Here is a 71,390-nt window from a genome sequence, read left to right as displayed (position 1 = left end):
CATAGGGTTGTAAAGTAGGTACACTTTATTGCGGTGCACCAGGCGCACTGGGAATGGCTTCCCTGAAAAAGTGCACACCTGCCCGCTCGTCTCTCACAATTTTATACACGGATACTGTTACATATTACATGAGCTCTCATACATATTCATTGATTTCCCCAAAAGGCAGACCTCTTCCAAGTACTCATTTCCATACTCCCCGCCCTTAGCTCCTCCCGGTTGCACCTGCTCAGTATAGCCTGGTGGTCGTGGGCAGAGGTCTTTCAGGTTGAAGGCAGTGAGGAAGAGCAGGTTAAACTCTCTTTACCTTTCTGGGCTTGGACCTGCTGCTGGACAGCATGTAGAAGTTTTCTGTTTATCTTTGCTTTCTTTCCTGCCAACAAGTTCCCTCACCCATTGGCCTTGAGCGATATCTTCCTTTTTACATCTGCTGCTCATAAGGTTCTCATCTACATCCTTATAATTAGGATATTTTACCATATATGTAGCTAAATACTAATTTGGATAAGTTTTAGCATCTTCCCCATCTCACAGCGGCCTTGTGGCATCTGAGAGGAGTCAGGTGCCTGGGCCTCACGCCCTCCACCCTGGAGACAGCGTCCCCCTTCTGTCCTGGGTGACATCACAGCAGAGCCCTTTGTGACTCACCCCTGGGACAGCTACAACTACCCAGCACCAGCAGGGCAGCCCCACAGTGTCCACGAGGATTACAATGGGACAGTGCACGAGTTGTGCGGCTCCTTGCCAAAGGGGCACTGACGATTTAGCCCTGGCGGGGCTGCTATTACTTGTCCCCGAGATCCTGAACGCTGAGAAGGATAGCAGATCTGCTGCATGTTCTACGTGGGAGACCCATGTGCTTCAGAGGGGTAAGTACGCAGGCACTGCTGGGCCCGTCCAGCCTGGCCCCAGGCTCCAGGCTCACCAGCAGGCTGGAGTCGGGGCTCCACCAGGGACGGGTGCCACAGCATGGCACTGCCATGCCACTGCCACAACTGAGGAAGCCAAGCGAGCGAGGGTCCCCAGCGGGCTGGACGGGACCAAAGTCAGCGAGTGCACGCTGTTCTGCAGCAGGAGCCCGTTTCCCTGGAACATCAGCAGAGGGGTACAGCCGGCGGGGGGCATGCCGGTTCCTGAAGGGCAGGGCAGCTGTGAGCCAGGAGCCAGCCCCAGCACAGCCTCCCCTGGCAGCAGGGGAGGCTCCCAGCGGGAGAGAGTGGAGGGGACCCAGCTCTTGCTGTGGGGACAGGCAGCAGAAGGCTGCTCACCTGGCAGGAGTGCTGCAGGACAGGGACCTTTCCTGCTCTGCTGCCAGCGGCAACCTTGAGGAAAGGGGGCATCAGTGCTCCGACCCAGGGCTTGCAGTCGGCAGGGCGGTGGGCACAGGGCTCAAGAAAGGGCATGGCTCTTCCCTCTGCCTCCTGCCCCGCCTACAGCTCTGTCCATTCTTTTTTAATCAGATGATGCTTCTGCTGCCTCCGTCATGTCTCCGGAGCCCAAGGACGTGGAAGCCTGTGACTACTTCTGGGCTGTTCTCACTGGCACCAAAATGGTAACTGCAGACTTTGTCAGTGCGTGAGGCTCAGCCTGCTTCTCCCAGCTGGGGGCTGCCATGTTTGCTGCCCACACACAGGCTTTTGGAGGGCTGCTGGCTGTGCTGAGCTGCTGCCCTCCTGGCCCCTTGTGCCATCACTGCACCCCTGTGGTGCAGTGGCCCTGCTGGCCATGTCGCCGCCCTCTCACCCTCCCTATTTGTCTCTCTGCTCCCTGACTGTCAGGAAGAGGACTGGAAGCTGAAGTTTCTGGCCTCGATCCGCACCATCTGCAGCACCAGGATGGAGAGGACACACATGTACCTGCCCAGCGACGAGCTGGGAGTGGAGAAGAAGGTGAGGGGATACCCAGTGGGGCGGGGAGGGGGGAAGGGTGAGCTGTCCGGGCACCAGCCCAGCAGTCAGAACAGCACAGGGGTTCCTGCACACAGGGGAGGGTGGGACGGGCCTCTGTGGGCACAGAGCAGCCTGGCCCGTGCCCCCCTTAACCCCCTGGTCTTGACGCCAATGCTGGTATAGTGCCAGCAACGCTCTGCCTGCCCTGCAGATCAGTGCCAGCCCCTGGCAGCTTCCCGTGTCCCATCCTGACCATGTTGTCTCTCTCCAGATGCAACTGCCTAAGTCTCCCTTCGACCACCTGCGCACTGTGATGCTCCTGGGCTGGCAAGCTGCGTATGCCATCAGTGAAAGGAGGTACCTGCCCCATACCCTGGCTTGGCCAGGGCCTCTCCACAGCATGGGCCTGACAGCAGCGGGCTTCCCCCACCCGGGCAGGACTTTGGTGCTCTGTCTTAGGGCCTCAGCTCTCCCCTGCACCAGATAGGAGGGCAGAGGGTGCCATGCCAGCAGAGCCAGCCGGCAGTGCCGGCAGGGGCTCTCCATTGTCTCCCTTCCCAGCTTTTTTCCCTGAAGGGAGAGAGGCAGGAGCTGGAAAGGGCTTTGTGCACTGCATGCCATGACTGCCCTCTATCCCTGGCTCAGCAGCACAGGAGAGGGAGAAGATGCCTCCACACAAGCCTTGCCCACCCAGTACGGGTCCCACCTGGTGACCCCAGGCCCTGACATCTACGGTCACCTTCCCAGGGCATCTGGGCACTGCTCCTAGTGCCAGCCTCCAACGCGCACCTTCTCTCCTCTCCTTGCAGCAAAGAGAACCTAGCACTGCTGTCACAGCACCTCGGCCCCTGCATCAACGCCATTGGCTCTCTTGCTTCAGAGACGGAGAGGGGCAAGTTGGATGCTTCACTTTATGCTGAGGTAAGCAGCGAGTGAGCTACAGAGAGCCTGCTGCCAGTCAGTTCCTGCGCACTTTTTCCTAGTTAGCTTTGGCTGCTGAAAGACCACGGGAGAAACAGAAAGACAACGGAGATCCTGAGACACCACTGGGCAGGTTGCTGGCACCACTGGGCAGCTGAGGCCTGCCTCAGGCAGCAGGCATTCAAGCCAGCTTCCCATGAGGAAGGACCAACAAAAAAGCACCACCCGCTCTGTCTTCCTTACAGATTCTGAAATCTCTGGACAGCGTGCTGGAAGTGCTGGTGTGTACTTCATCGGACTACACTGCCACTACGCTGGAGATCATCTTGCAGGTCTGTCCCCAAGGCCGCGACGGGCTATACCCCCTTTCCAGGCTCTTCTCTTGTTCAGGAGAAGCCTGGGCACGCTGCGTAAACCCTGCCCGGCGCTTGGCAGAGCTGCCGCTACGGGAGCTGCCACTGCATCCCAAGGCAAACCAGCAGCTTTTCTCTTCTCAGGCCCTGCTGCCCCTCACAAGATCCGAGAAAGTGGCAAAGCGTCGGTATGCCGTGGGGAGGATTGCCAGTCTGAGCGAGGCCCTGATCCCCACTTCTCTGATGCAGGTAAGGAGCTGGTGGTTCAGGCAACCTCTAAGCACTCCCTCACCCCTTCCTGCTGTCTCAAGTGCACTAGCTCAGCCAAGCTGCCACTGTCCATCCTCTCAACCCCAGGACTCGTTCACAAACAGAGTGGGCACGGTCAGCGTTTGCACCTTCCAGACGAAGCCTGTGCCACTCCTGGGGCAGCTGATGGGGTGCCTCACCCTGTGCTGTGCCGAGGAGGACGAGAACATCAGCTGTGGGTCTGCAGAGGCTCTTCACGCCATCCACAGGATCGTGATGGTGCGACAGAGTAAGAGAGGCTGGGGTGGGCTAGCACCTTCCAGACACGAGGGCCCAGTCAAGACCAGGCATGGTGATACGCCGCTTTGTCCGCCCTCCCCAGCTAGAGGAAAGAGCAGCACATTCCTCCAAGGGTGGAGCAGGGGAGCAGCCGTGCTGCACCAACCCTAGGGGGCTCCCCCAGCCCCTATTGGAGCAGCAGGATGTCCCCTGGGGCAGTGGCTTAGTAGCACTCCTGAGAACCAGTGGACTGGAGAGCCTGTAGCAGTAGCAGCATCGTGGGGCTTCTCTCCTGCTTCAGAGCAGAAAGCCGGACCAAACTCTCTGGCCTTTCTGCAGACTGCGAGGCGGTTTGCCCTCCTCCCCCTTGCAACAGAAGACCCATTTCCTCCCTGGCATGTCTCCTGTCCCCACCCCCTACCCTCCACCCAACACAGAGTGCCCCTCTTTGACAGACACAGCGCCCTGCCACAATCAGAGCTCTGCTTGGTGTTCTCAGCTGTCTTCTCCAAGCAGCAGCTTCTGCATCATTCCTACCACTCACCCACTCTCTGTTTGCCTTGCTGCCCAGGCCACCTGATGACACCTACCTATCCGTATCTCTTGCTGGAGCGGGAATGCCCAAGCACCTTCCTGCCCAAGGACGCTGCTAACGAACCAACGGTAATGAGCCCCTCCCTTCCTGGGATTCTTGGCTGTGAGGTTGACAGGAGACCTGGATGAACCAGTGCCCCAAGAACTGCGGGCAGGAGGCAGGGTCCGTCACGGCCTCCCAGCAAGCCGGCTGCAGGGTCCTACCATATCTCAGCAGGGAGCAGCCAAAGGCTAATGTCAGTGGCCAGCGTCAGCACTGCAGGTCCAGCTGTCCTGGCCACCCACAAGGCCTGGCTGCCTACACACCACCAAGTGTGCCCTGACCCTGACCTCCACCACCTGCCTTCACCCTGCGGGGCAGTTCCCTCTCCGCAGCCACTGAGGCTACAGTCATCCCAGCCCAGGCCGGCCCTTGCAAGCCCACGCCAGTTCTTGCTCCTGTCTGTGCTGGGGGCACAGTGCCAGCACTGCCCTGGCTCTCTCTCCAGAGCTGCCCTCGCTGCTCAGCTGCAGCCCGCCACCAAGGCAGGCTGTGTGACATGTCTTCCCTCCTGCAGGTATTTGGCAGCTTCCTCTTCCCTGTCGAGAGGACGGACTTCATCCTCACCATCTTGGAGGGCATGACACACCCCAGGGTCTCTGACACAAAGGTGGTTGCTCGCGTGTTGGATATGATCACAGACTCACAGATGGAGGAGGTTAGCAGTTTGCAGACAGATTGCCCTGTGCTGTTGCCCTCTCGGGGGCCGTTCTCCCTGGCCCGGGTCCAGGGCTTGGGAGTCCCCGACAGCCATTCGGGCTGGCAAAGAGCCACAGGAGGGAAGCATTTGCTGGTGGCAGCTGGGACCATGGCTGTGCTCCGCTCCATTCTCCCTCGTCTCTCCTCCAGGTGCCACGGGTCATGCAGATCATCCATGACCGCCTGGCGTCGGTCAGCAAGGAATCACTCCTGGACATCCTGAAGAGGACCCTTTTCCAGATCACCTCCTTGCACCCTGAGCATGCGGTCCAGGGCCTGCTGGAGGTCTTCCCGTGGTGCGATAGGTACAGGGCCCCCCCACCCACCTCTGGCACAGCTCAGGACCCTCAGGGCCGGCACAGGCCAAGGGGCAGTGGCTGGGGTGGCCCCATCGACAGCATGCTTTGTCTCTGCAGGGTTGCCACGGCCATGTGGCAGACGATGGTCTCCGAGCCCTGCGTTGCAGAGGACGTGCTGAGAAAGCTGCTGATGCAATGCATAGGGCCTGGGCACGATGGCTTTGGCCCACACCACAACTGTGTCCGTTCCTGGGCTGTGAGTTCCTGGACCGGGCCTCGCTCACCCCCAGTGGGGCTGCACTCCCCTCCCCATCCCCTCCTCCCCTCTTCCTCTGTCCCCAGACGACAGCCTTCCCTGGGGCTCCCCAGTCAGGGGGGCTGGGAGCCAGAGCCCAGCAGGGCCATATGCACTGCTGGGGCCCCACTGCGCACAGGCATGCAGCCCACCCCTGCCCTGCCGCTCTCTGTCCTCCTCCCTCCCCGCCTGCTCCTGCCTTGCTGGGCAGCCCCGGGCAGGGCGGCTGCCTGGCCCAAGCAGGCTGCAAGGTTTGGCCCAGGGAGCTGAGGACAGCTGGCAAGACCCCCGGGGCCTGCTGGGCCCTTTGCTCTGGACACGAAAAGCTGGCTTGCCCATGCCACAAAGCAGAGACGAACCCAGGGAGCCGCTGGGGCTGGGCCCCAGGCCAGGCAGCCAGGCAGCGGGCTCTGGCCCGGTGCCTCCATCAGCTCAGAGCGACGCCTCACCCCCACCTCCCTCACCCCCCAACCCGCAAGCTCTGGCAGTGCTGCAGGGACACCTGTGCACTGAGAGCTGCACCTGACTGTTTTCTGCAGGTAACCAGTGCCATGAACAAGATCTTCCAGCTGCCCTCCAGCAAAAACATTGCGCACTCACTTTTCCACAAGCTCTACATTGCCGTGCTCTTCCAGATCTCCTTCATCCATGAGTGCACACTGCAGGACTTCAGCAGGAGCAGCAGTCAGATGGGGGAGTGCATGTGGCCTCCAGGCATCTTTCTCAGGTGCTCCATCCCCTCTGCCAGGTCTGTGCCCCAGGCCGGAGCCAGCGCTGGGGCGCCACATGTGACGCGCATTGTGCTCTGCATGCAGGACTGCGGTGATGACCATGAGAGCTCTTTTCCAACACGTGGGGGGTGCCAATTTGGTTGAAGACATCCAGACGCAGGGTGGCTGGTGCACGCTTTTAAGACATGAGACCTTCCACACAGGTGTTGCTGTGCTGACTAGGTGAGCGCCTCATCAGTTGTCCTTGTCTCCCCTGGCACTCTTCCCCCAGAGGTGGAGGGCCCCACGTGATCCCCTTCCTCGTGGCTGGTGAGGTGTCCCCAGGGGTCCGAGGGACAGCGTTGACCCTCAGTGCTGGTGACTGAGGGATCTCAGGAGAGACCGGCAGGGGAAGTGGCCTCTTTGATCTTTAAGGTCCCTTCCAACCCGAGCCATTCTACGATTCATTCTATGATTTCCATGCTGCTGCCTCTGAGAGCTCCTTGGTGAAGGGCTGCTCTTGCCCAGTGCAAGAGGAGGACTCGCAGGACCTGTCACCTTCCAATGCACCCCTTCCTCGGGGACCAGTGGTGCAGGAGAGTGCTGGGGCTGGCTCTGCAGGCAATGCCACAGCCTGCACTGGAGCTGTGTGGCAGAGCAGCCGGAAGGGTGGCCAGAGAGCGCGGGAAGGCTCAGTGGCCTGGGGATCCAAAGTGGTCAGGAAATGGCATCTGTTGGAAGGCCACAACTTGTGTGTAGGCAGGGCATCCCTCAGTGAATCGAGCACATCTGTGCTCGTCACCCTCCATGTTTGCAAAGGCAAGTTATGTGGTGAAGGGCGGGCGGCCTCTCCTCAAGTGGATGGCACCAGCTGCTGAAGCAGAGTGCAGAAATGCAAGCCTTGCCCTGGTCTGGCCCATGGGATAACAGCTAGCGCTGAAAGCACAGTCCCAAGGAGGTTTGTTTGCCCAGCTTGGTACTACCAATGCGTTCTTCCCCTGGCCAGGGCTCTGCGAAGCAAAGCACCGCTCTTCGGTGCCTCGGCGTTTGAAGAGGCAGTCATATGTCTCCGCCAGAGACAGAAGCACAAGGAGATCACCGCCATGGCTGTCTTCATGGAGGTAGGGCCTAGCAGCAAGCGGTGCCTCTCCAAGGTGCCTTGAAACTCTGGGCTCTCTGGCAGATTCAGCGTGCTGCCAGGAGTCCTGCCGGCTGGGCCAGGCTCTCACTGGGCTGCTGGGTGTCTTTCAGTTGCTGGACTGCGTAGACTTTGAGCAGCTTGTCAATGCCTGCATCCCAGACATTCTTCATTCACACCTGCGCAGTCAGTCCTCGGTGCTGCGTAGGATGGCGGTTACAAGCCTCGTCACGCTGTCTACGAGACCCAAGATGGTGAGTGGGGGCATCTGGGCCAAGTGGCGGCATCTGCCTGGGGCTGGGCTGCAGGTGCTGTTGCCCGCAGAGGCTTGCTTGGACTTTGCCAAGAATCGGGAGAGGCGGTAGTGGCTCCACTGCTCTCACTGCCTTCTTCATCAGCCCCTGAGCGCTTCTGGGCAGCCCCTGCCTGGACTGTGCAGCACGAGGCGAGCGGCACCAGTGTCCGCTCAAAGGCACCTCCTGCTGTGCCAGAAAGAGGTCAATGCCAGGCCCCAGGCCAGCCAGCGCAAGGCTGCCTCAGCTGCAGGAGCACTCTACCCAGAGCAGTCATCCTGCTGAGGTTGGGAAGATGAGGCCCCGCACGGGGCCAGGCTGACACAAGTGGCTACTTCTGCAACCCAAGGCAGCAGCCTTCTGTCTGAAGGGGCCTCAGCACGCTCCTGGAGACAGACCTCTGCTCTGGGCTGTGCCTGCTGTAAGCAAAGGGCTTCTGCCAGGATGGTCTTCGGTGTTTCTGAAACAGAACTGCTGTGTTTCATGTAGACAATAACTCTGCAAGACCTGCTGCCAGAGGTCGTGCAGCAACTGCAGGATGCCAACAGCGACATCAGTATGAAGGCCGTGACTGTCCTCCGCAACACTCTGCGCCTAGCAGATGGGCAAGTGGCTGGCCCCATCGCTCTGCAGCTGCCTGACAGGCTCCTGCCCCTCTTTGAAAACGTAAGTCTGGTGGGCAAGCAGGAGGTTTGGCTAGCGTGGCCACGGGGCACGTGAATGTGGCCTGGGGGTGGTGCGTCCCTCTCCGCGTGTCTCACTGGCCTGCGGATTCTTCGCCCACCACGATCCCTGGGCACGGGCTGGAAACGTTTTGCTTGCTGCTTCTTGGGCTCTCCTGCTGGGGCAGCCCCTCCCTGTGCAGAGCCCTGCAGATGTGTGCTCCACAATGGCAACTTCTCCTCGGCCCCTTGCTGCCCATGGCCGCTTCTCCCCTTGCCATGTGTCCCCTTGCCAGCCCCAGGGTGGACCATCTGCAACCCACTGCCTTGCCCTTCCTGTGTCTTGAGCCATTTTGCACTGCCCACACACTTGGCCTACCTGCCACAGCTCACTGCAGAGTGAGAGCCAGGAGCGTGTGTCTCCCTGTCTGCCACACCGACCCCTTGCTCACTGTGAGCTCGGAAGAGCCTGGACTGAGGTCCTCCCTTGTTCTGTCTCACCAGGAGTGCAGCTGCATGAGAGAGCTCTCCATCCTTCTCTGCAAGGATGCCATGGAGGTTGCAGAGGGCACCCATAAGATGGAGATGAAGAAGCAAGTGCAGAGCACCATCCTCCCCCTCTTCTTCCACCTGCATGACCAGGACCAGCGTGTGGCTGAGGTGGGGACACTAAGCTGAGCATTCACTTGAGGGGGCAACACCCCTCAGGAGGGCCTGAGCATTAGGGGCATGGGCTGTTAGCAAGGCTCCCTCTGAATGTGCCTCACCTCAGGGCCAAAGCTCCCGAATCCAAAAGAAAGGTGCAGAGCCCCTCTGTGCCTGCACCAGGCCCACCACAGCCATTTTGCCCCTACTACACCTCCGCCTGCACAGAGGGCCAGAGCGGAGGGGCCTCTCCCTGCCCCACATCCAGCCCCGCATGCAGCCCTCCACAGAAAAGCCCACTGGGAGGCTTCCTGCAGCCCCAGAGCTGTCAGGGGCCAAGAAGGTGGGCACGGACATTTTCCAGACCTGCCCTGCCTGCTCCCAGCTGTGCTCAGCAGTGTTGCGTAGCCACAGATACCTAGGCACTAGAGTTTTCACGGGCATCCCAGCTGTGCCTGCAGGTGTCTGAGGCCAGTGGTGAGGTGCCCAACAGTTGTCGACCCCATGTTATGCACAGGGACCCGCCAGATGCCTAGGCTGAATGCTCCTTTGCTCTCTTGGGCATGAGCACCCTGGAGCCGCCAGCGTGCTCGCTGCAGAAACCCTGGCCTGCAGGCTGCCCTGGGCCACACAGAAGGGTGCAGCCCCTGCCAGGGGTTGCAGGAGCCAGCATGGCTGCCAGCCTGGGAAGGGAGCCGCAGCCAGGGCAGGGGTCTGGCCCTGTGTCCGCGGTGGCGGGCTCTGGAGCCCAGGCCCTAGGGAACAGCCTGCTGGGGTCCCCGTGCGTGGCGTCCCTGGCTGCCTCCTGCCCTGGTGCCTCAGTGACTGTAGCGCTTCACCTGCCTGCTGGCCTTGGCTGCAGATGAGCAGCTCTGGGGGACTTCTGTCCTGCAGCCCCAGCAGCATGAAGTGCCGGAGCTGGTGGTTGCCCCACACCTCTGCCCGAGCACTGAACCCTCTGGCAGATGCCTTCCCCAGCTGCTGCACCTCCCCAGCAAGGGCCAGAAAAGCCCCCAAGCCTCGCCAAGGTGCAGGACAACCAGGGCCTGTCCAATGCGCAGTGGTTTCATCTCCCACTCTCTGCTGCTCTGCAGGCCTCTCGGGAAGCCCTCCTTGGTGCTGCCAAGCTCCTGAAGTGGAAGCAGCTCAGGAACCTGCTGGAGACAGCGCAGCCACAGAGGATTGGCAAGTGCCTGGTAAGGACAACTGCCCGAGGGCTCCCAAAACCTGGCCCAGACAAGGCCTGCCAGCCCTGGCCCAGGGTGCAGGGTGGCTACCCTTGCCTCTAGCCACTGCTGCAGGCCAGAGCCCCCAGCCTGCAGCCATACACGCACCCCTACCCCCATGCCCCGGCACGTAGCAGTACAGGCTCTTTGACAGCCTCGTCGCTCTCCCAGGTCCCAGGCATACCGACAGCTGACCCTTGGCAGCGGGGTGGCACCTCAGCAGCCTGCCCCTTGCTCCCTCCAAAGCCTGGCCCCAGCACCAGCTGGCTGCTGCTTGGGCATCAGGCTATCCCAGCAGGGGAAGCCAGTCCCACGTACAGGGCTGGCCTGGCCAAGGGGCAAGGCTGCACCAGCCCCATCCACATGTACTATTCTCTTCCAGCTGGTGGGGCACAGCAGCAGAGTGGATGACTACCTGTGCCAGAGCCTGCCATACCTGTGGAGCCCCCAGGAGCCCCTGCAAGAGGCGGCCATCAGGTTCATTGGTGAGTCACAACCCCATGGGCCCTCTGTGCCCCACAGCAGCTTGGCCGCAGCCCCAGCTGCTGCTGAATCAGCCACGTGGCTGCAGAGCACTGCCGGCTCAGAGTGGGCCTGGAGTGCCTGTGGGGGCTTCCTGCTGCCCTCGGCCACCCCCTGCCCACGCAGTGGTTGCTGGTGGGAAGCTTAGCGAGTGCCTCGCAGCCTCCTTGGGTGGTGTCACACTTGGGCACACATGGCCAAGCCGGCAGGGATGTTGAGGGGGGGACTGTGTCTGGGGCGAGCTGGCCAGCGGGATCTGTGATGGGCTGTGTGTACCTAGGGCTTGCTGGGCAGCACTTGGTGGATGGGCACGAGGAGAAGCTAAAGAACATCATCGAGGGTGAGTGAGGGCAGTGGGGTATCAGCACAAACTGGCTGGGAGGAGAAAAGACCCTGGGCAGTGAGCTGCGACCCCTGCCCCAGCTGAGGAGGTGGGGTGGGCTTGGCAGGAGGGGTTCCTGGGCGTGCTTCCCAGTGATACAGGCTCTGAGCTGCCCTCTGTTCCTTTCCATGTCAGCCCTGAGAAGCATGGAGGGCTACAGCAGCCCTTCGGTCTCCTCCCTGGTGACTGAAACCATCCTGGACCTGAGAACTTCCTCCACATTCAGCCTGCAAGCACTACGTTACCGGCTCCGGAGGGTGTGGGAGAGGAGGCCCCGTGTCCCGATGTAATAAATTAGACCACACAATTTTCTGGTCTATTGAAATTATTTTATTAATTAAGTAAGCAGACACAAGCAAAACAGTGCTGGCCAGCTGGGGAGTCTCCAGCTCTGCAACAGCACGCAACTTCCCTTTCCAGGGTTGCTGTTTTATAGCAGTCGAGTTCCGGCTTGTCAGGACTTGTTGAACTGGCTGAAGCTGCGCAGTCTATTGTTGAGAGGGGGGTCGTTGTTCCTCTGCTGGTGATCACGTGTTGTGCTTGTGTTCAGGTGGGGGCAAAACAGGATGTCTTGCAGTGGGTGGGTGGTATCTTACAGAATCTTTGCTTTAACAAGGATGTTTACCCAACACCCTCTCCTGCTATATGCTTGCTTAATCGTCCCCCTTATCAAGGCTGTTAAATTGTGCAACCTTATCACCTTCAGCAGATTCTCCAAATTCCTCAAAGACAATGAACTAACCCCCACTAATTTATCACACTGAGAGCTGGCTGACTATGCTGCTGCAGCTGTGCTCAGTGCTGAGCCCAGCTCCAGCTCTTGGGCCCCGCCGAGTAACCTCTCTGCTGGACTTTCCCCAAAGAAACAGCCCTCTTTCTTCATCGCTTGAACGTGTCATTTTTTTGTGTGAAAACTGAATGGCTAGAAACCTCCACGGCACCAAGCTGCTCTGCTAGGCTGTGAAACCAAGAGGAAGGAAAGCTTTTGCTTCCCTGGCCACAGCGTGTTAGAGCAACCCACCGCCTTGGCCTTCCTGGGCATCGGGCCATTTTGCTAGGAACAGCGCGATTTTAGAGTGAGCCTGATGGTACGGAACTGAGAGATTGCATGGCCAGCCCTGAGTCTAACTGACAACCTACTCATGTCCTCTGGATGAACTTTGCTCATTATAATCTCACTACAGTGCCAAAATACACCTCCATCCCCAAGGCTACCCGCCTCCAAGGTGCAACTACCTCTCACTGAGCACACGCTCTGAATTTCCCTGAGCAAAAACAAAAGCCAGGAAAATGTATACCAGTCACAACAAAGGCGCATATGACTTGAGTCGCTCACTACCTAAAAGCAGGAACATAGTAAAAAAAGGGCTCAAGAGAGGAAAATGTTGGGGAAGACACCACCACAGACAAGTAGGGAGGACGTCGCTGACTCCTGGCATCAGCCGAAGGCTGCCGTGCTGAACCTCTCTTCCCCCCTACAGGGATGCCTACAGGGTGAGGTCTGAACCCTCAGTTACAGCGAGTGCTTCCCTGGGAAACCTAACATTCTCTATAGAGTTGTTCCACAAGTTAACGTATATGTAGCTGGTTGTGTTAGTCATATTCTTGGTATTTGCACGTGCTTTGCAGACAGAGTCTTCATCAGCGGCAATCCAAAAGAACCTGTGCTCGTGTTGCTCCAATAAACTACACCAGTCATTTACTAGACTGAAAGTGTATTACACGATATGTGCACCCATGATCACGATAATTTAGTCTATTGAATACAACTGGATTTATAGTTCCAAACAGGGCATCGCTCAGAATCCAAACCCAGCCACCCCCAGCCCCTCTGATATCTGAGGACAAGTTGGAACGCAAGGGGGTTTAGGTCCTGCCAAACTTCCTTATCCTTTAACACAACATGCTTTACTAAACGTCTGCTACAGTGGAGCAAATTACTAATGTTCCGGCAGATTCTATCACCTCAGCGCTACAGGAGGTCACATCCTTATCAGCAGGGGTAGTTCAGAACCATGAGGGGTTAGACTGCATAGTAGCATCCCATGGAGCAGTAGGTACACGGCTGCGTTGGAGCTGCTTGCTTCTACGTAGGTGAAAATCAGGTGATCGCCAGTGATGCTGTTATCTCAAATCCTTTGTGCCCCATGCTGGCTGCCCAGTGGGCAGCTGAGCACCACACAGCTGCTCTCTCACTCCGTCCTTGCACCGGGAGTGGGGAGAGAGCTGGAGGGGCCAAAGTGAGCAAAGTCATGCATTGAGGTAGCGCCCAAAGAGAGCGGGCTGGCTTCTGCTGGGATGTCAGCCATTGCTGTGATGAGCACTGAGCCTGGGCCAGGGAAGGCGCTGCAGCTGACATGCGGGACAACGGAGGGATCAGAAGTAGCCAGTGTGGGTTTCTGAAGGGCTGGTCCTGGGTCTTTGTGCCTAAAGGCAAGACTCCACAGAACCACCAGCAGGGGACAGGTATCAAGTCAGGGATTACTTGAACAAACTCAGCCACCATAAACAGAAATGGAGGTGGGTGCTCTGACCAGCTCCCCAAACACAAGTAGCGGTATGCCATGACACCCCAGGATCGCAACCCTATGGTTGTGGAGTCTTTTCTACGCATGAGTTTGGCGAGCCAGGCAGGAGGACTCTGTTCGGCTGCAGGATCGACTGTGGAGCAGACCTCCTAGGCGCGCCCCGAGCCCCTTTTTCTCTCTCAGAGGAGCTCCTCTCCCAGCCGCTCACTGCAGGGATACAGGAAGTTCCTGTGGTTGCGGGCAAACGGTACACCTTAATTAAGGTAAGCCAATTGGCCAGGGAGGTCGATAAGCCGCATAGAGATGTCTAGCGTGCAACACGAACCCTGAAGGCGTCTTGGGAGGTGGCCGGTAGAGCGGCCAAAAGGGGTCTTGAGTAGAAGCTGCCATACCCTGGTTCTAGGAACCACAAGGAACATCCTGAAGATCATAGAAGAGACGGGAGGAGGGTAGGCGAGCTTTAATGGTAACTGGCATAATGTTTGCAGCTGCTGGGGAATAATTCTAACTGGAATAATAACTGTATGTTGTATATGTAAAGGCCCGGGCATTTTTGTTAAAGTGTTCTTTTAAACATATGTTAATATGTGAATATGTAAATATAATATAAGAACTGCCATTGAGGTGTATGCCTAAGGGAACGAAATTTGCCCAGGCATATTATCTGCTCGTCGGGTTTAAATGTCCTCAGTGTAATTGTCTACAGGCAGTTAATTTACAGTGGTCTGATTTTACTTGTGTATCTCTATATATTGTGGATTTTGGAGGGATTGGGATTGACTAGTAACGAGCTCCTAGGAAAATGGTGGAATATTAACTGCTATAGATTAGAATGGGAAAAGGTCAAAGCAAAGAAATCCCGCGGAAAAGCCCCCTAGAATGTATACTAACACATTGGAGGGATATAATGGGAAGAGGGGGGACAGAGAGTAAAAGAACTGTTATCAAATATTGTAATCAGTGGTGGCCACTTTATAAACTAGAGGATGGAGAGGAGTGGCCCCACAATGGAACTATTAATCATAACACCGTATTACGGTCAATATGTCCTTCATTACAGTCAATAAAGTCCTTTGAGGAGAGAAGGAAAATAGGATGAAATGTAGTATACAGATATGTTGTTTCAGCATCTTAGAGAGAAAAGGAGCGGATTTAATTGGCCCTTGACTGAGCCTTTGGTGTTGGCATTAGAAAAGTACAGGCTGGAGTGAAGGAAAAGGAAGTGATAAAAGGGTTGTTGAAGGTGTTAAAGGTGTTTAAAGTTGAATGAGCAGGGAAAGAGGATGTAGGAATTTTAAAAGCTCTGTCTCAGCCCCAGGCTGAGATCTCAAAATCACAGGTGTTAGCCCTCTGGGGCAAAGGGATCATGATGGGTCCCAGAGAGAGTTGTTATGGAAACAGAAAAGCAGTTAACTCTTAAAACAACCTGAGTTCATGTGCAAGCTCAGATTGCCAATGGGACCGCTCAGGGAACTGTTGACAATTGCATTCCCCTGACCGACCCCACTGAGACCCTAATCATCCCGAAAATTATGAAGTTAAGTTAATACTCGAATCTGTTTGAATTGGGAATTGAGAATATGCTTCCAACAAGGTCCAAAAGAAACCCCCATGGAATTTTTGGACCAACTTTAAAATGTAATGGAAAAAAAAATAAATAAAAAAAATTCGGACCCAGATCTCTCGGATTCAGAGAACAAACTGACTAGCCTTTTCCTAGGGTAATCAGCCCCTGATTTTGGCAGAAATAACGGGGACCTGGGGAATCTACCCTAACGGATCCTCCACTGGTTATAATGAAGATAGGGGAGAAACGGAAGTGAAATTTCTTATTGGTATGGGGGCAACATATTCAGTTCTAAATCAAGCATTAATGGCTTTAGGGAATGATTATGTTAGGGTAAAAGGTGCAACCAATCAACCTGAAAAGGCTTATTTTTGTCAACCTTTGAAGTACAAGTTAGGGAAACAACGGGGCATACACAGATTTTTATATATGCCTAACTCCCCAAGGGCACTCTTAGGTAGAGATTTATTAGAGCAATTAGGAGCAGTAATAAAATTTGAAAAAGGGGAGATTACTCTGGAGGTAAAGGATCAACAATATATACAGGTAATGAGTTTAGCCCTAGTCAACCTGCCAATGGAAGGACAAGTTAATGAAGAAGTCGTAAACCAGGTATACCCAGGCGTATGGGCTACTGATGAACCTGGGAGAGCTAAAAATGCCCCACGTGTTGAGATTCGACTCAAGGAGGGAAAGCAGCCAGTGAGGATCGAGCAGTACGCTCTAAAGCAGGAAGATAGGGAAGGAATTCGACCAGTAATAAAAGTGTAAGTAGGATTGTTGAGGGAATGTGAATCCAATTTTAATACCCCTATATTACCTGTCCACAAGCCGGATGAGTCATATAGGGTGGTCCAGGATCTACGGGCAATAAATAACTGTATTAACACCAGAACTAGCCTGGTTTACAGTTTTTGACTTAAAGGATGCCTTCTTTTGCCTCCCTCTCCATGAAGCCAGCCAGAAAAGATTTGCATTTGAATGGGAAAACCCCAAGAGTGGGCGTAGGACCCAACTCACCTGGACGGTGTTACTCCAAGGCTTCAAGAATAGCCCCACAATAGTTGGAAATCGGTTAGCGAAAGATCTTGAATCCTGGGAGGCCCCACCAGGAGAAGGGAAATTGCTGCAATATGTTGATGATATTCTGACTGCTACTAGAACAAGGGACACCTGCCTGACTTGGGCGGTGAATCTGCCAGACTTTCTCGGACTCCAAGGGTACAGGGTATCTAAGAAAAAGGCCCGAGTAGTACAACAACAGGTAACCTATTTGGGATATGAAATCAGTGCTGGGGAAAGGACCTTGAGACAGGCTCGAAAAGAGGCAATATTCCAAACTCCAAGACCACAAACAGTGAAGGAACTATGGACCTTTTTGGGTATGAGCGGGTGGTGCCATCTATGGATTTAGAATTACGGACTGCTTGTTAAACCCCTGTATGCACTCACGACTACTGAACAGAAATGCCTTCAATGGAACAAGGAAGCAATACAAGCTTTCAAGCTACTGAAGAAGGCCCTGATGTCAGCTCCAACTTTGGGACTCCCAGATGTGAGTACGCCATTTTACCTTTTTTCCCACGAGAAGCAGGGGATTGCCCTGGGAATATTAGCACAAGATCTGGGCCCATACCGTAGGGCAGTTGCTTATTTCTCCAAACGATTGGACACAACTGCAAAGGGATGGTCTGGATGTTTGTGAGCGGTTGCGGCCATAGTACTAAACATCCAGGAGGCCCAAAAATTTACCTTGGGCCAGAAAATAACCGTGTTAGCATCCCATACGGTATCTGCAGTACTGGAAGCAAAAGGTGGACATTAGCTCTCCCCACAAAGAGTTTTGAAATATCAGGCTACAGTGGTGGAACAGGATGATGTGGAAATTGTAGTCACCAACATTGTCAATCCAGCTTCTTTTCTCAGTGGGAACACAAGGGACCCAGTGCATCACAACTGTCTGGAAACCATCAAAGCAGTATATTCGTGCCGTCCAGATCTGAAAGACAATCCTATGGAAGACACAGAAAACTGGTTCACTTATGGGAGCAGCTAAGTCGTAAGTGGCAAACGACACAATGGTTATGCAGCTACCACTTGTAAAGAGGCAGTAGAATCCGGGCCTTTACCTGCGAACACCTCTGCACAAAAGGTGGAAATAATTGATCTGACCCGAGCCTTGGAATTGGCCCAAGACAAAATCAAAAACATCTGTACAGACTCAAAATATGCCTTTGGGGTTGTACATGCGTATTGAGTGATCTGGAAGGAGAGGGGATTACTGAATTTGCATGGCAAAAATATCAAGCATGCAAAAGTAATCTTGAAGTTGTTGGAAGCACTTCAACTCCCTGAGAAAGTGGCAATCGTGCACATCAGAGCACACCAAAAAGCAAACTCAGAATTGGAAAAAGGAAATGAGCTGGCAGACAGAGAGGCAAAACATGCAGCCAAAAGGGAGGTAAAAACAGAAGGGGCCCTGATCCCCAGTGGGCAAATCTCCCTAGAAGGTAAGCCCAAATATACCAAGGAAGATCAGAAATTAATTACTGATCTAGCAGGTTCCTATAATGAGGAAGGGTGGGCTCTTACCCCAAGGGAAAATGATTATTCCCTCTTACATGATATGGCCCTTGATAAGAGAGGAACATAGAAAGAGGCACTGGGGGACTGAAGCCTTATATAAACATTGGATCAGAGAAATTGTAGCAAGGAACCACTGCGAGACAACTGACTCAGCAGTGTGACCTTTGGCTCCAGACTAATCCCAAAACTACTCCAAAATTAGGGATAGGCCAAATTGGAAAAGGTAATGGGCCTGGACAACAATGGCAGATTGAGTTTTTGGAACTGCCAAGAAAAGGGGGGTACCGATACATGTTGGTATTAACTGACACCTTTTCAGGTTGGCCAGAGGCGTTTCCTACCAGAACAGCCAAGGCTAGGGAGGTGGTAAGAATACTAATACAGGAAATAATACCACGTTTTGGGGTACCAGCTACTATATCCTCTGACAGGGGACCGCCTTTCATTTCAAGAATAGTGCAACAAATCAGCCGCCATCTAGGTATAGATTGACAACTTCATACCCCATATCGCCCTCAGTCAAGTGGCCAGGTAGAAAAGACGAACCACTTGATCAAACAACAGATTGTAAAGTTGGGACAGGAAGCGAATCTGGCCTGGCCTCAGTCTCTTCCTTTGGCTCTCTTATGCATACGAACAAGGCCAAGAGCAAAGGAGGGACTGAGCCCTTTTGAAATCCTGTATGGACAACCCTATGGAATACAGAAGGGGATGTCCGCACAAGCAGGAGACAAAATTATGACATCCTATATGGTGGCATTAGGGAAACAATTAGACAAAATTGGAAAATATGTAGCTGGAACCCGGAGTAGCATTTTGGATAGACCTATACACAATGTACAACCTGGAGATTATACATCTATATATGTAAAGTCTCTTGCAGAAAAAAACTTTGGAACCCCAATGGGAAGGACCCTTTCAGGTGCTGCTTACATCATACACCGCAGTAAAAATTAATGAACAACCTGCTTGGATTCACCACATGGGAATCAAGAAGTCAACGCAAGGTCCATGGACACTTGAAACGATGGGACCCAATAAGTTGAAATTGAAAAGGCAACACGTATGGACTTTGGACATTGCTTGTAACTATTGTATCAGCTCAAGCATGGAAGGAAAACTCGAATGTAAACATACCTGAAAGAGTCGCCCTATCTTTAAATTTATCTGACTGTTGGATATGTACTGCACTTCCGAGGGGCAATATGGAAATCCCGCTATATGGGATACCCTCCAGAAATTGGAACAATGCATTATATAGACTAATCAGACGTGGTCCACTCAATGTTGGGGAGTGGAAAGGGTAAATTATACCCTCCCTGAGGGACCGAAATTTGCTTTACAAGCACGGGAAACGTTACTGTTAAAAGTCGGTGTATGGCGGTCAATGATGGCAGCGAACAAAAGATCTTGCGTGATCTGGGGCTTAGTTTTGGTCGGGAACCCGACTGTTCAAAAACTGTAAATGCAGGGGGATATAATCTAGCCAATTTAAGGTCATTTTGTAATATTACTATCCAAGTAGCATACGACCCTGATAAGGAGTCTGGAGTGGATGGATCTTTGGAAAGTGGGTGAAAATTAGGTATAGGGTATTGGTGGCTATGTGGTGATGGGAGGGCAAGGAAGAATTTACCACCTAATTGGAAGTATTATATATGGAGTGGTAATTCATGTCAAGAAAATGGTTGATATTAATAAAGAAGGGGAAGATTTGGGAGGGTGGCCATGGGGGTTGGAAAGCCCCACACTAGACACTAACACCACCCTAACACTAGACTCTTCTCGATGAGGCCATCAGGAATGTAAAAGAGTTTAGAGGGAACAGAGAAGGGTGATTCAGGAGACTGCATGCAGTCTCGGGTTTCTTGTTCTCCAGCCATTGAGGCATGGAAGTTTCTGGGTGTTTACTGTTACTGTTATTTGCAAAGTTGTTTGACCAATGAAAAGTTATTTTGAAAAGAACTGCTGTGGAGAGAAGGGTATAGGAGGGGAGCCTGCCCTCAAGATAAAAAAAAAAAAACAAAAAGGAAGGCAACACGATGTGACGAAGTTATGTCATCAATAAAGAAGCAGAAAGAAGGAATGAAAAGGAGCAGGTTGGCAGAATGGAGACCAGGACGAGAACAGGCACTTTTCTCAGCCGTTCTTCTTGCCATCTCAGGAGTCGGGAGCACTTGGAACAGTCCTTCCCACTCACGTTGCAGCTTCAATTCTTTCCACATTTGCATCAAAACACAGTCTCCTGCTCCGAATGGATGGATCAGGACTTCCAACGCCTCCAACATTACATGCTGTCGCAGTAGGAGATATCCGTGTGCTGACTCTAAGGAACGGGATGGGGCACAGAGTGGAGTGGAGACACCACGGACAGGCTCTGTGACGAGAGGGGGACCTGATGCTCTTGTGCGCACTGTGACCGATAAGCTGCATGATCGCTACCCTGAGCTAATGGCCTGTCATGTTTTTGAGAAAGCGTTGTACTCTAGTGAGAGAACTGGTGTTTCTCTACAAGCAGCAATCCCCATGCTTTTGCTTCAGCTTTGAATATTGAAAGAACAATATGATCAAGCAAGTAACCCAACTTCCAGCTTTTTCAGCTGGAAGTAGCTCAACCTTTCTTTTACACAGGAAGAAAAATCTAGGAGCATAACAGATTACACACCAAAAACAAAAACATGTAAATAAACAATGTAATAATATCACTCGCAGAAAAAAGAAAAAAAAAAAAAAAAAAAAAAAAAACAACACGGACAGGCGGCGACTCCCCTTCTCCTGGGGGGCAAGACATCAAGCGGTGTCCATCTGTCCCTGCATGGGAAATGGATGCTGGAAGTGGGCTTCTCACTATCGCTGCTTTGGGTAGTTGTGGAGTAATTGCCTTAACCGTTCCCTCATTAATGGAAATGGTTAACCCAACGAAAGTTAGAACAAATGATGGGGATTCTCCCCTCTGAACACAGGCCAAGAGAGCTGGAGTTGTTCATCACGGAGAAGAAAAAGCTCCAGGGAGAGCTAATTGCCGCCTTTCAGTGCCTAAAGGTGGCTTATAAAAAAAGTTGGAGAGCAACTTTTTGCTCAGACAGATAATGACAGGGCAAGGAAGTTTCCAAACTAAAAGAGAAAGAGGGGAGTTAGATTAGATGTTATGAGACCAGGGGAAAGGATAGAGGAAGACAGACACTGAGAAGGGCAGAGGAATCAAAAAAGATCAAGAGACGAGTGGGACAGAGGAAGGAGTAACAGCGGTAGCTGGACAGAGGAATTGCAGGGAACGCTACTGCAGGCGTGCAGTACTGGGTGCTGCAGTATCAGTGCTTTTATCATTGATGGGCAGTACCAGTTGTGGTTGCAGTGCAAGCAGTTGTCACAAAGTCTCAGGAGAGCATAGAAGCACAAGAGGAGCGTGGGGCATAATGGCTTTCTCAGGGTTGCAGAGTAGAGTGCCATGGTCCTAAATGGGTGAGTGCGGTAACATGGCTACCCAGCAGACACCCAGATGCCCGGATAGGTCCTGTGTGCCACTATGTTGGCTCCTGAGTACCACGCACACGCCAGCAGTCAACAAAGCATGCAGAGGCAAGTTAGCAGCAAGAAACGGATGCACAGGAGAGAATGTCCCTGTGCAGGCTGCACCCATCCCACTCCCTGCCCTGCCAGCATTTGCAGTGTGGCACCATTCCACTCCCTCCCCATGCACCTTGACACTCCAACCACCCTGACCTATGGAGGGCTTCCCTGAGCCCTGGCTGCAGCATGCACACGTGAGTTCCTTTGTTCCAGTACGCAAAAGGCAGCATTTATTCAGAGCTTCTTTTAAACTTCAAGGTAGTATTGCATCTGGATGACGGGTTTGGAGGGATTACATTTCACAGAAAACCCATGAGAAATAAATGTCTGGTGGACAGAGGTAACAAAATTCACACCGTATACAGTTGCGCTATTTATCTACAGTTGTCAAAAATACAAAGAAATTAGATAAAAAAGGTTGCTTGGTCAAAACATTAATGAAATATACGTTCCAAACGCATAGGAATCACAGAGTGATCAGACAAAGACAGTAAGTGTCTTAAAGCTTTAGAGCTTTCAAGAGCTGCTGTGGTCACGTGACTAAAGGAAAGCTACCGAGTTTGTTCACCAAGACAGGTGTTCAGATTAAAGACAGGGAAAAAAATTTACACTCTACCACCAGGCATCTTTGCTGGAGGGGACCAAGGGCATGAACAGAACGCAGCAGATATTTCAACTTTTCCTTACGGTATCTGTATGTTTTAAAGAAACCTCTCTGGCAAAAGCAAGGTCAGTTTGCAGATACTATCTAAGGAAACAGTAAGAGACAGCAACAAATAACGCGTGTCACGGATGGGATCACTTCATATTCATTGTACTGCACAATGACCAAGAACAATGATCTCAGAGCTGAAAAGCAAATCTCTTTCCCCAAAGAGTACCCTGAAGCCTGAACGTCTTCAATAAACATTTTATTGATGAGTTTTCTCAATGTACTCGGTATTTCTCTGAGGGAGAGGTAGGCTCTCATGGGGCTACTTCATGCTCCCGTGCTCTGAGAAGTCAGAAACAACATGATTGTCCCCTGTCAGTAACCACTTTGTAGTTCAGAGTCCTTCAATTCCCACTGGTTCGCGTGCATGGATACGAGAAGTACTAATTCCAACTTCATCACCTGTAGAAAACACACAAGGTAAAGGTAGTTGATCCTCAGAAGATATTCAACTTTGTACTATATAGCCCTGCATCTTTATGTAGAAGCAGTCATTCACCTCCCTTCCTTCACTCCTCCCCAAGTGTCAGAAGTTATTTTTACCTGTTCTGATCAGAGGAGCTTTATTCTAAATTGGAATGTTTATACTTCTGTCAGTTTCAGCTTCACTTTTAGAGAGAAAGAAGCCAGAAAGCTACGTGTGTCTTACATACATCGTACATTTGTTTGAGGGTTTACCCTTTGAACAATAAGAACTAAGTTAGTCAGGATTCCATTCTTATATCCTTTTTTGTTTTTCTTTTTCCTCTTCTTAAACAGACTATTGCGTGATCTTATAAAACCCTAAACACAATTTTTTAACACACAGAGCACTGCATGTTCAAGCCTGCTACAGCGATTTCTAGTAGTTTCTACCTCAGGAATTAATGTTTCCCTTGTCTTCTGCACTTCCTAGTATGTGCACCTGTTTACTTAGGTAACTGATACTCAGTTTTGTTCCAGTCTTTCCTTCCTCCCACACTGCTGAGGGAGCAAACGGCTTTGTGGTGCTTAGCTGCCTGCACACCACAGGCACATACAGAGTACAAATCTCTATCCATCAGAGAATCGGTTACTGGCATTCCAAGCACTGTCCACATGCTGGAGGAAGAACTCCACTGTTTTCTCTGAAAAAGAGGCAGAGAAGAAAATAGGATACAGTACAGAGTGATCATGCAGTCCAATAGGCACAGCCTCATACCATGAAGAGATACAAGAACAGAACTTTCACCTGCAACATTATCAGACAGTATTTAACAGCCTGGATTAAAGCATGTTCATACACACCTTCTTCGTAATATGTTTATCACATAGACACAACTATAAATATTACAAGAAGCTTGCAAAGACAAGAAGTGAAAAGACGTCTAATTCTTACTACAGCCTAGACCTCGCAAACAGGGATAGTTGTATGACTGGGAAGACGTGACAGCAGCCCCGAGCTACATTTTGCAGTCAGACAGTTAAACTACATGTTCAGCTCTACATTAGCTCAACGGATACATGGAACTGTTCTATAAAGAACATGGAAAGTCCTATCATAATGGAATTAATGGAAATTAATAGAAAGTCCTATATTAAGTTTATACTGAAAATAGTATTTGGGAAAGAGAATGCCGAAACACCACATGAAGTCAGCTAACTAACCCAGTTCAACACAGAACATGCGAGACTGGAGCAACCTCAAGCAGAGTTGTACGAGCCTTAGTACTCTGGAGGATGCCTTTCTCTGTAAGGCTGTAAGCTGCAAGTCAGTTGCCCAGAGCAATGGGACGAATGCTAAAGATGAACTCTATCTCCAGTACACACCCAAGTAAATCACTAGTGCACCAGGTAGTGGCTTACAGTATCAAATGCATGCCTTTCGGTGCTACTCGTTTAATTTCTGCAGAAGGTACAGAAACAGATGCCTGCTTGAATCTCACACTGATGAGCCACAAATCAAAATGACCTTACTGTAGCTGACTCTCAGAAGTTTTAGCCTTGTATGGAGAGTCATCCTTTGGCTGGGAGCAGTTCTAGCTACGTTTTGAAGTGGCAGAGTGTTCAAACCTCATGCAGAGGAGTGGAAGAAGCACAGAGTGGCGCATAGGAACAGAAGTTCGCGGCATCAAAGGAGCAAGAAACTGGGAACTGAGATACATGCAGCTTTTACGCTACAGATGCGGAACTGGGAAATAAAGGACTGGGAGAGATGGAGAAAAACACTTGTGGTCCTTGTTTGCAAGGCTTAAAAGCAACCTGGGAAGACAAAACGTATATAGTCTGATCTTTCTTACAGCCCATATTCCCTCTATAGAAGCTCACCTCTTCCTCCTTCGGAGGCCTAAAGACGTCTCCAGGATTCAGGAGATGTTTCTGCAAAACTGTCTGATGTGGTAAGTCTGTACAATACAGGAACACAAAGCAATCTGCCTGACAAGAGCATGCGTTGACTTGTCGTTGGCCAGTTGCTCAAACACATGCCTTCACCTCCTGGAATAAGGGCACACAACATGTTTTCCTTGAATTAAACACAACTACAGATAGATTTAGCTCATAGGGTTCCAGCTGATTATGCTCACTACAGAACCAAGATAAGAGAAACTACTGCAATGTAAGTAGTTATGCTAATAACAAGATCCCACAGTGAAACCAAAGCAGAAGCTTAAGGGAACAGATTGGTCACAAACCATTCTCCGTGACGGTAACATCCAGGTGAGAACTTCCATACTTGTGGATATGTTCGACACCCTCTTGTACACTGTCCACAACCTCAATGCAGCTCTCCAGATCCCCATATTCGTCGTGGAGAGATTTCACTTCTGAGGGGTTGAACATCAAGTAAGAGGCAAACTTTGGGCCAGCATGAATCTTCACCTGCAATACCAGAAGTATTTTGTGCTGTAGATTGTACCAATGCGTAACAGGCAAAAAGTGCAGCTTGTTGTTCTGGGTATAGCTAGGATAGAGTTAATTTTTTTCATAGCAGTCCCTATACTGCTACATTTTGGATTTTTGCCTTAAACAAACCACTGTTTTGGCTGTTGCTAAACAGTGCTCACACAGTTCCAAGGCTTTCTCTTCTCCCCCCACAGTGAGAAGGTCGAGGGTCTGCTAAAAGTTAGGAGAGCACATAACCACAACCGATTCAAACTTAACCAAAGGGATAGCCTATGCCATATAATGTCAAAGTCAGCAATATAAAATGAGGGGAGGGGAGTTTCAAGGAAGGCAGATATTTCCAGGTTTGCAAGTCTCCCCTACAAAAGACCTTACCTGTTTTTATCCTTTTCTTTTGTAAACTGACACCAGCCCTCTCCAAAGTGTATGTTTCAGACACAAAAGAGTTACTGGGCCCAAAACAAGGCAAGGACTTTCAGTTATTTTACGATCCTGATGAAGAAGATCTAATGCATCGTCAATCTCTGAATTTAATCGTAGCAGCTAAGACACCTTAACAATGAGAGGGAGGAGTGGAGGAGCAGGTGCTGATCTCTTCTCTCAGGTGACAGCGACAGGACCCAAGGGAATGGCATAGAGCTGTGACAGGGGAGGGTCAGGCTGGATGTTAGGGAAAGGTTCTGCACCAAGAGGTGGCAGGGCACTGGAACAGGCTCCCAGGACAGTGGTCACAGCACTGAGCCTGCTGGAATTCAAGAAGTGTTTGGGCAACGCTCCAAGATGCATGGTCTGATTTCTGGGTGGTCCTGTGTGGAGCTAGGGGTTGAACTTGGTAGTCCTCATGGGTCCTTTGCAACTCAGGGTATTCTATGAAAAAAAAAAAAAACACAAAACAAAACACAACCAAACCAGACATTAAAAAAAAAAACAAAGACAAAAAGAAAACACAAGCGAGTGAGGACTTGCTCCTGACTAGCTATCTGGCAAGCTTCTCTTAATATGACTTTAACATTATCGGAACATGACCTATTTTCCATGTTTTCCTGCATCAATCACTGCTTGTATACACTATTTGCCAAATGGAAATGCTATGTGAAAAATCCATGTTTTAAGTGTAATTTAAGTACTTCACAAATATTTCTCTCGTGATGCATCTCTGCTACAAAACATTACGCATGTCAAAGCAACTATGTAGGACAGTGGCCTTTGTTCCTGTGGAACAGTGGGAGGGGGAAATAATGGGCGGGAAAATGGGTGGGAATAAAGGCAAGTGAGACAAAATGTTCAAAATATGTGGATGAAGCAGATTAGAGGAGGAGAAACATAAAATGGGAAACGACTGACATAAGAAGGTAAGTTAATAGATTTAATCAGAATAGTATTTGGGTCCGGGAGGTTGCCAGCCAGGAAGTCAGAATTAAGAGTAGTAGAGAAAGGGTTGGGGAAATGCTCTTCCAAGGCAGAGAATGATTTTTTTCTATGTAAAAGGAAGTAGTCGTATTTCAGCAATGGCATGCAGCCACCCCAAAGAAGCTGCTTGCAGATCGTTTCTATGGAAAAGCTTGGGGTTGCATGGAGAAGCCAAGAAAGCTCTCCAAAAAGAGTACAAAGGTGTACAAAGAGACATGTGGGTAACGTAAGTGTTATGTTATCATAAAACTACATAGGGCTATGTCAGCAAGACCAAGGGCTCCTAAAATGAACAACAAGTAAATAAAACAAAACAAAAGCCAACACAAGTATAAATGACTAACCTGTTCTACTCTCAACGTGTCTATGATCTGATCAAACAACGGGGTTCTCAGCAGGTCTCAGTGAATTAGGAGTGTCTCCCGAGCATCACAGGCAGCAGTATATTCACACTTTGAGTCTCTGACTGAGGTTTAAGAGTAAACAATTGGTTACGTAACATTTATGACAAAGAATTTGAAGAGCACGTGAATTATTATTACGTATGGTTATAATAATATATTAATATATATATTATTATAATATAATAATAATATATTAATATAATAATAATAATAATATTATAACCATACCACATATTCCAAATGTGTAGTTCAGTTACACTCATGGTATCCAAGTCACCCTCTCACAGCTTACTTATTCATGTGGCCTTCTCCACGCTGGCATCTGTGTCCACATACACATGACAGATCCATTCACCGTGTCCCATCACTGGAATTCCCTTAGCAGCTTTCTGGATATTCCTGACTAGCTGGGATGAACCATGTGGAATGATTAGATCTACCAGCTTCTCCAAATGGCAGACATCTTCCACTTCCTTGCTTGTATTCACACGTGAAAGTTGTGACACAAACAGTCAATGGCCTGAATTCTCAAGCTCTGCCTGTGCTTCTTCTACATGCTACAGCACAAAAGTTGTTGCTTTAATTCTAGACACTTACTACTTGCACTGCATCTTTGACTCCATGAATGGAGAGTGCTTCTTGAGTCAGATGATGAAGGATTTGATTGCTGTATGCTGCCTCTTTCCCTCCTTTTATTAGCAAGCCATTTCCGCTAGCTATGGCCAAAGAAGACACCTGTCAGAAGGGAATTAAAACAACAACAACAACAACAACAAAGTGATCTGACTCCTCTGGGAGAATAACATCTGCAAAATAGAGTAAGAACAGGATTTTGCATTCTGCTGACTTACTCAATATTAACATACAGCACCAAGAATTTTTTCCGAGTCAGAACGTGTAACTCCAGAAATGAAGTATCTTAACGTTTCAGAAACAAACTTGAGCTTCAGGGTACTACTGGCAAAGGGAGACTGCAGTAAGTCAAAGGAAACCCTGAACATAGGCTCTGGCACAAATTCGCTAGCTGTATAAAACTATTTCAGATGCAAGAACTCTTATCCCTAATCATTCTGGCTGGAAGTAGCTAATGAGCTCTTCCTACGACGAACATTTTACTTGTGCTCTCTTATACAGAAGCCTTTTGTTTAATCACGCTGATTTTACGTTTATAACCAGAAGGTGTCCTTGCCTATGGCAGGGGGGAGTAGATGACCTTCAAGTTCCCTTCCAGCACAAATCATTCTATGATTCTATGACACCTCCCACTAGACCAGATTGCTCAAAGCCCCATCCAACTTGGCCTTAAATACTTCCAGGGATGGGGCATTCACAACTTCCCCAAGCAGCCTGTTCCAGTGCCTCACCACCCATAGTAAAGAATTTCTTCCTTTATTCTAATCTACATCTACCCTTTTAGTTTAAAGCCATTACTCCTTGTCCTGTCATTACACTCCCTGACAAAAAGTCCCTCCCCAGCTTACCCGAAGCCTGCTTCAGGTACTAGAGGGCCACTATAAGGTCTCCTCAGAGCCCTCTCTTCTCTAGGCTAAGCAACCCCAGTTCTCTCAGCCTGTCTTCATAGGAGAGGTCCTCCAGCCCTCATCAACTTCTTGGCCCTGCTCTGGACCTGCTCTAACACATTTATTTCTTATGTTGGAGTCCCCAGAGCTGAATGCAGCACTGCAGGTGGGGCCTCACAGGAGTGGAGTAGAGAACGAGAATCACCTCCCTGGACCTTCTGGTCATACTTTTGATGTGGCTCACAATACGGCTGGCTTTCTGGTTTGCAACTGCACATCGCTGGCTCATGTAGAGCTTTTCATCCATCAACACTCCCAAGTCCTTCTCTGCAGGGCTGCTCCCAATCCACTCATCAACCAGCCTGCATTCATTCTTGGGAGTGCCTTGATGACGGTGGTGAACCTTGCACTTAGCCTTCTTGAACTTCACGAGGTTCTCATGTACCAACCCCTTAAGCATGTCAAGGTCAACTCAGACCAACTCCTTTTCCCTACTAGTGTCCTCTGGGTAAAAAACAGTCACCACGTTTGATATTCTACCTCATCCTGCTGTCCACAATTTGAAAAGAATACTGAAAAAATAAGGAATACTTCAGAAAGATCCTTGTCAATTAGTGGAACCTTGCTGTACCCAGATACTGTGTGTCTTTAACATACAAAACTAGACATTAAAATGCAATTTGATTGTATCTGGTTAAGAATCTGACTCTCCAAAGATCAGCATCACAAAGGAAAGCTGCAGAGACAAGCTTATTTAAATAAATTTAAAAAATCCAATCTGTAATGGGTTTGAAAACAGTTTGTTCCCTTTAGATAGTAATAGAGCACGGCTATACTTCAGAACAATTGGATTTCTTGAAATCTGTAAGAAGCAGTCTGTGAAATATGATCTCAGAACTTCGCCTTGTAAGTATTAGAGACAAACATGCTATTGTATATTGTTATAAATGACTGAGTCCCGAATAGGGTTACAATCAAAGTTTACAATTTATTAAAGGAACAGAGGTAAGCAAACAGCACTGGGTGCGCTGGGAGTCTCTGCTCCACGAAGACGCACACCAGTTAAATCAGGCGGCTGGTTTTTATGCTCCTAGGCTAATACATATTCATCACCACTTTTGGAAAAGGCAGGGGTATTATAATTAGTTTCCCGGAACCCGAACCATCCCACGGATGCATGCGTATCAGTCTCCAGTGGTCCCTCTGAGGGTCGCTCATACTGAAGGCTCGTAGTCTTCCTCACAAGTTTTGTCCTTCGGTCGTTCTTCAGCTTCCCCCCCCCTCCCCTTATTTAGTAGTCTCTGGGCCAGATGCCAGAAAGTCGTGTCTCATGCAATAGTCAGCAGTTATCTCAAAAAACTCCCCCCTATTCTCTTATCTCCCAGACCCGAGTCTCAAGGTTTACCCTTCAAACCCTCTATCAACACAAACTGCTAGACCATTCTTTTGCAAGATACAAGAACTATATACACTAACCACTCTGTTTCTCTTGGACTTGTGGTTATTTATACAAGGGGATGTAAGACAGAAGGTCACATTTCATTATGAGGCCCTAGCATTGTTCCATATTGACACGAATCAGATGAACATATTTCACAGTCCCCCATCTCTTTTTTCATGGTATTGATCCGTGTTTTCCTTTCCAATCGAGTCAATACTTGCCAAATTGGTATCAATTTTGGATATTCTTTTCTTTTTATTATCGTCAGGCAATGGGTTTTCTCTTCTCCCTGGTTCTGGGTCAACAGTGTGAGAAACTCCGTAGCCAGTAATTAGGCTCAGGCGAGGATCTCAGCGAAGAAGTAATTTGTTCGCGATTGCAATGGCGGGCGCCCCACAAGCAGGAGAGCGCACCTACTAGTTCCAAAACACAGTTTATATACTTTTTGATGACAGGACCCTCCCCTGTTTCCCCACTGACTGGGTAATCCAGGTTCGCCATCTATCCGATGCTTCACAAACAATGCATGGCCTTCACTTGCCGGCCTGTTAAATTTCAGATTTCTTTTGACATTTTTACTGCTTGGAGAGGTAATGTTTCTTCACTTGTCTGACTTGACACCGTGATTTTCACCTAATTGTCCTAAGAAGTCTGGTTGTCTGCATTTTACAAGGTCGCCTGCTAAGCTTTCTTATCACTGTAAGCATATCTCAGTACCACATTCCTGCCCTCTAAACAACGTAACTCTGCAAAAACAACATTCCTATTCCCACAACAGGTACTGCAGATATTTGCATTCCTTGTATAACTGGAGTGTATCAGCCTGGTAATAGAAGGTATTAAACATGGAATTATTAACAATTCTCCACATATCCCCAATACAACCATCCTCATTTTAGCAAAACAATCACTGCCCATAAAGCCCCCTCCCATAATCTTCTTAGATCGATTCCATTCCAAGTTTGAACTGGGACGTGTGCAATCTTCTTCATTTCTTTTACAAGTTCATTTACAGCTTTTCTTTCTGTTGTGGTTTAACCCAGCTGGCAGCTAAACACCACACGGCCATTCACTCACCTCACCCCCTCCCTCTCTGGGATGGGAGAGAGAAATGGGAAAGTGAAGCCTGTGAGGTGAGATAAAGACAAGAAAATAACAATAATAAATAATCATAAATAATAATAATGACAATGACAATAATGATGATAGTTCTACTACTACTCATGTGTATGAAACAAGTGATGCACAATGCAATTGCTCACCACCGCTGATGCCCAGCTGTCTGATGCCCAGCCTAACCCCGAGCAGTCCAGCCCTCCTCCCAGCTCTTGCTGCACCCCCAGCCTGCTCGCTGGCAGGACAGTGAGAAGCTGAAACGTCCTTGGCTTGGTGTAAGCACGGCTCTGCAACAATTAAAACATCAGCATGTTATCAGCGCTCTTCTCATCCTAAACCAAAACGTAGCATTCTACCAGCTACTAGGAAGAAACACCTTCATCATTAATCTCTAAACAGCAATTACTAAGGTTAGATTTTCCACAGACTTCTTCTTGTGCTAGTAAATAATCCAAAGCTAAGCGATTTTGATACATAAGTAGATAAGTAGTCCTCATCTTGGTATTTTGCTTTGCAATTAAGCCAAGTGCACCTCCGGTTTTATTTACAACTATTTCCATTACAGCTTGTAACCTAGTTATTCTATTAAGCATATATATTGGGGTCCTATAGCCCCAGGATCCGTCTTCTGCCCATGTAGCTGGATCATAATAGGCAAGACGCCTTCAATCAAGGGGTTGGGCCCACTTTCAGGGTCAATTTGGGCTTGTGATACCGTTCAGCCTGCCGGGGTGATCCAGCTCCTGGAAAACGAATCACAATTTTATATGGGTTTAAAAAGAAAAGTTCTTACGTTATTTTCTCAGGACAACCTCACCTTAGTGTGGGAGAAGTCCGGTCGAGGCCCTCTCACTCGGCAGTCAATACCCATCGCCTCCCTCGGTAGACCATACACACTGCAGTGGAGGGTCCTGCCCCGGTCTTGCCTTCTCCCTTTCCTCCCTTTAGGCTTGTCCCCTTTATTTGGCGTCCTTAATTCATGCAGAGCCTCATTGCCAGAATATGAGTTCTTCTTTAGCTTTAGTTTCAGTTCCCCAGGAGTGGACTCAACCCTCCAGGTTTCGGTAGTTACTGGTCCTTTTATTCTGGATCTGTGGATCCAACCCCTTTCCGCTGTTCTCACAGCTGTTTCAGTAGTAAGTAAAACTTACTACTTACAGTCCCTCCCATCGGGGGCTCAATGATTCTTCCCTCCAGGTTTTTATTAAGACCTTGTCTCCTGGTTGTATCTTATGAACAGCAAATCCTAAAGGTGGTGTTTGAGCCATCATTCCAATTTCTCTTAGCTCTTGTAACCTCCTTCCAATGGTAATTACGTATTTCTGGATGCTACGCTCCTCAACTACATTTTTCCTAGAGGCATCCCTTGAGAATAAGGCATACCATATAACATTTCATATGGCGATAATCCGCTCTCACTGTGTGGTTTAGTTCTTATGTTTAAAAGTGCCAATGGTAAGCATTTCATCCAGGGCATTTGTGTCTCGATCATTAATTTAGCCAAGTGTTGTTTTAGTGTTTGATTCAATCTTTCTACTTTCCCTGAGCTTTGTGGGTGCCACGGAGTATGGTATTCCCACTGAATACCTAATGATTGACATAATAATTTTATTATTTTAGAAGCAAAGTGTGTGCCCTGATCAAAATCAATGTACTGGATTATCCCATATTTAGGTATCAGGTGTTCTAATAGAGCTTTTACCACCATTTGTGCCATAGCTCGAGCTACGGGATAAGCTTCTACCCATTGTGTTAAATGATCTGCTATTTCCCATAGATATTTTATCCTCCCTACCTTGGGCAATTCAGTGAAATCAACTTGTACTTTCTCAAAAGGCCTGTAAGCTGTTTTTCTCCCTCCCGTGGCTGCTTGTCAAAACACTTTCTTATTTATCTTCTGACAAGTTAAGCAACGTTGCGTAATTTGTTTTGCTATTAAAAAAAAAAAAAAAAAAAAAAAACACACAGCTTCCTGCTGAGGCAGAACTATTAACATTCCTACATCCTCCTTCCCTGCTCATTCAACTTCAAAGGGCTCTGTTAAATACTACATGCCACACCTTTAACACCGGGGACAACTCTTTTAACGCTTCCTTTATCTTTCTCCAGCCTGTACTTTTCTCACACCAACACCAAAGGCTCAGTCAAGAGCCAATTAATTCCACTCCTTTTCTCTCCAAGATGCTGAAACAACGTATCAGTATACTACACTTCATCCTATTTTCCTTCTCTCCTCAAAAACATGAATTGCCAGATAGTGTTATAGTCGACTGATCCATAAAGTGGCCATTTAGCTTATATAGTGGCCACCACTGATTGCAATACTTAGTGAAAGTCCTCTTCCTTTCTGCGCTCCCAGTTCTAACAATATCCTTTGAATGTGCCAGCGTGCACCCAAGGAGGCTTTCTTTAAAACATCTTTGTTTTGGATATTACTCATTCCTTTGATTTTCCATTCCCTTTTATTTATTTATTACTATTCCTTATTAGTTACTGTCCTTTGTTTCAATTTCCACGCAAACCTTTTTACTGTGGGTTTTTACTATCTTTTCCTAATCTTCTTCCCAAATGTCCCAGTTCTCCGGGATTAAATGCCTCTTCCCGCATACAAACTTTACTATTTCAGGTTATTAAGGAGCCCCGTTCCATGTTCCAATCATAAATCCATGGAACTTCAGGAAAAGAGCTGAAGCACTCAGCCTTTCATCTTCTAGACAAACATTACCACCTTTTCCACAAAATTTACATTTCAACAGGACCGAATTTCGAGCCAAATGCCAAGTTTTCTCATGCACTTTGTTAATAAGCCCATACAAAACAAGGAATCACTCCTGTGTATCCGTCAATAAATACCATTTAAAAAGGCATTGACACCTAAATAAATTCACTCTCCCCCTTCTTACCAAATTGCCAGGGCTCAAGCCCAAACCACCACAGAAAGGACTCTCTCCGTTCTACCGCTTTGATAATCAGTCAGCCCCCTCCACCTCTCCAGTACTTGGCAAACTGACCAAACGCCACAGCAAATACACCAACACTTCTAAACTGTTAGTTACTTAGATAACGCTCCCGCCTTTTTTTCTTGTCACACTCAAAGCATGTAAGAGCAAAAATAGGATCACAAGATACACTGCCAGGCCCACATATTGGGCACCACCAATCAAAACTTGGTGAAAACAGCACTTCTTTTTGGTCTGTCACACACTTCGTTCGTCTCCGGCCGCTCCCCTCACGGAGAATACGGAACCGCGGATCGGAACTCCGCACTCGCTTCGCAGCTCACTAGAAGGTAAACTGTTAGTCTGCAATTGTTTCACCTTTACTGCAACTCAAGACTGAACTCTGAGCACTGACTCAATTCCGTGTATGCTATCTCCAGCTAGCTATCAGGCACACACTACTCCATGGAGAAGTCAAATTTCCTCGGTAATTGCTTACCCAAACCAGTATGAGATGCAATAGTAAACTATGGAGGAAGCAACCTCTCCTCTGCACTCAGAGTCCATCCTACTATCAGCTACAGCATGGGAGAGAAACCATATTATTCAGATGCAGAGGTATCAAGGATGATCCTCTGAAGTTACATCGGAGAACTTGAGGATGGGGGCTGGCAGGAAGAAAAGTAACAAGACAAGTCATCCTAAGTCTGTAAAAAAAGAAAAAAAAAAAAAAGAAAGGTGGGGGGGGGAGGGGGGGGTTGAGGGTGGGAAGCCAGTAAGAATCAGCCTGATAAAACAAATGAGATAAAGAAGAGGAGAATGGGAGAGTTTGGCTAGGCAAGGCAAGACACCCAGGAGGCAAAGGCTGGAGTCTAGGAAGGCAGACTAGAATTTGGCAAGGAAACATACTGGTTTTCTATGAAGAACAGAGCGAGCAGCAAGGAAGCAATAATGGCAGAAAGGGAGACTACTGCCTTTTCCTTTCACATGAACTTTGCCTAGAGCAGACTCCCCTTCAGTATGGAACGAGGACAAACACTCACAAAATTCAGTTGTGAAGCTGCCCTTCGGCAGTCTCTTTTTAAGTGCCCATACCCATCCCTTGCTCCTCAAATACTTGCTCATATGTTAGAGAAACGCTCAATCAGTCTTGCTAAAGATACCGGCAGTAAGAGCCTAGACTTAGCTTTTACACGCTTGTGGAAAGATATCATTCTGCCTCAGTGCAAACATGCAGTATCAGTATGGGACAGACCACTCAGAGCCTAGAACTTCTACTTCGTGCTGATCTTGTCAGCATATATTCTTAACAGTTGCAGTTTGTTATTAACGACCTATATTAAACATTTGATGTTTAATCGTAGCCTGCAATTCAGCTGTAGTCAGCATGGACAGAAAAGTGCTCATTGGTAGGAGCCTTGTAAGTTGCAAGTTAAGCAGGGAAGCTATGTGATAAGACACGGGCAGAAATTGCACCACCTGAATGTAAGCTAACTCCTTCTCTACGTTGGGTATCAAAAACCAACGCGGAATAACTCTCAGCATTGCAGAAGCAAGTCCCAAGAAGACTGTAGTTTTCTGTAGGAAAAAAAAAAAAATGGGATGACAGCAGAATTCATTTCAGAAGAATACAAGCAGAAGTCTTTTGAGGCAAGACTTCTTGCAGCCTTTCAATAACTCACCAGTAGAAATACACTTTTGTTATCAAAGATCTCTCTGCCCTCCTCACATACCTGTGGAAGACAGTCAGTCTGGACGGGACTCAAAAAAATCGCAAGAAAGACCCCAACAGGCACTGTCACCTGCTCCAACTCTAGATCTTTTGCTATGCGTGCTCTCCGAACTATGCTGCCGACGCTGTCCTGTGAAGATGCTGCAATCTGACAGAGCCCAACAGCCAAGCTGTTCAGCTTTGATGTAGACAGACTGAGACGTTTCAACAAAGGAAGTGCCAATCTTCCTAGAAGAAAGAAAAAATTGCGCTCAAGATAGATTTATCTGGCTAGTTTCAAGAAAAAGTGACCTAATGGTCAAACCAGGAAAAAAAGCCGCTGTTTCCCACGCCGCAGCAAGAAACCTACCTAAGATGAACAATGTAAAGCATTAAGTTTAGTAGCTACAATCAAACTGCTCCAATTTGACAACGCTTTCACCTACCATCACATATACACCTAATACGATATGAATGATTTGTATATGAAGTAACATCCGCAAAGACAAAGTTTGTCCTATTTCTAGTACCGTTACACAACCGTGTACCTGAATTTCTTACCAATTTCTACCCTTGCAATATTCCTGGAAGGTTTGCGCAGTAATTGCCTCTTTCTATTTCACAGATAGAAATCCCAAAGAGCAAAGGAACGCATAGCATTTCAGATTGGGCAAGAGCTGCCGGAGTTTTCTAGTCTGAACACGTTCAGGTAGGAAGTTTACTCAGAAATGTCCCTCCAGGCATTCTCCTCAGTACAAAATGGTTGCCGTATGCCTTTTACTGAACTTCACAACTTGTGATGCGCCAGTTCCACACATTTTCTAACCCAAGACCAGCTTCCTCACGCACCACTCTTACACAAAAGAATGGATTTAGTCTGTGCTGCCTGAACTGTACTTTCCTCAGTCAGAAGGTAAGGTGGTTCTTTCTGGAAAGCATCATTTTTAAGTAACAACCTTCCCCACAGGGGCCAAACATTACGTTAACCAGCCCAGGAGAATATTCATGCTATTTCATGCATGATGATAACAGGGAAGATCCTTGCTAGATTTAATTTCTAAAGTGAGCCTCCTTTGGCAAAAGAAAACACTGTTCTATTTTTAGTTTTTTAAACAATGCTGTGGGTTGCTGCTTTCAAAGGCCTCTCTCTCCATCTTCTCTGATAGAGACAGCTCTTACGGAAGCTGCAGCTGCTTACACTGACAAGCTCTCAAAGTCCTGGGTTCCCTAATCTGTGACGGCCATAATATCCAATTGCAGGTGACAGACTACTCTTGTTCTGCTCCTTTCCTTTGAGGCCCAGAAAAGCTCATGACAACAGGTGTTCCATGAAAGGACCCGTAATATTACCTTTATTTTCAGCTTCTTCTAAGTCCTTTTTGTTTGCCAAGAGAATTTCTTCTCTCTGATCAGTTAATAAGTCACCGAGATGATAAAAAAAATAAATAAATCTCTGCTCTCTGAAAGAGAAAAGTGTCTGAACTGCATTCTTACACGAACTCCATGGTGTTTGACATCTGGCTCACTTCAGCTCATTCCTACTGACACATCTTCTCACTGGCTTGATGCCCTGAATACTTGGAGCCAGCTGATTTTTTCCAGGACCCGTTTGTGTTATAAACCTGTATTTTAAAACTTGCCACATGTTCACAGCCTTAAAGAGCGAGAACATACTGTTCTCTCACCTGCTCAGGCTGCAGAGCTGCCAGCGTCCTGCTACCGGCTCGAGACATTCCACCCTGCTGCTCTACTGTAGGGCCTGCCAAAACAAACACACACACGCAACCACAAGACATGCAGACAAAGGTGGAAGGAAATGAACACTAACCTTTCAACTTTCAACTCCTTACTCAAAGCAGAAAAACAGGTACGGTCTTAAGAGACATATCAAAGAAGTTTACTGTATGCCACAACAGGAAAATTTGTATCAGATACCAAAATGCTGCCACGGTCCCCGAGCATAGCCCTTTTCAAGGCATCACAGAGATTCAGTAAGATCATCCATGTCGTAGGGGACAAACAAGTATACAACCTGTAACAAGAAGACTTGACAAAGAGCAAAAGAATACAAGGACAGCTACATCTCAGGGAGTGGGAGGCTACTGCAAAAAAAGGAAGGCATCCTTTGAAAAAGTTTAATTACATAACTACTGAAAAGAGAAAAGATTGCAAAACAACCTGGGAATGTGCAAACAATACAGGAAGCCAAAACCAGCCTCAGCAACAGCTTGCACAATAGCTGCTCTCTCTCTGCTCTGTGTACGTTGAAGGGCTCCTACAGAGGAGAGGTTTTTTTCTTGGCACGGATGTCAAAGAATCCATCTCAAACTGAAATGATACAGAACAAGTTTTGAAACAGAAACTGAAGTAACAAGTCAAAAGGCTCAGGCAGCATTTCACTAAGGAGTTCTCAAGGAGCTCCTGGATAAGCTACGTTTTCACTTTTAACTCTTGAAATTGTCTGTAGAACAGATGACTTGGCATGTGACTAATATGCCCGGACTTCTATTCAAGAAGCGTCCTACAGAAATTGCCAGAGCAGGAATTCCCACGGTAAGGAAAATAACAGGAGGTATAGTGGGAAGCGTAAGAAAAGAACTAGGGGACACTTGATTAATAAGACTTAATGAAGGACTGTTAAAACAGCTTTTTAAAGCAAGGTCATACTTTATAATGTGGCGTGTATTTTTGTGTTCTTTGAACACAAAAGGGGTGTTGGACCACGTGACCTCTGGAGGTCCTTTCAACCTCAACCAGCCTGTGATTCCTTTGCAGCCACTATGCAACAAAATAGCAAGTACAATTCACAGCAGATAAACATGAAGCAACGCAGAGACAAAAGGGGAAATCAGGCCTTGGTAGTGCACATAATCCTACGAAAACATCACTTCAATGCTCATCAGCGTTGAACAGCAACTTCCCTGTTTAAGCTTTTGGAGAAGGCCTAGGAAAGGCAACAAAAACCATCCACAATCTAATCAAAACTCAAAGTTAGCCTTGCTATCTCATAAACTGAAGGTTCACTTGCATCTCGGACGCTACACAAACTTTTATTTTCGCTCACCTTGAAAAGGTCACAGTAGAATAAAAACCATTTCAGCCAAGAGAAACAGGGATCGACAGATCTTTGGAACAGTTTCTGTAGAAAAGGACTAAGAAAACACCTTTTTCATGTGAAAAAGCAATGAGGGAAAAGACAATGTCTCATCATAGAAGTTGAACAGAGATCGATCACCCACGTTCTCTTTCCATACAGAAGGTGGGGGCATCAAAAGCTAGCAGGAAGCAACTTTCACTCCTCCTGCCCACAAGCACACACAAAGTAAAGCAAGCAGTTCTTCACATAGTGCTAGCTCCAGAGTTTACACACAATACCTGGTTAAGGCTCGTGACTCCTGTGACCCATGAATGCTAAGTGTTTACCTCGGTCCAAAGGATATGGCCAATTTTTACAAGAAATCCATTTAGCATTTTTATACTCCAAGGCGTTTGCTTGTCTTACAGTGCAAGTCACGAGTATCACTCTATACTTGTTCTATTCTGCTAAGATCACAGATCTTTGGTCTGACTTTCTGCGGCCCTTGTTACATTGTCACAGCAACACACAGGCAGGAAAACATTGCTACATACAGTAACAAAAGACTGAGTCATAAGAAGAACCTAGGATAAAAAATGAAACCGCACACTATCTTAGTTCAGCACTACATTCTATATGCATGCTTTCAGCCTGAAATCATCAATAAGAGACGATAACCTCTAAGACTGAAAACAAGACAAATTCTACTTAGTTCTCTGAATGCAAGGCTGATGCAGCAAGTCATCAGCTGGAAGGAACCCAAGCAGAGGATTCAAGATGTTCCATTCCAACATTGAAACTTACCTTTCCAAAGCCGCTTGTCAAGCAGAGCATAGTTTCCCATTTGTTGAACAGGCAGGCCTAGCCAAATTTCAACCCTAAACTTCCAGGGAATCTCTACTGCTCCCAGCGTACATATTACTTCCGTACTCACCTGCAGGTCTTACCTGTGAAAACAAAGTTCCAACTTTCTTCCCTTCTACAATACCTGTGATGACATGACCCGAGATTTTCGGGTGGACTCCATTTGCAATCACTACAGAGGTGCCTCCTCGCAGGGCCCACAAAGCTGCTGTCACCTACAGTGAAGGAGAGAGCCAGTTCCCAAAAATGCACTTGTTAGTTGAATCCCCATCCTCCACAAGAATTCTTATGTTGGAAGAAGCCCTTAAGACCATCAAGTCCAAGCATCAACCTAATGCTACCACTAAATCATATCCCTAAGTGCTATGTCCACACGTCTCTTGAATACTTCTAAGGATGGGGACTCTACCACTTCCCCGGGCAGCCTGTTCTAATGCCTAACCACCCCTTCCATGAAGAAATGCTTATTTAGTACCCAGATATCTAGTGCTGCTCAATAGAGTTGTTCCTCCCTAGGGGTAGGGCTTGGCATTTCCCTCTCCTGAACTTCAAAAGGTTCCTGCCTGCCCCTATCTGCAGCCTGTCAAGGTTCCTCTGAATGCACCGCCCCCACCCCGCACAAGGGCCATTTCCACAGAAGCCACCAACCACCCGCCGCCTCGCCCCCTCCCTATCCAGCCCACCGTGGCGCGCCACCGACCACCAACCTCGTTGCGCCACCCCTCCTCGGCGTCCCGGCCTGCCCCGACAGCTTCTGCCCATGGCGCCGGCAAGCCCTGCATGCTGCTTCTGCCCTGGCTTCCTCCAAGCCAATCACACAGTGCTTCCGCCCTGATTGAAGACAGGCCCTGACATCACTTCCGCCCCAGGTTCCCAGCCAAGCACAGCGTGTCCCCACAGACACAGCAGAGCAAACACACAAACTAACATTGACATCCTACCCGTAAACATGCCGTAACAGTGACTCACCTGAGAAAGAACTGCATGCAATAAAGGCACCTAGTACTACATTAGTTTATTCTAACAGATCCTACTAGCTGTCACCTCAAAAAGACGTGCGTACCGCTCTCTACTTGGAAACGCATCAGTCCGTCCGTAGAGTCTGACCCACCTAAAGAGCCCTGCAACTGACTGAAGGAAAAACAAAGCACTTACCCCAAAGAGCAGCCCAGGCAGAAGGAGCTCTCTGATGGCATACCTGGGGCTCATATACCGTTTGGCCGCGCCCAGCACCCAAGCCCAATCACCTGGGAAAGGGAAGGGGCAAAGCACAAGAAAGTAGAAAGAGAGCACAGAAGGAGCAGCAGCTGTTGTTCTGTGGGCCTTTTTTTTTTTTTTAAGTCTGATGGCACAATTTTGTGCAGCGCTGCCTGGGCACACATTTCAGATAGAGCTAATGAGCAGCTGAGGTAAAGGAGCTGGGAAGAGAGAGGTGTTGCAGCAGGTATGCTGTGGCTGTGAGGTGCCTCAGGGTGTGCTTTTTCTCTTGTTTCTACGGGTGCTTCTTTAGGCAGCTTGGAGTCTATGGATTTCTAGATTTTAAGTGCTTGGAATTCACTTAATAGAGGGATATTTAGCAGAGGTTGCTGGATCACTGGTTTTAGGGATGGTGGGATACACTTCTGGTTTTGAGTTATATTTTAATCACTTGTGTAACTCTCCAGAGAACTAAAAACAGCTTGATTACATGCTCCAAGAGGCTTGACCACGTAGGCACAGTATTACTAAGAGACTGAGCAGGGTCGTATCAGAGTTACCTTTTTTCATCTGTAAAGGGTCTGTGATTACCCCTGCCGGGCTGCTGTGTGTGCGTGGCTTTTTGGCATCTGTGGAGCTCAGTCGCTTTTGTGTGTGTATGTTCTTACTTTTTGTGGGTTTTTGTTTGTTTGTTTGTTTGTTGTTGTTGTTTTTGAGAGGCAAATAGTGCGTGTGCTGAGCGTGGTTGGCAGGAGGAGGTGGGGAGCTGTCTGGCAGGGAAGCTGTTCAGGACTGGTAGGTTTGGTTTCTAGGAGCATGCGGCATCCTTCCTGTGTGATGCGACTGATTCTTGGGCAGGAACGTTCCAGCTCGTGTGTCTTAAATAACGTAGCTTGTGTAGTGTGTGTTGTGTGGCCTGGGCAGAGTTTGCTTTGGCGCTGTGAGCCAAGAATCTCAGTTAAAGCTGGTGAGCAGCTGGAGTAACGGAGCTGGGAAGAGAGAGTATTGCAGCAGGTACACTCTGGCTGTGAGGTGCCTCAGGGTGTGCTTCTCTCTTGTCTCTGCAGGTGCTTCGTGCAGTCTTGGACAGGGAAGGGAAATCCCCATGTCACGGAGCAGTGAGGGAAGGTGAGAGTGTTTTCAGCCTGGTCATCTCTTATCCAAAGCGAACGGAAGACACTCAGGTGTTTCCCTCAGGGTCTGAGGTGAGGCTGTTTGGGATAGAGGAGCAGTGTGGCAGGTGGTTGTTTGCAAGCACAGTGGTCATTTTGTCCTTTTGTGTTCCCAGGTGGCATGGGTGATGCTGTCTACTCCTTCTGAGCTTGGACTTAATTTCCAGGTACAGAGGCAAGTGGACCGCTGTTTTGAAAGGATACAATTAAAGATGGAGTCGCTTGTGTTGATGAGGGATGGGTGCTAACGCTGGCAGCTGAAAGTTTATCTTCTGGCTGTGTTTTCCTTTGTTCAGGCTGAAACTCAGTGTGCAGTCCAGGACGTCATGACCTGAGCTGCCTCTGGAGTGACTCTGGTGAGTGATGAACAGAGGTAGCAGTTGTTTTTGGGGTGCGGTTGTCACTGCAGTTATTTTCCTACATCCAATAGAGTAAAATTCCAGTTTGCCTTTTAGAGGTGCTTTAAGTGGCTTAAGAGAACAGGTGGAAGCATCTGCCACGTGGGGCAGGTAAGAGGCTGAGGTTAAGGAGGGGATGAGAGTAACTGTCCAAAGGCTGCTGTGGGTTTTGCTGCTGTGGTTGCTTTCTCCTCTGTTTATCAGGTGCCACAGGCAAGGTGGGCTGTGATAGCCCTTAGAACAGGAGCAAAGCAGGTCTCTGGAATGCTGCGTTGTTCCTGAGAAAGGTGTTGTAGAGGAAAAAGGTTGTCTTGCGTGGCGGTTCCTGATGGCGGTCTTCTTCCGTAGGGGAAGAGGTGCCTGAAGCCCCATGCTGTGTAGCCTGAGCACACCTCATTGAGGATGAAGCCTGCTTTCCAGCAGTTCCCAAAACTGTGTTGAGGCTGAAATGCTGTGTCTGTGTTTGGGTTGGGTTTCAAGTTTTCATGCTGTGTTAGGGATGGGTTTCAAGTCAGTGCAGCGGAGGGCCAGGACCCAGCGTCCTGTAGCGTGTTTTGACCCGTCAGCATGGCCTTTTGGTTCTCAGATAGCCTACTCAAGTATGTGATTTTTCCTGCAAGTGATAAAGTGATATTATTACATTGAATTGGTTTTCTTTGGCATGTTGTGCTGTGCTTTTTTTTTTTTTTTTTTTTTTTTTTTAATGCTCCTGGATTTTTCTTTCTATGTAAAGAAAGGTTTGAGCTAATTTCAGTTGAAAAAAATCCAGTTACTTGCTTGGTCATATTGTCCTTTCAAGATTAAAAGCTGCAGCCTAAGCATGCGGAACGTAGCTTCTAGAAACAGCCCGATTCTCTCGTCTGCACTCTGCTTGCTGTTGAGCTAAATCAGATTAAAAACAAACAAACGAACAAAAACACGCCAGCTGCTGCTTCTCCTTCTGCTCTCTTTCTACTTTCTTGTGCTTTGCCCCTTCCCTTTCCCAGGTGATTGGGCTTGGGTGCTGGGCGCGGCCAAACGGTATATGAGCCCCAGGTATGCCATCAGAGAGCTCCTTCTGCCTGGGCTGCTCTTTGGGGTAAGTGCTTTGTTTTTCCTTCAGTCAGTTGCAGGGCTCTTTAGGTGGGTCAGAGTCTACGGACGGACTGATGCGTTTCCAAGTAGAGAGCGGTACGCACATCTTTTTAAGGTAGCAACTAGTAGGATCTGGTAGAGTAAAGCAACTGATATAGTACTAGGTGCCTTTATTGCATGCAGTTCTTTCTCAGGTGAGTCACTGTTATGGCATGTTCATGGATAGGACAATAATGTTAGTTTGTGTGTTTGCTTAGTGGTTCTGGGTCCCTCAGGATTTTTGCAGGATTACGGGGCTTACTGTGAGTCTTTGCCTGTATGTCAAATACTATCAAAGTTACAACCTTGGTGGCAAAGTGAGGGAGCAGGGTTTAGGAGAAAGGTATTGTCGAAGCTCCCTGTGTAAGCATGTATCTGAAACCAGCAGCAGTAGGCATGTAAGGTGTAATCTTGTTCAGGGTTAGGGACAGTTTGTTATATTTCTGCAGCTTTTGCCTGTGGTTTTGCTGGCTGTTGAGTCTTTAGACCTTGCATCCTTCTAGATTTTAAGAGCTTGGAATTCACTTAGAAGAGGGATGCTTAGGAGGGGTTGCTGGCTAACTTGTTTTTGGGAAATCATGGGGTACGGTTCCTTTTTTTGGCGTTACATTTCAATCTTTAGGTATATCAAGCCATTTGTGTCACTGTCCAGAGGATTCACAAAGAGCTTCAGCACGCATTGCAAGGGGCTCGACTGCATAAGCGCAGTAGTACGAAGAGACTGAGCAGGGTCACCTTTTTCATCTGTAAAGGATAAGTCTGTAATTACCCCTGCTGGGACTGCTGTGCATTCATGGCTTTTTGGCATTTGTGGACTTGAGGGTGTGTTTTTTTTTTTCTGGCTCTGGTCTCTGTGTTTGAGTCCTCTGCAAGAAGCTGTACTGTTTGCGTGTCCATCGTGGGCATGACCTTCTCTCTTTGTTTCTTGTAGCCCAGGGCATGGGCACGGAAACTTGAACGAAGCACGAGGGTGAGTGGACAGCAGTGTGGGCCCTGAGTTGGTCAGTGGACTGTGTTAGTCTGCTTTGCCTGTTGGGCAAACTACCTTGCGACAGCAGAGTACGTCTCCTGCCACGTTTCTGAGGCGCGCCAGACGTCAGCAGTTCTAGTTCCTGAAATGCTGGAGATGCATCTCTTTGGGGTGTTAGGTGGGCGAAGCGGTGATACTGGGCTGGGGAACACGGGTCTGGGGCTTCTTGGCTCTTGCGGTAGGGGATGAAAGAAGAGGAGTGGGTATAGACCGTTTTATGGATTGTCACGTTTGTCTGTTCTTTCTCCTTGATCTAAGCCCCGTGGGCTTGGCTTGGCACAGTGAATGGAAGCGCTGGGTGTGGGTTGGGAAGGTGAGTGGAGAAAAGTTGGAAAACAGGCATTGTTTTTGGTTTGGTAGTCTATTGGTCCACCTCTGGGTGACTCCTCTTTTCCAGGGATGAAGAAGGTACTGGGAACATCCTAGCTGGTCTCTGTGGTCCACACTGAGGATGGATTCTGAGCCCTGAGAATTAAGTTCAGGGGCAAATCTTGTGTGTTGGCAGGGGGAGGCAGGGAGTTGTCTAGGGGGTGTCTATCTGATTTCAGTAGCAGAGCAGGTCAGTTGACTACTGTTTTGTTTCTGAGGAGGGTGCTTCCCTGGAAGAAGTTTGGCTGGCGTGCTGGTGCCTGATGGCACTTTATTTCTGCAGGTGAAGAGGAGCCTTAGGCTTGAAGCAGTGTCCTGGCTAGCCTTTGTGTTCCTTGGTGAGGATGGAACCTGCCTCCCAGCATTCCCAAGCTAAGCTGGGGGGGCAAGTGCTATGTTTGAGTTGGGGTTGTGAATGGACCCATAGGGCAAGGGTCTGTGCTTGTAAGTCATTGCAGCGGATGGGGCCTTTCAGGATTGATCAGGTCAGGCAGAGATGATGTGTGGGGAGTTCTGTCACGTACAGCGTGAACACGTGCCAGGCAGGGCAGTCCCAGCTTGTTGTCTGTGCTGTGCTGTTGCTCTTGGTGCTCGGCAGGCCCTGGGGAAGCCATCCTGAGGGTATTGAACACTTGACCTCATCGGAATAACGCTGATGTTCAACTGGGAGCTGAGCACCTCTTGTCTTGCAGTAGGAGCTTAAAGGGATCACTTCTTCCGTGCGTGTAACTTTTATTTTATATCGAATGTTTCCTGATATGATCATTATGTGTTACGCGCTCCTCAGGTTTTGATATCCTCATCGCCTTCTTCCACTGGACGGATTAGATGGGCAACTTGGTAGCCACACTAAAGGTCCTAAATGCTTGTTTCGTCATCAATTCTGTGATTCTGTGATCATAGGACTGATCCAAGCACTTCTTGTCTTGCAGTCACAGCTTAAAGAGCAGATGCATTTTGGGTCGTGTGCATATTTGGTTTCAGATTGTGTCTGTTTCCATCGTCACTGTTGTGGAAGTTATCTGGGCTTCACCAGGAGCTCAGGCTGGGGAATTCATTTCTGAAGCGTTATTCTTAAGGGGTTTGCACTGCCCATCCTTCCGGTCTCTTGTCTTAAAGGCAAGCATTCTATGCGTCCATCATCCCAGTTCTGGCGGTCACTTTCAGTCGCAGGTCATGGCATTTGAGTCTGTCCCTGGGGTAGCCACAGATCATCTGTTCTGACTCGCTGTCACTGTAGGGCTTCCCTCTGGGAGTTGTCATTCTGCCTGGTGTCATTCTGTTACGCTCCTAGATTTTTCTTTCTATGTAAAGAAAGGTTTGAGCTAATTCCAGCTGAAAAGAGTTTTTTGTTTGTTTGTTTTTATCTGAATAGAGTAAAACGATCTATTGATGCTTCCTTAGCTGGGCGTAGTGCCCAAGAATGGGGAGAGAATGAATGGCCTCCTGAAAGAATCATACAGCATTATGGACCAGCTACCTGGAACCTGAATGAGGTAGTATGGGGGCCCGAGAACCTATTTGTAATTTGAATTGAATAATTATGTTGCAAGCTGTCCTTGGAATTGTAACTATATATAGTTACAATATATATAATCGTAAACCATAAAATAGCTGAACTGGGAGCTGCAGGGTTGATGTGGGAATGTTGAGGTGAAACTCTGTGGTTTGTAGCACGCAGGAGGTCAAACGAATGTATTGAATGATCTTTGCTGGTCTAAAAGCACACCAATCCCAGCCATGTAAATCCCAGCTGAAGGTATAATAACATGGTAGAGTAGCATGGCTCTGCTCTGAGATGAGACATAATTTGTGGAAGCAGAGCCGAAAAGATGCTTGTGAGTAGATGAATTACTGATCGTTTTGACTCTAGGAATGGATGACTTCAAGGAGGGAGCTCCTTCAGATATCAAGACATTGCTCTCTGAAGTAAGACAAAGGTTTTGTCTGAGAAAAAGGGAACAAAAAGTTAACCATTCATGTGTTTGGGTTTCTGTGTGGTTTGTTGTTGTTTTTTTTTTTTTTTTTTTTTTTATGCACATTTAAAATGAAGTGACTGTTTTTGTGCTGGTTACATGCGGTGTCTTTTATATCCATTTAAATTACGTTTACTCTGGGAAAATGGTAGGCAATAATGGAATAATGAAAGTTAAACTTGATTTTGTCATTACACCAGACTGAAGCATGATTTGAATCAAGTAATTGGAATTACAGTAGGCTAAAATTGCTGAAAAACGAGTTTGGAAAGTTGAAATGCATTTATTTGCTATTAAACCTTACTGAAAACATTTGGTTGTTTTCAGTTAAGAACTACTGGATTCATAAATGTAATACACAAATGAGAACATTTATGAAGTTTAATATTTAAACCATACCATTTTCAAAATACAGAATTGTTAATTTTATTGAACAAGTTTTCCAGTTTTCAAGCAGTGACCTTGCAAACAGTTCAGGTAATCGGTGACCCTTAAAAGCACAAGCCAGTGTTTTCAAAACAAAACAAATCTCCTACTTAAATATCTCTTTTCTAGTGATCTTCTAAGAGGTTAATTACTAACCACCGTTTGCTGCTTATGTTACCATCCTCATCCTCCATCCTTCACTCCTTATCTCTTCTTCTCTTAAACTTCACGTTGCCACTGTTGTTTTCAACCTTTCCTCTTGGATGGATGGAGCAACATGAAACAACTTTTCTAGCCAGAATAGAATAATTTCTGAATTTTATTTATGTGTTAGCATTCTTCATTCTGGTTGTGTCAGTGGTCCGCTGACTTAACTGACCAGCAGCCTGCATTCCCTGCCACCAGCCCCTAACCACCCCCCCAGAACAGAAGAACTGAGCAACCATTCTGGAAGGTTCTGGTGGTGAATGTTGTCATGAATATATGAATGTTCTTTACCCTCTTCCAGTCTTAATCCTATTTGTACTTTTTTTCCTTTTTTTTTTTTTTTAATAACCTCATTGGAAGAAGTAGCTCTATACATTTGTACGGGGTCACAGCGGCTGCTGCTCAGCAGGCATTGATCTATGGAGGATGGCACTGTTAGCCCACCGTGTTGCTGGAGGGCAGCCACTAAGCGATGACCTATGAACCAGGTCATCACCTACCAACCAGGTGATTGTGATGACCCATGGTGGCAGAGACCAAACTGTCCTTCAAGAAGGCCCCAGGCTCACTGCATCGTCCGGTGCTGAGGGGTCTTCATCTCCTCCCTCCCAGCTGGGCATGGTTGTCTTCTGCTGAGGTACCCCGGTACCACAGGGCACTGACCATAGCATCTGCCTGGGAGGGGAAGTACCCGTACTCTGAGATGGAGAACAGGAGCGTGCTCCTCCCCGATCTTCTTTCTGAGGACTTCACCTGGGACAGCCAGATCCCCAGGCTTATCGTGGGAGTGCTGTTCTTAGCGGATTTTTCAGGTGGGTTGGGCACGGTAGAGCCTCCCCGGAAACGAGCCATTGGGACACACCAGGCCCTCGGGGGCCCTGGCCCGTAGATGGCACAGCTATCTTGTCGCTCTTGAGGACTCCTGCTGTGATGGCTAAAGAGAGCACGGATTGGCTTCTCTTGCGATGCAGCGACTGACAGGCGCTTAGGCTTGGCAGCATGGGACTGGCTGCCAGGCCCTGTGGCCCACGTAGACATGTCCTGATTTCTGCCTGTTCTTCCTGCAGGTTTCACTTCTTTGTCAGAGAAGTGTGTCCAGCAGAGCGGCACAGACAGAGGTGCTGACGAGCTGGCACAAACACTCAATGACTACATGAGCGACGTTTTGGAGGGTAAGAGCCATGCTGCCAGGCTGTTGTATATGGGGCCCTGAGGTTGCTTGCGGAGGGCAGAGGCAGCCTTGCTGCACCAGCTGCTCCTGCCTCCTTGGAAGGGCTGTGGAGCTCACTGTGGCCTGGGGGGACAGTGGGAGCCGTGGGGCTCCCGTGGCAAGGGAGGAGCGCAGCAGGTCTCTTCTGCTGCCCACTGGGATGAGGGAGGCCCCAGTGGACTGCAGGCTGGCAGACGTGCCTCCAGGCAACAGGAAGGGCTGGAAGGACTTTGCAGGGAATTACAGGCCCGTCAGCCTGATGTCAGTATCAGGGCAGGTTACAGAGCTGTGTTTGGGATTTAGTATGAGACTAACGTTGGTATCACCCTGATGTTTTAATTGTTGCAGAGCAGTTCTTACACTAAGCCAAGGACTTCTCAGGTTCTTGCTCCGTCCTGCCAGCAGGCAGGCTGGGGTGAAGAAGAAGCTGGGAGGGGACAAACCCAGGACAGCTGACCCAAATTGGCCAAAGGGCTAATCCACACCATATGGCATCATGCTGAACAATTATATGGGGGGCTGGACGGGGTGGGGGGTCTGGCTGCTTAGGGATAGCCTGGGCATCAGTCAGCGGGTGCATTGTACATCACTTGTTTGTACACAGTATTATTAGTTTTCCTCTCCTGTCCCCTTTCTATTCCCTGTATCTTGCAGTTCACTCTCATTCCTTGTCAAGTTAGAACAGTTGGACCTTGGTGCTAATGACCTGGAATTACTGGTAGGTGAGGCATGGTGGGGAGGGAATATGGGTGGTTGGTAGGGGTAGCATCTGTACCTTTTTGGAAGTGTTTCTTGTTTTGTTTTGTCTGAAATGCAAAGAAGTAGACCCTCAGGTTGTTTGGGAAGATTCTGATCTGCCCAGGATGGCCTAGTCATTGTTCCCAGTGTAATGTTTTCTTTGCGTGTTGGCCCTGTTTCACTTTCTACTACCCTTATACACACCTTGCTCTGCTTTTTCCAAGCCCCTTTGCTCTGAGGCATTCTTTGTTGCTATCTAGCTGCCTAAAGATCTTTCCTTTCCAATGAAATTCTTGTCTGGTACTTTATTTCTCTGCTGTGTTTCACTGCCACCAGCTGTCGTTTTTCACTTCTGCTGGGCTGACTTTCTGCATTTCCCTTCGTAATTTATTTTCTCCTTTAGAAAGTACAGGACCATTCCATGTTGTTCCTGACAGTGATGTCAGCCTAGCATGTGGTGGGTGCCCTCTGGATCAGGGTGCCTCCATGGAGGGCTCTGAACCCAAGCCTAAACCTAAGTACGCTGAGAGCCAGTGCATAATCTTGAATTACAGCTCGTCTTGACACTGGGGGAAATCCAGTGATATTTACCTTTGCAGTTGTGGATCAAGTTGTTACTGAACCCTGTTCTTAATGTTCTGAAATGCTTTTTGGCAGAAAGCCAACTAAAATGGGAGACAGAAGAGATTTTGCAGCTTCCTATGCACAAAGCTGCAGCCTGCTTGTGAGAACAGTTGGCTGATGCTTGAACAGCACTCGAGTGGTGCTTTAACTCCTAAACCAAACACTCATCAGTGTGTGTTGTGTTTACAGGTAACAAAAGGAGCAATACTATGAACACGTCTACCGTTGCTGATAGCGCTGCTATATCATGTTGGGATTGTCAGTGTTAACCAAAAGCTTTTATTCATGTCCGGGAGGAGGGGGAGAAAGAAACATTTCTACTGTGGGTCCAGCATTTCCAAAACCTTGCTACTGGACAGTCCTTCCTGTTGTCTTCCATGTTTCCTGTTGGGAGCTTCCGCAGCCAGTATGCTAACCCAGACACTTCCAAACATATTTGCAGCAGTATTGTGGCACACCAAAATGTTAGTTTCATAAACCATTTGGTGAATGGTTGTAGGAGGTGTGAAAGCAGTAACATCGAGTTTTGCAGAGTTTTAGTGTGATTTGGAATATCCTAGAGCAGTTTCTCCCCTGGAAAGGACTGACACTGCTACTGCTGTGACACTGCTACTGCCCTGCTCTGTTACAGCCAGATAACTCTGGGAGTGCTACCAAACTTGTGCGAGCTTTGGTTAGACCAGAATGAAGTCCTGTACCCAGCTGCACACTGTAATAGCAGAGAAGTCCACATCAGATTCTGTGACGTTTTGTTCATGTCCAGCTTGGGCTCTAGTGGTCTGATAAAACATGTCATTTGAACTGATTCAATCTTGAGGTATGACACGTATTCCTCTGATTGTTAAATGTCATGCTCTGCATGAGTGCTTTTTCTTCGGTAGGGCCTACAGCGCAGAGAAACCCCTCATCCCAGTGAGCTGAAGGTTATGAAGAAAGTTGTTGAAGTTCCGTGCAATGAGGTACATGCTGCAAAACCTGGCACAGACCTGAATTCACCTAAGTCAGAAGCGAGCGCTGTTCACTAAGAAATGGATAACTGTACAGAACATGTTGCAGATGGGGGAAATGGAGAGGCAGTGTTTGTAAGCTGGGCAGAAAGAACTTAACTTTTGGGAAATGTGAGACTGGACTGAGCATGGATTGCTTGCATTTCATGAGTTATAAGCTACCTTGTGGTGTCTGCTAGGACCACTGAGACAGCACAAGATACAGCAAGGATACAGAAAAGGCCATAACGGGGAATGTGTGCCTCAATGCCGCTTCAGTCACAGAAGAGGGAGAGAAAAAGAAGGCTTTGGGAAATGGTGTCAAAAGCCTTGCTGAAGTCAAGGTAGACCACATCCACAGCCTTTCCCTCCTCCACTAAGCACGTCGCTTTGTCATAGAAGGAGATCAGGTTCGTCAAGGAGGACCTGCCTTTCATAAACCCATGCTGAGTGGGCCTGATCGCCTGGTTGCCCTGCAAGTGCTGCGTGAGGACTCTCAAGATAATCTGCTCCATGAGCTTCCCTGGCACTCAGGTCAAACTGACAGGCCTATAGTTCCCCGGGTCTGCCCTCCGGCCCTTCTTGTAGATGGGCGTCACGTTTGCTAGCTGCCAGTCAACTGGGACCTCCCCCGATAGCCAAGACTGCTGATAAATGATGGAAAGCGGCTTGGCCAGCTCCTCTGCCAGTTCTCTCAGTATCCTCGGGTGGATCCCATCCGGCCCCACTGACTTGCACACATCCAAGTGCCGTAGCAGGTCGCCAACCATTTCTTCATGGATAGTGAGGGCCACATTCTGCTCCCCATCCCCTTCCACCAGCTCAGGGTACTGGGTATCCAGAGAACGACCGATATTGCCGCTAAAGACTGAGGCAAAGCAGGCATTAAGCACCTCCGCCTTTTCCTCATCTTTTGTAACAAGGTTTCCCCCCGCATCCGGTAAAGGAAGTCCATTTTGCATTGATGGATTTAGCTACATATATGGTAAAATATCCTAATTATCTGGGATGTAGACGAGAACCTTATGAGCAGCAGATGTAAAAAGGAAGATATCGCTCAAGGCCAATGGGTGAGGGAAGGATGAACAACTTGTTGGCAGGAAACAAGGCAAAGACAAGCAAAAAAGGCCTAAACTGTCCAACAGAAGGTCAAAGTCCACAAAGGTCAAGAGAGCTTAACCTGCTCTTCCTCGTTGCCTTCATCCTGAAAGACCCCTGCCCACGACCACCAGGCTACATTGCGCAGGCGCAGCCGGAAGGAACTCAGGGCAGGCAGTATAGAAATGAGTACTTGGAAGAGGTCCGCCTTTTTGGGGAAATCAATGAATATGTATGAGAGCTCATGTAATATGTAACAGTATTCGTGTATAAAATTGTGAGAGACGAGCGGGCAGGCGCGCACCTTTTTCAGGGAAGCCATTCCCAGTGTGTCCGGTGCACCGCAATAAAGCGTACCTACTTTACAACCTTATGGTTGTGGAGTCTTTTCCGCGCGTCGGTTAGGGCTGTGCTTAGGGGAGAGAGAAAGCTCGGGCTCCCTTTGTAAGTGGAGCTGTGAAATGGCAGCTAAAGGAATTTGTGGACTATGAAAAGCCTTCTGTTGTGAGCACTGTTAACCGCCATCTAACAGTCACTCGCCTGAGGCGATCGGCTCTGGGGCAGATGTATTCCACAGTGGAGTGGGGATCACAGTGTGCAGCCATCAAAGTAGCTGAGGGAACCACCAGAAGCCGGCAGCCCTCACGAGGGCAGCTAATGAGGCTTTGCTGGAGCCAGGAGTGCCCCCCTAAGTCACACAAAGGCAGCCCCTGAGGACTGTGGCTCCTCACCTAAGGCTTGCTGGGCAGCACTTGACGGATGGGCATGAGGAGAAGCTAAAGAACATCATCGAGGGAAAGAAAAAGAGCATCATCACCAGCCTGGGAAGGGAGCCGCAGCCAGGGCAGGGGTCTGGCCCTGTGTCCGCGGTGGCGGGCTCTAGAGCCCAGGCCCTAGGGAACAGCCTGCTGGGGTCCCCGTGCGTGGTGTCCCTGGCTGCCTCCTGCCCTGGTGCCTCAGTGACTGCAGCGCTTCACCTGCCTGCTGGCCTTGGCTGCAGATGAGCAGCTCTGGGGGACCTCTGTCCTGCAGCCCCAGCAGCATGAAGTGCCAGAGCTGGTGGTTGCCCCACACCTCTGCCTGAGTACTGAACCCTCTGGCAGATGCCTTCCCCAGCTGCTGCACCTCCCCAGCAAGGGCCAGGTGCAGCACTGCTACCACTCCAGCCCCTGCGGCCACTCCAGCCCAGTACAGGCACCTGTGTGGTGCTTAGCTGCCAGCCGGGTTAAAGGATCGATGGGCCGAGTTCAATCTCGTGCCACTATACAAGGCTAAGTGCTGGCTCCTGCTCTTGGTTCACAGCAACCTAATGCAGCCGCCTAGGCCTGGGGAAGAGTGGCTGGAAGTGTGCCCAGCAGAAAAGGACGTGGGAATGCTGGTTGATGGCTGGCTGAACGTGAGCCAGCAGCGTGCCCAGGTGTCTCATCCTGGACGGCATGAGAACTAGCGTGGCCAGCAGGACTAGGCGGTGAGATCAGAGCACATGATGACACTAGTCACCCCAGGACTCTGAAAATGTGCCATTTCCAGTTCCAAAGCCAAAGTCGCAGGTGTTTTCTAATGTCTCCCTATGGGCAGGATTTTTGGATGTGCTCTAAATTGTGCTTGCTCTCTCTGTCTATTGGATGTGTGACCATGTTTTCAGAAGGACGGAAAATGCAATGTAGAGGCTTTTTTGCAAAGCACTTCCTGGCACTGAAAGAGATTTCAGCGTGAGGGAAAGGATGTAAATGTGATATGCCAAAAACTGCAGAAAGTGGGAGAGAGCATCTGCGCCTCACACACTCAGCGGTGTGGCCAGGGTAGTATTATCACAGGAAGGATTAATGATTAGCAAGAGATCACAAAAGAATTGGTAAGTTTTGATACCAACAAAAGAAGTTAGCTGTGATGGCAACACTTGGCAGGATACTAGGGTGCCATCGCCACATCTGCCTCCAAGCTGAAGGCTGACAGTGTTATTTACTTCTATGTGGCACTAGAGAACTTTCTAGATTGCTCAATAGCAACCAGAAGGCACCCTTGTGTGGAGATCACGTTCCTCACAGGCCAAACAACTCAAATTATAGAAGTTTCTCTGCAGACCCTGCAGACAGGGGCTTCTCCCTGTTCTAAAAGCTGTGGGGTCAGGGTAGAACAAGCAGGGAAAGTGGCCCAGAAGGTGTCCATGTCCACACTTTCCCAAAGTATATTCACCTTTTCAGACAATGAAGTGCTGTTAGAGCTCCTCCTTTTTGCCCTTATCAGTGGTCGCTCAGGAGGTTTCTGCTTCTTAGGTGCACAGCCAAAGTTCCAAGGGGCCACTTGGGCCTTCTCAAGGATTAGCAGTTTGCAGGCTGACTGGCAGTTGTGTCTGCCAGTGTTTTAGCAGACCTTTGCTGTCAGAATGTCTCCCAGGATTGCCAGGTCACATCCATGGCTGCTCTGGCCACTGAGTGGGAGAGGCAAGGCTCTGGTGTGCCCATGAAGACAAAGGGAGGTCCTTCAGGCACACTGGCGCTCTGGGACACGCCACAGAGCCACAGGGTGGTCCCAAGAGGGTGTGAGGGCACACAGGTGACGTGCGGAAAAGACTCCACAACCATAGGGTTGTAAAGTAGGTACACTTTATTGCGGTACACCAGGCGCACTTGGAATGGCTTCCCTGAAAAAGTGCACACCTGCCCGCTCATCTCTCACAATTTTATACACGAATACTGTTACATATTACATGAGCTCTCATACATATTCATTGATTTCCCCAAAAGGCAGACCTCTTCCAAGTACTCATTTCCATACTCCCCGCCCTTAGCTCCTCCCGGTTGCACCTGCGCAGCGTAGCCTGGTGGTCGTGGGCAGAGGTCTTTCAGGTTGAACGCAGTGAGGAAGAGTAGGTTAAACTCTCTTTACCTTTCTGGACTTGGACCTGCTGCTGGACAGCATGTAGAAGTTTTTTGTTTATCTTTGCTTTCTTTCCTGCCAACAAGTTGTTCATCCTTCCCTAATGAGTTGTTCGTCCTTCCCTCACCCGTTGGCCTTGAGCAATATCTTCCTTTTTACATCTGCTGCTCATAAGGTTCTCATCTACATCCCTATAATTAGGATATTTTACCATATATGTAGCTAAATACTAATTTGGATAAGTTTTAGCATCTTCCCCATCTCACAGCGGCCTTGTGGCATCTGAGAGGAGTCAGGTGCCTGGGCCTCACGCCCTCCACCCTGGAGACAGCGTCCCCCTTCTGTCCTGGGTGACATCACAGCAGAGCCCTTTGTGACTCACCCCTGGGACAGCTACAACTACCCAGCACCAGCAGGGCAGCCCCACAGTGTCCACGAGGATTACAATGGGACAGTGCACGAGTTGTGCGGCTCCTTGCCAAAGGGGCACTGACGATTTTTCCCTGGCGGGGCTGCTATTACTTGTCCCCGAGATCCTGAACGCTGAGAAGGATAGCAGATCTGCTGCATATTCTACGTGGGAGACCCATGTGCTTCAGAGGGGTAAGTACGCAGGCACTGCTGGGCCCGTCCAGCCTGGCCCCAGGCTCCAGGCTCACCAGCAATCTGGAGCCGGGGCTCCACCAGGGACGGGTGCCACAGCATGGCACTGCCATGCCACTGCCACAACTGAGGAAGCCAAGCGAGCGAGGGTCCCCAGCGGGCTGGACGAGACCAAAGTCAGCGAGTGCACGCTGTTCTGCAGCAGGAGCCCGTTTCCCTGGAACATCAGCAGAGGGGTACAGCTGGCAGGGGGCATGCCGGTTCCTGAAGGGCAGGGCAGCTGTGAGCCAGGAGCCAGCCCCAGCACAGCCTCCCCTGGCAGCAGGGGAGGCTCCCAGCGGGAGAAAGTGGAGGGGACCCAGCTCTTGCTGTGGGGACAGGCAGCAGAAGGCTGCTCACCTGGCAGGAGTGCTGCAGGACAGGGACCTTTCCTGCTCTGCTGCCAGCGGCAACCTTGAGGAAAGGGGGCATCAGTGCTCCGACCCAGGGCTTGCAGTCGGCAGGGCGGTGGGCACAGGGCTCAAGAAAGGGCATGGCTCTTCCCTCTGCCTCCTGCCCCGCCTACAGCTCTGTCCATTCTTTTTTAATCAGATGATGCTTCTGCTGCCTCCGTCATGTCTCCGGAGCCCAAGGACGTGGAAGCCTGTGACTACTTCTGGGCTGTTCTCACTGGCACCAAAATGGTAACTGCAGACTTTGTCAGTGCGTGAGGCTCAGCCTGCTTCTCCCAGCTGGGGGCTGCCATGTTTGCTGCCCACACACAGGCTTTTGGAGGGCTGCTGGCTGTGCTGAGCTGCTGCCCTCCTGGCCCCTTGTGCCATCACTGCACCCCTGTGGTGCAGTGGCCCTGCTGGCCATGTCGCCGCCCTCTCACCCTCCCTATTTGTCTCTCTGCTCCCTGACTGTCAGGAAGAGGACTGGAAGCTGAAGTTTCTGGCCTCGATCCGCACCATCTGCAGCACCAGGATGGAGAGGACACACATGTACCTGCCCAGCGACGAGCTGGGAGTGGAGAAGAAGGTGAGGGGATACCCAGTGGGGCGGGGAGGGGGGAAGGGTGAGCTGTCCGGGCACCAGCCCAGCAGTCAGAACAGCACAGGGGTTTCTGCACACAGGGGAGGGTGGGACGGGCCTCTGTGGGAACAGAGCAGCCTGGCCTGTGCCCCCCTTAGCCCCCCGGTCTTGACGCCAATGCTGGTATAGTGCCAGCAATGCTCTGCCTGCCCTGCAGATCAGTGCCAGCCCCTGGCAGCTTCCCGTGTCCCATCCTGACCATGTTGTCTCTCTCCAGATGCAACTGCCTAAGTCTCCCTTCGACCACCTGCGCACTGTGATGCTCCTGGGCTGGCAAGCTGCGTATGCCATCAGTGAAAGGAGGTACCTGCCCCATACCCTGGCTCGGCCAGGGCCTCTCCACAGCATGGGCCTGACAGCAGCGGGCTTCCCCCACCCGGGCAGGACTTTGGTGCTCTGTCTTAGGGCCTCAGCTCTCCCCTGCACCAGATAGGAGGGCAGAGGGTGCCATGCCAGTAGAGCCAGCCGGCAGTGCCGGCAGGGGCTCTCCATTGTCTCCCTTCCCAGCTTTTTTCCCTGAAGGGAGAGAGGCAGGAGCTGGAAAGGGCTTTGTGCACTGCATGCCATGACTGCCCTCTATCCCTGGCTCAGCAGCACGGGAGAGGGAGAAGATGCCTCCACACAAGCCTTGCCCACCCAGTACGGGTCCCACCTGGTGACCCCAGGCCCTGACATCTACGGTCACCTTCCCAGGGCATCTGGGCACTGCTCCTAGTGCCAGCCTCCAACGGGCACCTTCTCTCCTCTCCTTGCAGCAAAGAGAACCTAGCACTGCTGTCACAGCACCTCGGCCCCTGCATCAACGCCATTGGCTCTCTTGCTTCAGAGACGGAGAGGGGCAAGTTGGATGCTTCACTTTATGCTGAGGTAAGCAGCGAGTGAGCTACAGAGAGCCTGCTGCCAGTCAGTTCCTGCGCACTTTTTCCTAGTTAGCTTTGGCTGCTGAAAGACCACGGGAGAAACAGAAAGACAACGGAGATCCTGAGACACCACTGGGCAGGTTGCTGGCACCACTGGGCAGCTGAGGCCTGCCTCAGGCAGCAGGCATTCAAGCCAGCTTCCCATGAGGAAGGACCAACAAAAAAGCACCACCCGCTCTGTCTTCCTTACAGATTCTGAAATCTCTGGACAACGTGCTGAAAGTGCTGGTGTGTACTTCATCGGACTACACTGCCACTATGCTGGAGATCATCTTGCAGGTCTGTCCCCAAGGCCGCGACGGGCTATACCCCTTTTCCAGGCTCTTCTCTTGTTCAGGAGAAGCCTGGGCACGCTGCGTAAACCCTGCCCGGCGCTTGGCAGAGCTGCCGCTACGGGAGCTGCCACTGCATCCCAAGGCAAACCAGCAGCTTTTCTCTTCTCAGGCCCTGCTGCCCCTCACAAGATCCGAGAAAGTGGCAAAGCGTCGGTATGCCGTGGGGAGGATTGCCAGTCTGAGCAAGGCCCTGATCCCCACTTCTCTGATGCAGGTAAGGAGCTGGTGGTTCAGGCAACCTCTAAGCACTCCCTCACCCCTTCCTGCTGTCTCAAGTGCACTAGCTCAGCCAAGCTGCCACTGTCCATCCTCTCAACCCCAGGACTCGTTCACAAACAGAGTGGGCACGGTCAGCGTTCGCACCTTCCAGACGAAGCCTGTGCCACTCCTGGGGCAGCTGATGGGGTGCCTCACCCTGTGCTGTGCCGAGGAGGACAAGAACATCAGCTGTGGGTCTGCAGAGGCTCTTCACGCCATCCACAGGATCGTGATGGTGCGACAGAGTAAGAGAGGCTGGGGTGGGCTAGCACCTTTCAGACACGAGGGCCCAGTCAAGACCAGGCATGGTGATACGCCGCTTTGTCCGCCCTCCCCAGCTAGAGGAAAGAGCAGCACATTCCTCCAAGGGTGGAGCAGGGGAGCAGCCGTGCTGCACCAACCCTAGGGGGCTCCCCCAGCCCCTATTGGAGCAGCAGGATGTCCCCTGGGGCAGTGGCTTAGTAGCACTCCTGAGAACCAGTGGACTGGAGAGCCTGTAGCAGTAGCAGCATCGTGGGGCTTCTCTCCTGCTTCAGAGCAGAAAGCCGGACCAAACTCTCTGGCCTTTCTGCAGACTGCGAGGCGGTTTGCCCTCCTCCCCCTTGCAACAGAAGACCCATTTCCTCCCTGGCATGTCTCCTGTCCCCACCCCCTACCCTCCACCCAACACAGAGTGCCCCTCTTTGACAGACACAGCGCCCTGCCACAATCAGAGCTCTGCTTGGTGTTCTCAGCTGTCTTCTCCAAGCAGCAGCTTCTGCATCATTCCTACCACTCACCCACTCTCTGTTTGCCTTGCTGCCCAGGCCACCTGATGACACCTACCTATCCGTATCTCTTGCTGGAGCGGGAATGCCCAAGCACCTTCCTGCCCAAGGACGCTGCTAACGAACCAACGGTAATGAGCCCCTCCCTTCCTGGGATTCTTGGCTGTGAGGTTGACAGGAGACCTGGATGAACCAGTGCCCCAAGAACTGCGGGCAGGAGGCAGGGTCCGTCACGGCCTCCCAGCAAGCCGGCTGCAGGGTCCCACCATATCTCAGCAGGGAGCAGCCAAAGGCTAATGTCAGTGGCCAGCGTCAGCACTGCAGGTCCAGCTGTCCTGGCCACCCACAAGGCCTGGCTGCCTACACACCACCAAGTGTGCCCTGACCCTGACCTCCACCACCTGCCTTCACCCTGCGGGGCAGTTCCCTCTCCGCAGCCACTGAGGCTACAGTCATCCCAGCCCAGGCCGGCCCTTGCAAGCCCACGCCAGCTCTTGCTCCTGCCTGTGCTGGGGGCACAGTGCCAGCACTGCCCTGGCTCTCTCTCCAGAGCTGCCCTCGCTGCTCAGCTGCAGCCCGCCACCAAGGCAGGCTGTGTGACATGTCTTCCCTCCTGCAGGTATTTGGCAGCTTCCTCTTCCCTGTCGAGAGGACGGACTTCATCCTCACCATCTTGGAGGGCATGACACACCCCAGGGTCTCTGACACAAAGGTGGTTGCTCGCATGTTGGATATGATCACAGACTCACAGATGGAGGAGGTTAGCAGTTTGCAGACAGATTGCCCTGTGCTGTTGCCCTCTCGGGGGCCGTTCTCCCTGGCCCGGGTCCAGGGCTTGGGAGTCCCCGACAGCCATTCGGGCTGGCAAAGAGCCACAGGAGGGAAGCATTTGCTGGTGGCAGCTGGGGCCATGGCTGTGCTCCGCTCCATTCTCCCTCGTCTCTCCTCCAGGTGCCACGGGTCATGCAGATCATCCATGACCGCCTGGCGTCGGTCAGCAAGGAATCACTCCTGGACATCCTGAAGAGGACCCTTTTCCAGATCACCTCCTTGCACCCTGAGCACGCGGTCCAGGGCCTGCTGGAGGTCTTCCCGTGGTGCGATAGGTACAGGGCCCCCCCACCCACCTCTGGCACAGCTCAGGACCCTCAGGGCCGGCACAGGCCAAGGGGCAGTGGCTGGGGTGGCCCCATCGACAGCATGCTTTGTCTCTGCAGGGTTGCCACGGCCATGTGGCAGACGATGGTCTCCGAGCCCTGCGTTGCAGAGGACGTGCTGAGAAAGCTGCTGATGCAACGCATAGGGCCTGGGCACGATGGCTTTGGCCCACACCACAACTGTGTCCGTTCCTGGGCTGTGAGTTCCTGGACCAGGCCTCGCTCACCCCCAGTGGGGCTGCACTCCCCTCCCCATCCCCTCCTCCCCTCTTCCTCTGTCCCCAAACGACAGCCTTCCCTGGGGCTCCCCAGTCAGGGGGGCTGGGAGCCAGAGCCCAGCAGGGCCACATGCACTGCTGGGGCCCCACTGCGCACAGGCATGCAGCCCACCCCTGCCCTGCCGCTCTCTGTCCTCCTCCCTCCCCGCCTGCTCCTGCCTTGCTGGGCAGCCCCGGGCAGGGCGGCTGCCTGGCCCAAGCAGGCTGCAAGGTTTGGCCCAGGGAGCTGAGGACAGCTGGCAAGACCCCCGGGGCCTGCTGGGCCCTTTGCTCTGGACACGAAAAGCTGGCTTGCCCATGCCACAAAGCAGAGACGAACCCAGGGAGCCGCTGGGGCTGGGCCCCAGGCCAGGCAGCCAGGCAGCGGGCTCTGGCCCGGTGCCTCCATCAGCTCAGAGCGACGCCTCACCCCCACCTCCCTCACCCCCCAACCCGCAAGCTCTGGCAGTGCTGCAGGGACACCTGTGCACTGAGAGCTGCACCTGACTGTTTTCTGCAGGTAACCAGTGCCATGAACAAGATCTTCCAGCTGCCCTCCAGCAAAAACATTGCGCACTCACTTTTCCACAAGCTCTACATTGCCGTGCTCTTCCAGATCTCCTTCATCCATGAGTGCACACTGCAGGACTTCAGCAGGAGCAGCAGTCAGATGGGGGAGTGCATGTGGCCTCCAGGCATCTTTCTCAGGTGCTCCATCCCCTCTGCCAGGTCTGTGCCCCAGGCCGGAGCCAGCGCTGGGGCGCCACATGTGACGCGCATTGTGCTCTGCATGCAGGACTGCGGTGATGACCATGAGAGCTCTTTTCCAACACGTGGGGGGTGCCACTTTGGTTGAAGACATCCAGACGCAGGGTGGCTGGTGCACGCTTTTAAGACATGAGACCTTCCACACAGGTGTTGCTGTGCTGACTAGGTGAGCGCCTCATCAGTTGTCCTTGTCTCCCCTGGCACTCTTCCCCCAGAGGTGGAGGGCCCCACGTGATCCCCTTCCTCGTGGCTGGTGAGGTGTCCCCAGGGGTCCGAGGGACAGCGTTGACCCTCAGTGCTGGTGACTGAGGGATCTCAGGAGAGACCGGCAGGGGAAGTGGCCTCTTTGATCTTTAAGGTCCCTTCCAACCCGAGCCATTCTACGATTCATTCTATGATTTCCATGCTGCTGCCTCTGAGAGCTCCTTGGTGAAGGGCTGCTCTTGCCCAGTGCAAGAGGAGGACTCGCAGGACCTGTCACCTTCCAATGCACTCCTTCCTCGGGGACCAGTGGTGCAGGAGAGTGCTGGGGCTGGCTCTGCAGGCAATGCCACAGCCTGCACTGGAGCTGTGTGGCAGAGCAGCCGGAAGGGTGGCCAGAGAGCGCGGGAAGGCTCAGTGGCCTGGGGATCCAAAGTGGTCAGGAAATGGCATCTGTTGGAAGGCCACAACTTGTGTGTAGGCAGGGCATCCCTCAGTGAATCGAGCACATCTGTGCTCGTCACCCTCCATGTTTGCAAAGGCAAGGTATGTGGTGAAGGGCGGGCGGCCTCTCCTCAAGTGGATGGCACCAGCTGCTGAAGCAGAGTGCAGAAATGCAAGCCTTGCCCTGGTCTGGCCCATGGGATAACAGCTAGCGCTGAAAGCACAGTCCCAAGGAGGTTTGTTTGCCCAGCTTGGTACTACCAATGCGTTCTTCCCCTGGCCAGGGCTCTGCGAAGCAAAGCACCGCTCTTCGGTGCCTCGGCGTTTGAAGAGGCAGTCATATGTCTCCGCCAGAGACAGAAGCACAAGGAGATCACCGCCATGGCTGTCTTCATGGAGGTAGGGCCTAGCAGCAAGCGGTGCCTCTCCAAGGTGCCTTGAAACTCTGGGCTCTCTGGCAGATTCAGCGTGCTGCCAGGAGTCCTGCCGGCTGGGCCAGGCTCTCACTGGGCTGCTGGGTGTCTTTCAGTTGCTGGACTGCGTAGACTTTGAGCAGTTTGTCAATGCCTGCATCCCAGACATTCTTCATTCACACCTGCGCAGTCAGTCCTCGGTGCTGCGTAGGATGGCGGTTACAAGCCTCGTCACGCTGTCTACGAGACCCAAGATGGTGAGTGGGGGCATCTGGGCCAAGTGGCGGCATCTGCCTGGGGCTGGGCTGCAGGTGCTGTTGCCCGCAGAGGCTTGCTTGGACTTTGCCAAGAATCGGGAGAGGCGGTAGTGGCTCCACTGCTCTCACTGCCTTCTTCATCAGCCCCTGAGCGCTTCTGGGCAGCCCCTGCCTGGACTGTGCAGCACGAGGCGAGCGGCACCAGTGTCCGCTCAAAGGCACCTCCTGCTGTGCCAGAAAGAGGTCAATGCCAGGCCCCAGGCCAGCCAGCGCAAGGCTGCCTCAGCTGCAGGAGCACTCTACCCAGAGCAGTCATCCTGCTGAGGTTGGGAAGATGAGGCCCCGCACGGGGCCAGGCTGACACAAGTGGCTACTTCTGCAACCCAAGGCAGCAGCCTTCTGTCTGAAGGGGCCTCAGCACGCTCCTGGAGACAGACCTCTGCTCTGGGCTGTGCCTGCTGTAAGCAAAGGGCTTCTGCCAGGATGGTCTTCGGTGTTTCTGAAACAGAACTGCTGTGTTTCATGTAGGCAGTAACTCTGCAAGACCTGCTGCCAGAGGTCGTGCAGCAACTGCAGGATGCCAACAGCGACATCAGTATGAAGGCCGTGACTGTCCTCCGCAACACTCTGCGCCTAGCAGATGGGCAAGTGGCTGGCCCCATCGCTCTGCAGCTGCCTGACAGGCTCCTGCCCCTCTTTGAAAACGTAAGTCTGGTGGGCAAGCAGGAGGTTTGGCTAGCGTGGCCACGGGGCACGTGAATGTGGCCTGGGGGTAGTGCGTCCCTCTCCGCGTGTCTCACTGGCCTGCGGATTCTTCGCCCACCACGATCCCTGGGCACGGGCTGGAAACGTTTTGCTTGCTGCTTCTTGGGCTCTCCTGCTGGGGCAGCCCCTCCCTGTGCAGAGCCCTGCAGATGTGTGCTCCACAATGGCAACTTCTCCTCGGCCCCTTGCTGCCCATGGCCGCTTCTCCCCTTGCCATGTGTCCCCTTGCCAGCCCCAGGGTGGACCATCTGCAACCCACTGCCTTGCCCTTCCTGTGTCTTGAGCCATTTTGCACTGCCCACACACTTGGCCTACCTGCCACAGCTCACTGCAGAGTGAGAGCCAGGAGCGTGTGTCTCCCTGTCTGCCACACCGACCCCTTGCTCACTGTGAGCTCGGAAGAGCCTGGACTGAGGTCCTCCCTTGTTCTGTCTCACCAGGAGTGCAGCTGCATGAGAGAGCTCTCCATCCTTCTCTGCAAGGATGCCATGGAGGTTGCAGAGGGCACCCATAAGATGGAGATGAAGAAGCAAGTGCAGAGCACCATCCTCCCCCTCTTCTTCCACCTGCATGACCAGGACCAGCGTGTGGCTGAGGTGGGGACACTAAGCTGAGCATTCACTTGAGGGGGCAACACCCCTCAGGAGGGCCTGAGCATTAGGGGCATGGGCTGTTAGCAAGGCTCCCTCTGAATGTGCCTCACCTCAGGGCCAAAGCTCCCGAATCCAAAAGAAAGGTGCAGAGCCCCTCTGTGCCTGCACCAGGCCCACCACAGCCATTTTGCCCCTACTACACCTCCGCCTGCACAGAGGGCCAGAGCGGAGGGGCCTCTCCCTGCCCCACATCCAGCCCCGCATGCAGCCCTCCACAGAAAAGCCCACTGGGAGGCTTCCTGCAGCCCCAGAGCTGTCAGGGGCCAAGAAGGTGGGCACGGACATTTTCCAGACCTGCCCTGCCTGCTCCCAGCTGTGCTCAGCAGTGCTGCGTAGCCACAGATACCTAGGCACTAGAGTTTTCACGGGCATCCCAGCTGTGCCTGCAGGTGTCTGAGGCCAGTGGTGAGGTGCCCAACAGTTGTCGACCCCATGTTATGCACAGGGACCCGCCAGATGCCTAGGCTGAATGCTCCTTTGCTCTCTTGGGCATGAGCACCCTGGAGCCGCCAGCGTGCTCGCTGCAGAAACCCTGGCCTGCAGGCTGCCCTGGGCCACGCAGAAGGGTGCAGCCCCTGCCAGGGGTTGCAGGAGCCAGCATGGCTGCCAGCCTGGGAAGGGAGCCGCAGCCAGGGCAGGGGTCTGGCCCTGTGTCCGCGGTGGCGGGCTCTGGAGCCCAGGCCCTAGGGAACAGCCTGCTGGGGTCCCCGTGCGTGGCGTCCCTGGCTGCCTCCTGCCCTGGTGCCTCAGTGACTGCAGCGCTTCACCTGCCTGCTGGCCTTGGCTGCAGATGAGCAGCTCTGGGGGACTTCTGTCCTGCAGCCCCAGCAGCATGAAGTGCCGGAGCTGGTGGTTGCCCCACACCTCTGCCCGAGCACTGAACCCTCTGGCAGATGCCTTCCCCAGCTGCTGCACCTCCCCAGCAAGGGCCAGAAAAGCCCCCAAGCCTCGCCAAGGTGCAGGACAACCAGGGCCTGTCCAATGCGCAGTGGTTTCATCTCCCACTCTCTGCTGCTCTGCAGGCCTCTCGGGAAGCCCTCCTTGGTGCTGCCAAGCTCCTGAAGTGGAAGCAGCTCAGGAACCTGCTGGAGACAGCGCAGCCACAGAGGATTGGCAAGTGCCTGGTAAGGACAACTGCCCGAGGGCTCCCAAAACCTGGCCCAGACAAGGCCTGCCAGCCCTGGCCCAGGGTGCAGGGTGGCTACCCTTGCCTCTAGCCACTGCATCAGGCTATCCCAGCAGGGGAAGCCAGTCCCACGTACAGGGCTGGCCTGGCCAAGGGGCAAGGCTGCACCAGCCCCATCCACATGTACTATTCTCTTCCAGCTGGTGGGGCACAGCAGCAGAGTGGATGACTACCTGTGCCAGAGCCTGCCATACCTGTGGAGCCCCCAGGAGCCCCTGCAAGAGGCGGCCATCAGGTTCATTGGTGAGTCACAACCCCATGGGCCCTCTGTGCCCCACAGCAGCTTGGCCGCAGCCCCAGCTGCTGCCGAATCAGCCACGTGGCTGCAGAGCACTGCCAGCTCAGAGTGGGTCTGGAGTGCCTGTGGGGGCTCCCTGCTGCCCTCGGCCACCCCCTGCCCAAGCAGTGGTTGCTGGTGGGAAGCTTAGCGAGTGCCTCGCAGCCTCCTTGGGTGGTGTCACACTTGGGCACACATGGCCAAGCCGGCAGGGATGTTGAGGGGGGAACTGTGTCTGGGGCGAGCTGGCCAGCGGGATCTGTGACGGGCTGTGTGTACCTAGGGCTTGCCGGGCAGCACTTGGTGGATGGGCGCAAGGAGAAGCTAGAGAACATCATCGAGGGTGAGTGAGGGCAGTGGGGTATCAGCACGAACTGGCTGGGAGGAGAAAAGACCCTGGGCAGTGAGCTGCGACCCCTGCCCCAGCTGAGGAGGTGGGGTGGGCTTGGCAGGAGGGGTTCCTGGGCGTGCTTCCCAGTGATACAGGCTCTGAGCTGCCCTCTGTTCCTTTCCATGTCAGCCCTGAGAAGCATGGAGGGCTACAGCAGCCCTTCAGTCTCCTCCCTGGTGACTGAAACCATCCTGGTCCTGAGAACTTCCTCCACATTCAGCCTGCAAGCACTACGTTACCGGCTCCGGAGGGTGTGGGAGAGGAGGCCCCGTGTCCCGAGAGCTGGCTGGCTATGCTGCTGCAGCTGTGCTCAGTGCTGAGCCCAGCTCCAGCCCTCGGGCCCCGCCGAGTAACCTCTCTGCTGGACTTTCCCCAAAGAAACAGCCCTCTTTCTTCACTGCTTGAACGTGTCATTTTTTTGTGTGAAAACTGAATGGTTAGAAAACTCCACGGCACCAAGCTGCTCTGCTAGGCTGTGAAACCAAGAGGAAGGAAAGCTTTTGCTTCCCTGGCCACAGCGTGTTAGAGCAACCCACTGCCTCGTCCTTCCTGGGCGTCGGGCCATTTTGCTAGGAACAGCGCGATTTTAGAGTGAGCCTGATGGTACGGAACTGAGAGATTACATGGCCAGCCCTGAGTCTAACTGACAACCTACTCATGTCCTCTGGATGAACTTTGCTCATTATAATCTCACTACAGTGCCAAAATACACCTCCATCCCCAAGGCTACCCGCCTCCAAGGTGCAACTACCTCTCACTGAGCACACGCTCTGAATTTCCCTGAGCAAAAACAAAAGCCAGGAAAATGTATACCAGTCACAACAAAGGCGCATATGACTTGAGTCGCTCACTACCTAAAAGCAGGAACATAGTAAAAAAAAGGGCTCAAGAGAGGAAAATGTTGGGGAAGACACCACCACAGACAAGTAGGGAGGACGTCGCTGACTCCTGGCATCAGCCGAAGGCTGCCGTGCTGAACCTCTCTTCCCCCCTACAGGGATGCCTACAGGGTGAGGTCTGAACCCTCAGTTACAGCGAGTGCTTCCCTGGGAAACCTAACATTCTCTATAGAGTTGTTCCACAAGTTAACGTATATGTAGCTGGTTGTGTTAGTCATATTCTTGGTATTTGCACGTGCTTTGCAGACAGAGTCTTCATCAGCGGCAATCCAAAAGAACCTGTGCTCGTGTTGCTCCAATAAACTACACCAGTCATTTACTAGACTGAAAGTGTATTACACGATATGTGCACCCATGATCACGATAATTTAGTCTATTGAATACAACTGGATTTATAGTTCCAAACAGGGCATCGCTCAGAATCCAAACCCAGCCACCCCCAGCCCCTCTGATATCTGAGGACAAGTTGGAACGCAAGGGGGTTTAGGTCCTGCCAAACTTCCTTATCCTTTAACACAACATGCTTTACTAAACGTCCGCTACAGTGGAGCAAATTACTAATGTTCCGGCAGATTCTATCACCTCAGCGCTACAGGAGGTCACATCCTTATCAGCAGGGGTAGTTCAGAACCATGAGGGGTTAGACTGCATAGTAGCATCCCATGGAGCAGTAGGTACACGGCTGCGTTGGAGCTGCTTGCTTCTACGTAGGTGAAAATCAGGTGATCGCCAGTGATGCTGTTATCTCAAATCCTTTGTGCCCCATGCTGGCTGCCCAGTGGGCAGCTGAGCACCACACAGCTGCTCTCTCACTCCGTCCTTGCACCGGGAGTGGGGAGAGAGCTGGAGGGGCCAAAGTGAGCAAAGTCATGCATTGAGGTAGCGCCCAAAGAGAGCGGGCTGGCTTCTGCTGGGATGTCAGCCATTGCTGTGATGAGCACTGAGCCTGGGCCAGGGAAGGCGCTGCAGCTGACATGCGGGACAACGGAGGGATCAGAAGTAGCCAGTGTGGGTTTCTGAAGGGCTGGTCCTGGGTCTTTGTGCCTAAAGGCAAGACTCCGCAGAACCACCAGCAGGGGACAGGTATCAAGTCAGGGATTACTTGAACAAACTCAGCCACCATAAACAGAAATGGAGGTGGGTGCTCTGACCAGCTCCCCAAACACAAGTAGCGGTATGCCATGACACCCCAGGATCGCAACCCTATGGTTGTGGAGTCTTTTCTGCGCATGAGTTTGGCGAGCCAGGCAGGAGGACTCTGTTCGGCTGCAGGATCGACTGTGGAGCAGACCTCCTAGGCGCGCCCCGAGCCCCTTTTTCTCTCTCAGAGGAGCTCCTCTCCCAGCCGCTCACTGCAGGGATACAGGAAGTTCCTGTGGTTGCGGGCAAACGGTACACCTTAATTAAGGTAAGCCAATTGGCCGGGGAGGTCGATAAGCCGCATAGAGATGTCTAGCATGCAACACGAACCCTGAAGGCGTCTTGGGAGGTGGCCGGTAGAGTGGCCAAACGGAGGTGGCCGATAGAGCGGCCAAAAGGGGTTTTGAGTAGAAGCTGCCATACCCTGGTTCTAGGAACCACAAGGAACATCCTGAAGATCATAGAAGAGACGGGAGGAGGGTAGGCGAGCTTTAATGGTAACTGGCATAATGTTTGCAGCTGCTGGGGAATAATTCTAACTGGAATAATAACTGTATGTTGTATATGTAAAGGCCCGGGCATTTTTGTTAAAGTGTTCTTTTAAACATATGTTAATATGTGAATATGTAAATATAATATAAGAACTGCCATTGAGGTGTATGCCTAAGGGAACGAAATTTGCCCAGGCATATTATCTGCTCGTCGGGTTTAAATGTCCTCAGTGTAATTGTCTACAGGCAGTTAATTTACAGTGGTCTGATTTTACTTGTGTATCTCTATATATTGTGGATTTTGGAGGGATTGGGATTGACTAGTAACGAGCTCCTAGGAAAATGGTGGAATATTAACTGCTATAGATTAGAATGGGAAAAGGTCAAAGCAAAGAAATCCCGCGGAAAAGCCCCCTAGAATGTATACTAACACATTGGAGGGATATAATGGGAAGAGGGGGGACAGAGAGTAAAAGAACTGTTATCAAATATTGTAATCAGTGGTGGCCACTTTATAAACTAGAGGATGGAGAGGAGTGGCCCCACAATGGAACTATTAATCATAACACCGTATTACGGTCAATATGTCCTTCATTACAGTCAATAAAGTCCTTTGAGGAGAGAAGGAAAATAGGATGAAATGTAGTATACAGATATGTTGTTTCAGCATCTTAGAGAGAAAAGGAGCGGATTTAATTGGCCCTTGACTGAGCCTTTGGTGTTGGCATTAGAAAAGTACAGGCTGGAGTGAAGGAAAAGGAAGTGATAAAAGGGTTGTTGAAGGTGTTAAAGGTGTTTAAAGTTGAATGAGCAGGGAAAGAGGATGTAGGAATTTTAAAAGCTCTGTCTCAGCCCCAGGCTGAGATCTCAAAATCACAGGTGTTAGCCCTCTGGGGCAAAGGGATCATGATGGGTCCCAGAGAGAGTTGTTATGGAAACAGAAAAGCAGTTAACTCTTAAAACAACCTGAGTTCATGTGCAAGCTCAGATTGCCAATGGGACCGCTCAGGGAACTGTTGACAATTGCATTCCCCTGACCGACCCCACTGAGACCCTAATCATCCCGAAAATTATGAAGTTAAGTTAATACTCGAATCTGTTTGAATTGGGAATTGAGAATATGCTTCCAACAAGGTCCAAAAGAAACCCCCATGGAATTTTTGGACCAACTTTAAAATGTAATGGAAAAAAAAATAAATAAAAAAAATTCGGACCCAGATCTCTCGGATTCAGAGAACAAACTGACTAGCCTTTTCCTAGGGTAATCAGCCCCTGATTTTGGCAGAAATAACGGGGACCTGGGGAATCTACCCTAACGGATCCTCCACTGGTTATAATGAAGATAGGGGAGAAACGGAAGTGAAATTTCTTATTGGTATGGGGGCAACATATTCAGTTCTAAATCAAGCATTAATGGCTTTAGGGAATGATTATGTTAGGGTAAAAGGTGCAACCAATCAACCTGAAAAGGCTTATTTTTGTCAACCTTTGAAGTACAAGTTAGGGAAACAACGGGGCATACACAGATTTTTATATATGCCTAACTCCCCAAGGGCACTCTTAGGTAGAGATTTATTAGAGCAATTAGGAGCAGTAATAAAATTTGAAAAAGGGGAGATTACTCTGGAGGTAAAGGATCAACAATATATACAGGTAATGAGTTTAGCCCTAGTCAACCTGCCAATGGAAGGACAAGTTAATGAAGAAGTCGTAAACCAGGTATACCCAGGCGTATGGGCTACTGATGAACCTGGGAGAGCTAAAAATGCCCCACGTGTTGAGATTCGACTCAAGGAGGGAAAGCAGCCAGTGAGGATCGAGCAGTACGCTCTAAAGCAGGAAGATAGGGAAGGAATTTGACCAATAATAAAAGCGTAAGTAGGATTGTTGAGGGAATGTGAATCCAATTTTAATACCCCTATATTACCTGTCCACAAGCTGGATGAGTCATATAGGGTGGTCCAGGATCTACGGGCAATAAATAACTGTATTAACACCAGAACTAGCCTGGTTTACAGTTTTTGACTTAAAGGATGCCTTCTTTTGCCTCCCTCTCCATGAAGCCAGCCAGAAAAGATTTGCATTTGAATGGGAAAACCCCAAGAGTGGGCGTAGGACCCAACTCACCTGGACGGTGTTACTCCAAGGCTTCAAGAATAGCCCCACAATAGTTGGAAATTGGTTAGCGAAAGATCTTGAATCCTGGGAGGCCCCACCAGGAGAAGGGAAATTGCTGCAATATGTTGATGATATTCTGACTGCTACTAGAACAAGGGACACCTGCCTGACTTGGGCGGTGAATCTGCCAGACTTTCTCGGACTCCAAGGGTACAGGGTATCTAAGAAAAAGGCCCGAGTAGTACAACAACAGGTAACCTATTTGGGATATGAAATCAGTGCTGGGGAAAGGACCTTGAGACAGGCTCGAAAAGAGGCAATATTCCAAACTCCAAGACCACAAACAGTGAAGGAACTATGGACCTTTTTGGGTATGAGCGGGTGGTGCCATCTATGGATTTAGAATTACGGACTGCTTGTTAAACCCCTGTATGCACTCACGACTACTGAACAGAAATGCCTTCAATGGAACAAGGAAGCAATACAAGCTTTCAAGCTACTGAAGAAGGCCCTGATGTCAGCTCCAACTTTGGGACTCCCAGATGTGAGTACGCCATTTTACCTTTTTTCCCACGAGAAGCAGGGGATTGCCCTGGGAATATTAGCACAAGACCTGGGCCCATACCGTAGGGCAGTTGCTTATTTCTCCAAACGATTGGACACAACTGCAAAGGGATGGTCTGGATGTTTGTGAGCGGTTGCGGCCATAGTACTAAACATCCAGGAGGCCCAAAAATTTACCTTGGGCCAGAAAATAACCGTGTTAGCATCCCATACGGTATCTGCAGTACTGGAAGCAAAAGGTGGACATTAGCTCTCCCCACAAAGAGTTTTGAAATATCAGGCTACAGTGGTGGAACAGGATGATGTGGAAATTGTAGTCACCAACATTGTCAATCCAGCTTCTTTTCTCAGTGGGAACACAAGGGACCCAGTGCATCACAACTGTCTGGAAACCATCAAAGCAGTATATTCGTGCCATCCAGATCTGAAAGACAATCCTATGGAAGACACAGAAAACTGGTTCACTTATGGGAGCAGCTAAGTCGTAAGTGGCAAACGACACAATGGTTATGCAGCTACCACTTGT

General features: G+C 50.5%; 1 pseudogene across 1 annotated transcript; it reads right to left on the bottom strand.

Annotated features, from left to right (window-relative positions):
* Positions 1-22,358: 22,358 nt before the first annotated feature.
* LOC309890274 (delta-1-pyrroline-5-carboxylate synthase-like) lies at positions 22,359-40,284 on the bottom strand (annotated as a pseudogene). Its single transcript has 11 exons — positions 40,186-40,284; positions 39,573-39,717; positions 37,248-37,321; positions 36,913-37,015; positions 35,585-35,811; positions 27,433-27,570; positions 27,128-27,323; positions 26,776-26,897; positions 24,811-24,997; positions 23,179-23,265; positions 22,359-22,561 (listed from the first exon to the last, which is right to left on the bottom strand). The product of its transcript is annotated as a delta-1-pyrroline-5-carboxylate synthase-like (transcript).
* Positions 40,285-71,390: the final 31,106 nt, after the last annotated feature.

Source organism: Aythya marila (assembly GCF_965140915.1).
Source record: "Aythya marila genome assembly, chromosome: Z".
Classification (NCBI taxonomy): Eukaryota; Metazoa; Chordata; class Aves; order Anseriformes; family Anatidae; genus Aythya; species Aythya marila.
Note: the sequence above shows the minus strand (reverse complement) of the source record. Positions and strands in the feature narration are given on the sequence as shown.